The following is a 72,089-nucleotide window of genomic DNA, read 5'->3' on the forward strand; positions in this document are numbered from 1 at the left end:
TTCAAATTCCAAGCAAGATGGCCTAGTGGTAAGAGCACCCATCCTAATGAACAGAAGGTCGTGGGTTCAATCATCTGCCGAGTTTTACCCCCAAAAATGGTTATGGGATCTTTGGTGCTGGACGTATTAAAATGGAGAAGTGTAATAACAGCATATTTATGTTCATAGAATAGAACGAAATAGACTTATTGAAAATTACAATACGCAAGTGTAGTGGCATTGTATAAATATTGTACTGTAATTGGGTTTTTTAACAAGATAATTTTTACAGATTTTTTAATAATCCCGGCCATTTTGTGTTTTAATTAATAGTAGATGTTTATGTTTTCTTATGGATGTAAGAGGAGTCATCTATATAAAGCCTCAGACACTCATGACACCTTCACAATGAGAAAGATTTGTATACATGTATAATTTTTTATGAGTTCTTTTGTGGACATGGAAAATATGAATAATTAAACAAATTTTAAAGAATCATTTCATTTTGCTCTCACATTTTTTTGGGGGGGAGGTGTCAGTACCCTCCCCAAGACTTGGCCCCTCAAATTACGCGCCTCGTAACTCTGTTGTAGCTGATAACCCAGCGGCATGTTTACGTCTTTCTCTAATAACTAATGAATGATATTTTTCTTTCAACGTACGTGATACAAATATCAAAAATAGAAAACGCCAACAGCCTTTATGGTTCATCAATTTTCACTGAACAGCCTATTCATTTTCCGATCGTTGCAATCATTCTGGAATGTCTTTTTATTTCTATAAATGCCCCTTTTAACCCCATAAACAGATCAAAATATAAAAGCAAATACTAGTAATCGTTTCTTCGTAAGAGGGGTGAGGTGGGTGACACTCTTAATGCAATGACGTCATAGGTTAATGAAATCTAACACATAACATCATAACATAACATCTCTTCCATTTTTTATCAGAGATTAGTTTCTTTCTAGTTGATATTTAAAGAATGGATGTTAAATCTGAACCGAGTACGAGTGGAAATCGTTACCAAGGGGCCTTAATATAGAATCGAACATAGGGCGATATATGCCATCGAAGATTTGGGGTTGGTAACACGAAGTATATCCTATATTTTATTTCGCTTATTTTTTGTGTTTTTTTTTTTTTTAAACAAAAAATCGCGGCATTCCTTCATTAGGACAACGTACATTTGAAGCTGCGGGCAAGTTGTTTTGGAAATCGATAAATCCCCGTATGTGACTTAAATAAAGAATATCCTTCTCCCAAGCAAATTTTAATTAAGGAAAATTATTCACCGATGTGTGTCGGCTTTCGGGGTGCGTCTGTACAGTATGTGCTGCAAAGTTCTATTTACTCTTTCATTCATTGAAATATTTGGTAGAAAAATAGAGGGGAGAAAAACACAAGATAACATCACAGTCTGAAAGCTATAATGATGATAGAGTTGGGGAGAGGGGGCAAATGGGATAGAAAGAGAGAGAAATATGATATTGGGACTGAGAAAGGGAGGGTTAAGAATGGGAGGGGAGAGATGGGTAAAGATGTAGAAAGATAGGAGGAGTAGAGAGAGGAAGTGAAGTGAATTGATGAGTCGGAGTTAAAATTGTAATTTAAAAGAAAAATCTAAAAGAATTAAAATTTATAACAAAGAAGAGTGCATTATCATTTCTTTTAGATGTTGAATGTTTGTCTCGTAAAAATATTGTTTAAAATAAAGTTTGCACAAAAATAAAGTTCGCATGCTAGTTAAAATTTCATACACTCGAAATGTCAAAAAACAAGAAAAAGAAAAGAAAAGTGCTGCCTTTTTTATTTGCACTTCAAAACTTTCATGATATGCACTAATAACTAAAGTGCCCTGAAATCAAAATCATGTGGGAAGAAATAAAACTCATGTTGTCAGCATGTCAGATCTGTTCGAAAGTTTAACATGAAGCACTTGGGGGAAAATAAATTGCTATGTTTCTTTGCTGATTACACGTTTTTACTTCTTCAATCAGACTGTCACAAAGAGTTCCCATCTCTCCCTTTGCGCATGTACCCACTCTGTATTTCCATTTCCCATATCTCTTTTTTCCCCCGCGTAATGAGGCAATAAGTAGAGATAATTTCACTGGCGTCGAATTGAGTGAGAGCATACCCCAAGAGCGGGACTGAGCTGCATTTAGACCTCAAAACTAAAAAGAGAAAAATATGATTCATGTACAACATATACATGGATACTTCTAACTTCTAAGGCAATCATGACGAGTGTTACGGCTGAATAAAAATTTCAACACCAAGTTCCAGGCCAGAGCCTTTGATATTCGCGCGAAAAAAAAAGGATTTGGGCAGCGCGAATGATGTTATTAAATCATGTGGTGGTGGGGTGGTTTGAATATCGATTTTCTCAAATATGATATCTGGGCGCAATATTGTAATTAATCCATTCATGCAATCTCACATTACCATTTTGGTAAGCAAGAAGGAGCTCTCTGATTGGTCACAATTACGCATGCGGGTAGAGCAGTGCAGGGCGACAGCTCCTCCCCCCCCCAAAAAAAAAAAAAAAAGTTTTAAAGAATGAAAGATTGGAAAACAAAAGAGGGAAAAAAATGAATTGAAATAGGGCGTCCCGCCACCCCCCGAAAAAAATAGGATGGTATCGTCTCTAAGTACGAGCAGCACAAGAGCGCATTGAACATAAATTGTACATTTCCGGTGACGGGGTCGCTGGTTTTCCATGACTGATCATAATTTATTTGATCCCACGTTCTCTAAAATGTGCACTCAGATATTGTTTTATACATATTTTTCGCGTACAATTTTTCTCCCTTAAAATGAATATCTTTTTCTTCACACTAAATATCTTATTTGAATTTTAGGTCCACCAACGAATAAAACTTGTCACGTGTTCACCCTGAAGAAAAGTTTGTTGTAAAAATAGAAGAAAAGCGAAAAAAAAAATTGGTGAAGGTTTGAGGAAAGATCCATTAGAGATTAAATTATTAGAAGTTTAAGTTTGGGATTTGGGACGTCATAAACGAGCAGTTGCCCGTTTGTTATGTAATATAAAACTCATAAATTTCAATTTTTAATCGTTATGACTTATTTTTGTTTTGTTTTATAGGAACGGTTGTGAAAAGAATTGTCTATTGATATACTGAATGGAACAGCAAAAAACATTTTCTATTTTCTGTGAAAATGACATTTCACTGAATTTTTACCGAATGATATGAAAGAAAGTTGCTCGCATATGACGTCACAAATCCTTTAATTAAAATGCTAATAACTTGTTTATTCTTTGATCGATTTTCTCAAACCTTCAGCAATGTTTTTTATTATTTTTTTTTCTATTTTTACAATAAACTTTTTGTCAGGGTGAACTTCCCTTGAAGTGAGTACCCTTGGTAATGGTATAAGAACAATATTTTTGCCTTCCACCCTAATGGATGAACAGAAATGAACACATTTATCGATTACAGCCATTTAGTAAATTTATAAATAAAAAAGTTTACAAGAATCTAGTTAAATATTTTAACTGGCGCCCCTGCCCGTTTCACCATACGAATCCGAATTTGATAAACATGAAGAAAAATATGAATGCAGAATAATACATGTGTGGTGCAGTGCCTATGTAATTACATTCATAACTAACAAGTACGTTATGAGGCGCCGAATGTACCAATATTATATAGAACAATTATTTGTTATATAATCATTATTTATTAAATAATAACTATTATTTATATATAATTTACATTTTATTTGTAAATAACTACTATTATATAAAATATCATTTCTAATTATTTATATATAATTCCAAGTAATACTTCATTATTTGTAAATAATAATAGTTCGACATTCCATTATTTATAAATAATGATTATTTGTTTTTCATTATTTATAAATAATGATTATTTGTTTTTCATTATTTATAAATAATGATTATTTGTTTTTCATTATTTACAAATAATGATTATTTGTTTTTCATTATTTATAAATAATGATTATTTGTTTTTCATTATTTATAAATAATGATTATTTGTTTTTCATTATTTACAAATAATGATTATTTGTTTTTCATTATTTATAAATAATGATTATTTGTTTTTCATTATTTATAAATAATGATTATTTGTTTTTCATTATTTATAAATAATGATTATTTGTTTTTCATTATTTACAAATAATGATTATTTGTTTTTCATTATTTATAAATAATGATTATTTGTTTTTCATTATTTATAAATAATTTGTTGAGTTTTCCATTATTTATAAATAATGATTATTTGTTAAATAATGAAAACGTCTACTTCATTATTTATAAATAATTTTTTCGAGTGCACCATTATTCTCATTATTTATAAATAATCATTATTTAATGTTCGAGTTTTCCATTATTTATAAATAAAGATTATTTGTTAAATAATGAAATATCTACTTCATTATTTATAAATAATAATTTTGTTTCAATATCCCATTATTTATAAATAATCATTATTTATAAACAATTTTTACAGTTTGCCATTATATACAAATAATCATTATTTATATACAAATAACCATTATTTATTAAATAATGCCATTATTTATTATATAATGCCATTATTTATTAAATAATGCCATTATTTATTAAATAATGGAAAACTCGCTATAACATGCAAATGTGGGACCGCCCATGATATGAATATTCATAATGCGATTTCCTTTCTCGTGATTTTTCTTCACAAATTTTTGTCCATTTCCTCTTCATAATGACATTTCCTGAAGCAATTTTCTAGGGATATGGTCTGATTGTAATATTCTTCATTTTCTATATAACTTCGTCTTCGTAGAAATATCAAAAAGTGTAATTTTATACGATTTTTCCTACAGTTCACAATCCCCATAGGCGCGCGTGTATCGTAGGGACAACCGGTGAATCGACGGAGTGCTCTTCATCGAAATACTACGTTGGTTGGTCCCCGGAAGTGGCGGGCGGAATTTAGCCCGAATCCTCGATGGAAGTCGATCAAGTGCATATGAGCTGAGAGAGTGAAATATCAGTGTATACTTGTACAGGCCCTTCTACTTTTTATAAATATAAGTTTCAGTTCTAATAATGCACTTTAAATACATTTTGGAGTGTCTGTTTGAGGCGTTTGGGGCGATTTCACCCTGGCCCCAAAATGCTCGCAACGACAATACGGGGGCATGATGACCCCTAATTTTTTAAAAACTTATTTTTCTATTGAAAATTATCACAAAATTCACCAAAAGTGTGCACGAAAGCCTTCGTATTTCACTTTTAAAACTCCAAAAAGTGCCCAAATGACAAAGCTTGGTCGCTTCGCTGTGTCGCTTTCAACTTGAGAACGTTTACGCGTCTGCTTCCCCCCCCCCCCCCCCCTCCTCCGAAAGAAATTCTGTATACGCGGCCATGCTCTAAAGAGCCTGGCACATTGATTTATGTATACTTCATTTTCATTATTTTTATCTCATTATCATCATGGCCTTACGCAGAATTTTTTCCGGGGGGGGGGGGGTGGGGGGAGCAGGACGCGCGTAAACTTTCTCATAAAAATCTTGAAAAAGCGAAGCGACCAAGCTTGTCATTTGAGCTTGGTCGCGTCGCTGTCTCGCTTTCAAGATTTTTTTGAGAAACTTTACGCGCGTCCTAGCTGCTCCCCCCCCCCCCCGGTAAAAATTCTGTGTAAGGCCATGATGATGATGTGATAAAAATAATGAAAATGAAAAGTACATATAAATCAATGTGCCATATGCTCTTTTGAGCATGGCCGTTCACAGAATTTCTTTCGGGGGGTGGGGGCAGACGCGTGTAAACGTTCTCAAGTTGAAAGCGAGACAGCGAAGCGACCAAGCTTGTCATTTGGGCTTGGTCCCGTGGCTGTCTCGCTTTCAAGATTTTTTTGAGAAAGTTTACGCGCGTCATGCTCCGGCCCCGGCCCCCCTGGAAAAAATTCTGCGTAAGGCCATGTTGATAATGAGATAAAAATAATGAAAATGAAAGTATACATAAATCAATGTGCCAGGCTCTTTAGAGCATGGCCGTATACAGAATTTCTTTCGGAGGAGGGGGGGGGGGAAGCAGACGCGTAAACGTTCTCAAGTTGAAAGCGACACAGCGAAGCGACCAAGCTTGTCATTTGGGCACTTTTTGGAGTTTTAAAAGTGAAATACGAAGGCTTTCGTGCACACTTTTGGTGAATTTTGTGATAATTTTCAATAGAAAAATAAGTTTTTAAAAATTTAGGGGTCATCATGCCCCCGTATTGTCATTGCGAGCATTTTGGGGCCAGGGTGAAATCGCCCCAAACGCCTCAAACAGACACTCCAAAATGTATTTGAAGTGCATTATTAGAACTGAAACTTATCTCTACACCAGGAAAAATTAACTTAACAAAAAAAGCAACAAGAAATATTTATAAAAAGTAGAAGGGCCTGTACAAGTACACTGATATTTCACTCTCTCAGCTAATATGCACTTGATCGACTTCCGTCGAGGATTCGGGCTAAATTCCGCCCGCCACTTCCGGGGACCAACCAACGTAGTATTTCGATGAAGAGCACTCCGTCGATTCACCGGTTGTCCCTACCGTACACGCGCGCCTATGGGGATTGTGAACTGTAGGAAAAATCGAATAAAATTACACTTTTTGATATTTCTACGAAGACGAAGTTATATAGAAAATGAAGAATATTACAATCAGACTATATCCCTAGAAAATTGCTTCAAGAAATGTCATTATGAAGAGGAAATGGACAAAAATTTGTGAAGAAAAATCACGAAAAAGGAAATCGCATTATGAATATTCATATCATGGGCGGTCCCACATTTGCATGTTATAGCGAGTTTTCCATTATTTAATAAATAATGGCATTATTTAATAAATAATGGCATTATATAATAAATAATGGCATTATTTAATAAATAATGGTTATTTGTATATAAATAATGATTATTTGTATATAATGGCAAACTGTAAAAATTGTTTATAAATAATGATTATTTATAAATAATGGGATATTGAAACAAAATTATTATTTATAAATAATGAAGTAGATATTTCATTATTTAACAAATAATCTTTATTTATAAATAATGGAAAACTCGAACATTAAATAATGATTATTTATAAATAATGAGAATAATGGTGCACTCGAAAAAATTATTTATAAATAATGAAGTAGACGTTTTCATTATTTAACAAATAATCATTATTTATAAATAATGGAAAACTCAACAAATTATTTATAAATAATGAAAAACAAATAATCATTATTTATAAATAATGAAAAACAAATAATCATTATTTGTAAATAATGAAAAACAAATAATCATTATTTATAAATAATGAAAAACAAATAATCATTATTTATAAATAATGAAAAACAAATAATCATTATTTATAAATAATGAAAAACAAATAATCATTATTTGTAAATAATGAAAAACAAATAATCATTATTTATAAATAATGAAAAACAAATAATCATTATTTATAAATAATGAAAAACAAATAATCATTATTTGTAAATAATGAAAAACAAATAATCATTATTTATAAATAATGAAAAACAAATAATCATTATTTATAAATAATGAAAAACAAATAATCATTATTTATAAATAATGGAATGTCGAACTATTATTATTTACAAATAATGAAGTATTACTTGGAATTATATATAAATAATTAGAAATGATATTTTATATAATAGTAGTTATTTACAAATAAAATGTAAATTATATATAAATAATAGTTATTATTTAATAAATAATGATTATATAACAAATAATTGTTCTATATAATATTGGTACATTCGGCGCCTCATAGTACGTGAGCTATAAATAAGTAGCCTATGAGACACATTGCGATGATAGCATGAGATTGTAATTGTATGATTCTAGCTCATACACGAAAAAGAGATACATATTAACCTACCATTACGAATAAACTAGTTCATCGTCACCACCCCTCAGGGCCTGTGCAGATTGAATGGTGGAAAGAATATACGAATGATGTGAGGCCCCAAATGGAATTGATATTGCAGCTTTCCACGTTGTATCGCCCTGTTGCATATGCACTCGGGATTAGCCCAAGTGCTGTGGGAGGATTTTGGGAGACCTGGGTCTGTATAGGCCTCCTGTTAGGCAATTTGCTAATTCTCCGGGCCTACTATGACCATGGACCTACTAGCAAATGACCATAGCACCGATTTTATAAAAACTTGTGATAACAAAGTTGCAATAACAGTCTCAAGCTACTGACATCATTAAATTTGAAATAATGGCTGAGCATTGTAAGTCTTTTCGAAACGGGACCCAGGGCACCGTTTCATGAAAGCTGTCGGCACTGACAAGTTGTCATTATCGCCAGTTACCAAGGTAACCGTGGATTATCCTCATATCCGCAGACCAATCAGATGTTTGGGAAACCATGGTGAAACACGACCATTCACGCCCGCCTAACGCAAAACTGAGCAAATTGATCCCAGGGCGCATTGTCTCATTGTGATTGATTACAAAGACCAATCTGTACAGGTGTCGTTCAATCAAACAGTGCGATGAACTGCTAAATAGTTTTGTGTTACGGGGCCCAGGGTCCTGGGGCCCGTTTCTCAACACCGTCATAAGTCTAACTTCTTGACTAACTCGGAAAAAGTGAGCTACTTGTCCGCTAACCGTTTCACGAAGCCCTCTTTACCAAGATCGGGTACAACAACCTCACTAAATATTTATGACACCTCCGAACCTGTCATAACTTCTTTCTTAATGACGTAGTGGCATCACATGTGTAGACTATGACAAGCAAAAGTGCCTAGATATTTGAAAATAACAATCTTACGTAATCAATCATAGAGGTTGAAATTACATCACAAAACAAGTGGGATAATGCATTCAATGATAATTCCAATAAAAAGAAACTATAAAAACTGTTGGTAAAACGCCACAAAACCATTCAGTTTGATATAGTAAAATGACTTAATCGATAAAGATTCTACCACGTCAGGCCATCCATAACTGGACTCGTATTTGTCGTTTTCAAACCCCTATTAACATTTGGATAAATTCTATCTCTAATTTATGCATAGAATTTGTCAAATCGTATGTTTCAGTTTCAAAGATTTATTTTTGTTTTTGTTAAACTATATTTTGATGATGTTTGGAATCGTAGAAGGGCGTATAATTGTCATCATTTTACAAAGAAAACCGTTATTGTTTGCTTTCGCAAACTATTAAAATTCGATGTCGCGGGGGTACCCATCTCAACGTCCACATGTGATTTTCTAGTCATGAAATGATTTATTCATAATTTAATTTTCTCAGCAATTGAATGCTCCAATCTTCATGGTCTAAGTATGTATGATGCATAATTTACATGTGCTATTATTTTGAAAAGATGTATTTCCCTATTCATCACAATATTTGCAATTTTGTCATAATTTTTCTTTTTGAAAATAATGCTAGTTTGTGACTAAGGCTACGTCTCGTCTGCTCTTTTTACCGATAGTATCGATATCAAGGTATTCTAGTTAGGAAGCCTTTCGAGAAACAGGTTTAGTAAGATTGGAACTATCACCGTGGTTGGAGAATAAAGATATGACTAACTTGTCCAGGTGTTGAGAAACGGGCCCCTGTCTGACAAAGATTTGTGCTCGATTAAATCAATCGTAACCATGGAAAGCCAGCGAAATCACCACCTACATGTAGTCTGCTGTGCAAACCCTTCACTCGAGTTAAGGGTCTGAATGTGCAGCCTACTCATGCCTTGTGTACTGAAGGCCCTCTCGCTCAGGAACAGCAAGTTTTTTATGCGCTAGTCTTTGTGTGGAGACACACTTGCTGATCAAAGTTTCAATCAGGGTCTGTGCCTGCAGACTAACCTACATGTAGCATCAACGTACTCATGCAAAGTGGATCCTAACTGCAGTATGACAAACACTGTTGCATGCACTATCGTTATGAAAGATCGAGCTCCTCCGTTTCTTTTCCTTTATTTGAGAAGGGACAGTCCACGCATGCGATTATGACATCAATGGCTAACCATAGTTGGGTTTGATGGGATCAATGATCAATCTTTGAAAGACGGAACCCATGAAATGAATCTTGAGTAGACAACGAATCAGACGCTAGCAGCGTTAGACAGTTCGAATGGATTGCGAATATTTTTTCCCCTATTTAAGTCTAAAAGCCCCCCTTAAGCTTTGGTTTTGGGTCTATAATGTAAATTATGCCATCAAAATAATCATACAATACTCAATGTTTTATTCTATTTGTAATGCTTATTGATTTATGTTGCAATGTGAGACTCGTATGGAAGAGCGTAGTGCAACACATATCCCCTAAACATTTTTTTCCTTCGGGGATTTTTTAAATCATAACCAGCAGAAGCTGTTAAAAAAAGCACCCTCCCCTAAAAAAAAATCCCCTTATCTGGAGGTTATTCACATGTGACCAACACACAGTCCCCACCACTCTTTATCCATTCGCTCAGGCGGCAATTACTGAGAGAAAATAGAAATTAAGATGCTTGATCAAAGCGCCAATTCTTGATGCAATGCATGCTTTGATCACAACATGCTATCATCCTCCGTTGAAACTATACTTTTTCGTGATATCCTGGGGGGGGGGGGGTTATTGGCACACCGTTTCTGTTACGAAAATAATTAATTTCATTTTCGGAAAAACGAACCTTATTTCATTTTCGGACTAACGAACCTTCGGATTAACGAACCTTATCTCGTTTTCGGAATAACGAACCTTATTTCGTTACCGGATTAACGAGCCTTCGGAATAACGAACCTTTGGAATAACGAATGTAACCCTTTAAATCACATATTATTTGCAGGTGACATGTTTTGCATGGAATGTTAATACCGGTATTGTAAAATATCTGCTGAGTGCTCCAAAAAAGACACAATGTCAACGTCTTCGAAATAGCTAGGCCTCAAAGACTATTTGTATATTAAATCAGTAAAAAGATCATTGGACCAAGACATTTCCATGTGGGACGCCTGCATCTCAGCTTTTCTACATTCAGAAACATAACCAAAACTTATCATTCCTGTTTTTACGTGTGAATTGTTATTAATATTTTTGACAATGGAATTGTCGGCTCCACACTCTCTCGAAGACCCCGAAGAAATCAATAATTTCGTTAAATTTCTGATCAACTAGCACAGGAATAGCAACAGATTACCATTTGTTACTTAAAGTTAAACCATGACAGATTTAACTCACATAATCAAAGAAATCGTGAGTGAACATTAAGACCTCATTGTTTAAAATGAAAAAAAGTCTGATCTGTTTGTTCTGTTCGGACTTGAGTGACAACAACATCCTACACATTCTAGTTACGAGATCATGAAGACAGACACGTGCCAATCTGGCTTGCTTTTCTCATTATATGGTATTCATTCGATGTTCCAGATCCAGTTCTTCCTTATTTCTATTCCCGATACATTGTAGACATTCGCTTTTCCTGGCCCACTTCCATCCACCCCCATCTATTTACCAGACCGCTTTAAATCGAGCAACGGAATTGTGCCTGAATGTTATTTACCGATGATTGTTAATGCAGAAAGCAGCACTTGGCGATTAAGGTTTTATGATGAACGTGCACTTAGCACCCCGGTGACAGTTTCTCGAGGAGAGGGCATGTACTGCAGACAGTAGAGGCAGCTATATGGTGTTAATTGTGAATAGGTATTGGATAGCGTCGTCCAGTGAATTCAAAATCAGAAACAGCAGAGTGATTGGTTTGTAGGACGATCTTCTAAAGATATGAAAACATTTGCGAAAATGAAACATGGAACCTATCTCAAATGAAAACAAAAAATTGGGCTTGTAAGGAAAATCACCCCCCCCCCCAAGTCATCAACTCATCCAACTTTAAACTACCCATGATGATGATTGAATATACGTCGGAAGACATACGCAATGTATGTTGTTAGGCCTAAAGTTAAATTGTTTTACATGTAATATGATCATACACGTACGTAATGCTGGAAACATCTGTCAATCATCCTAAAACTTCCCCCGCCGACACCGAAAATGTACGTTCTTTACAATGATCACTATATATCTCTACGTTACAGGGCGGGAACGTTCTCGACAATGCTAGATACTGCAATAAAATTCTATGTAACAAAATCTGACCAATCGAATCGATTCCCCTTTCACGCATGCGCCGACGGTATTTGTATCCATCTTCTGTATTTTTCACGGCGTTATTTAGGAGATAAAAAAGAAAAGTGTTGGTTAAGAGAAAGTGACAAGTGACACAAGATTCGTCTACCTTGAGTAAGAGAAAATTTGAGTACACTACAGAACTCTGGTGATATATTGAGTGGGAAGCAAACTGACATTTAATGTTTAGTGTCAAGAATATGAATAGAACTATAATTTATATCAGATCAAAACATTATGTTAAATTATTCTATCGGGCTTCAAACTGTCCAAAAGCTGTCCAAAGTGACCAACTGATTAGGCTTTTTGTTATGCATCAGACGACCATCATCACCCATGTAAAAAAGGAGTGTATAGAATGTATATAGCATGTCAAATGGTGAACTTATGCTCGCACTTAATATCTAAATATCGGTAGTTCCGGATGGAAATTGTGCCAATCAAGAAAATAGACTGCAATAATAACGATAATTATAATAATGATTATAATTGCATTCACTCCTGTTATATGATCGAAATTACAGAAGTCAATATGGTATCACCTGATCGAGAAATAAGAACAATCGTGAGTACATGTCATTAGAATCTTCATATTTAGCTTTCATTACGATCAGATCAAACCTCCCAGTGGTCCATTTTGCAACAATCTTCCTCCGGGCATAAATACAATTTTAGAAACCACTTTTTTATCAATTGAAAGGTCACAATTAACAAAACAAAAAAAACCGAAGAAATAAGTTTAGACGAAATAATTAAAATGACGTTACGAACCCTTCCCCTAAATAGGGGGGGGGGCAGGGAATAGAAAAAATAACTAAAAAAAACATATATTTATCTAAATATTAATCAACACACAAAAGTATAACCTTACCCAACATGTTCAGTGAAATAAATCAATTAAAATAATATCTCGTCATCACATAGCACTAACTATCATGAACTATTAGTTTGATCAGTAAAGAATCTGGATCGTTTCGCCTGAAAAAGAATACATTGGAGACCAACACAGGACAATAGAGGAATGTTGAGAATAGTGCGTTAGATTCTGGATGAATATTCTTTTAAGAAAAAAAAATGAATAGACCCAATAAGGGTATTATTAGGATGCTCTGTTTACTAACATGCTTTTTTTTTGTCGTATTTTGATATCAAATCAGCATTCCATGTAGTATTTGTTTGGTTTCATGTCGGCCTGATTCTATTATCACTCTCCTCATGTGATCATGATTTTACCGAATAATTAGGATACGAAAAGTGAAGATTGCAGTTATGGTAACTCCGTTCAACCATAAATTCCTAAAGCTCATAACGTAATTTCTCGACAGATTGGTCACCGTTATTTATTTATAAGTCCTAAAGATTATAAAAGTGCTTTGTTTCATGGACTAGTATTATCTACCTCAAAATATTAAGAATATTGATAACTAAAGAATGTCAAGTCATCTGTAAAAAAAAAAACGCTTTAACCAATACCGATCCCTATATCAGAAGGTTTGAACTTTTATCTCTCTGCTCTCAACTGTTACTTCCTTGCTGTTTTATTTTTCATTTTCTTACATCCCTAAATCAACTTTCGTCGTATTTATTCATATAAAAGCTATAGTATTGGATCTTTGTTGTAAACTTGTAATGTTTATACGAATTTCAATATATGTTGGCTCTCCATGTATTAACCTCATTCATTGTATTTAATTGCAAAGTTGCATTGTTTGTTATCCAGGGACCTCGTGGATGATCAATTGTTGTCGAATAAAATACCCCGGTGAAATAATAATATGAATTAAAAGACTTTTTAATGAAATGGGCGAACAACCTGATTATTCAACACACACAAAAAGAATATCGAAATGGTTCTTATTGATGATTCCTTGCTCTGTTCGGAACCCTTTTAAGTTCCGACTATCATGAGTAATGTCGCATTCTATTAATACTACTATATGAAGTCGCAACATTATCTTTCCTTTCGCACCAGCTGACGAGCCCATTTACCAGGGACAGCCCATGGTCTCCGACAGTCTGCCCACTAAGTAACCCAAGGTATGTCAGTGTTTGCTGAATTAACACAGATTAGAGCAGTTCAGCTAATTGATTTTGCGACAAGCATTCAAGGGTTCCATGGCAAAAGAGGCGTGTTTGAAAATCGAACGAAAGGTAAATACAAAATGCATGCATCTCATTGGATCACATCAAGTTTTGTTTGGTTTTTGGACTTGTGTCCGATTGCACTTGTTTGTGCAACGGATCCCAAGACTAGACTTGGGCGCCACAGGATATTTCGGTTATGAATTATGCAGGTAGGCAGGTACACAAGAACTTGTTGTCCCGTGGCGCCGTTTAATCAATCTGAAAGGAGGATCTGAAGAAACGAGAAAGGAGCGACCGAGTCTGGGAAAGTGCACTCATATTGGGAGATTGAAAAAAATAATAGACAGTTACTCAGTTAGTGAATAACATGAAAGCGAAAATGAGAATGCACCAAAAGTAACATGCAATCTGTTGGCTTTGCATGTTACAAACCATGGAGTAACCATGATCAAATCTAGGGTCCTATAAGACAGATCAAAGAGAAAAATCCAAGCCTAAGGACTGCCCTGATATCAGCTAACTTTTCATGTATACAGTCATCAATGGACGTGCAATTCCCTGGCACACCCATATTCAACCATGGAAGTAGTACGACATGGATGCACCACCTAAAAATAGATATCTCCATGATAAAGATTAATGAGCAAACCAACATCTGCTTTCAAATCCAGGATATTTCAAGGGGCACTGCATGCATGGTGACCTTCGTGTAACCTTTGATGATGTGAATGCCCTAATTACAACGATCCCGAAATTACATCTGAATTACAAGGCGATGCTTACTTTACTTCAACATCTTCTCTTCGGTTTTTTTTTTCATTGCAATTAGTGCTTACTACCATTGATGCTCCTTTCTGTGCGCGACAACGCATAAGAGGATAACCTGTAACGCTTCAAGTGTCGGGAAGAGGTAAAGAGGAAGCAAAGATCTTTGCAGCTCGTGCATCTTTAAAAGTGATATTCCCATTGTTAATTTAACAAACTAAACCCTACAACTGCCTATTTATACCATGGGACTGTGTATGTTCGCTTTGAAATGAAAGAATTAGTAACCGACTGGGTATTGTCGTGCTGCCCTATGGGGGAAAGTGGTGAATAATGGCACGCGTTGTATACCAGAAGCCGCGCAAGAAGATAAGCTCTTATCTTTATTTACATAATTGACAAGGGGGTTAAAGGAAGCAAAGTTTTGTTAGTCAAGGACGGTTTAACACGTTGATACAACAGCTTACCGTTTGTGTAAATGCCGCCTGCAGCAAGAGAAATGGAAGTATGATTGCTGAGCATGAGATCCCATCGTGCGAGGCAGTCAAGAAGATATCACTCAAGGTAACTTTCAGTTTTCCCGCCATCTCAATTATGGTTTATCATGAAAATCAAAGAATGGAGGTTCCAAAATACACATTAAAAATCATCTAGTTGAATGAAATAAAGTTTGCCGATGAGCTCCTTGATGTTCTGTTGATATGAAATTCAGACATTTCTAACAAGAAGAGAAAACTCCAAGTGGTCACAATTCAAACTCGTATATCCAAGATGTCAATTTCTCATGTTCAATTTAGTCACAAACTTCATTTCGTTTTAAAAAAAATGAAAATCTTCTACGTATTCCTTTACAAAACCAGTTGCACATGAACTTGATGAAGTAAAATGAATGCTTCGACACGACGAGATGGCTAAACTGGGGTTGACGATTGTCCGATTCCGATCTTGTGGCACCGAGTCGAGCATTAACTGAGCTGTGAATATTCGATTTTATTCATCTTCCACGTTCGCTCATCAGTTTCTGTTTCCTGATTTTCTAGCGATAAAAAGGATCAACTTTTATAAGATTCAGCATAGATGGGTGATGACCGTCTCACCTAGATAATCCGAAGTCGTCACTGTTGCTTCGAAGCTTTGTACTGACTATTGATCATGTGGAACCAATGTCTCACATTCGAAACAATGAGTACATAGGACAATGGCACCACTGTGTAGCTTCAACTTGAATAATAGGGGCCTTATTACCCCTTATCATTGCATCAATCCAAGTATCACCTTTTCAAGACCAGTCAGGGCGGGATGTGTTCGGTTAATGGTCAGTCGAAGATATTCATGAATTTAAAAAAACATGAAATCTCATGCATGATGTTTCAACGTACAAATGTTAAAATTTTCCCCCGATAGAGGGTTCCACGAATCTAACAATAGAAAAATCACCTTAAAGTCATCTCCATCTGGGTTAATCATTCCATGGAAATAAATCACAAATTTCCAAATATGAACCCGACGTTGTCTTCTCAAGAAAGAACTTGATTTAAAAAAATGTTTCATCCAAGCGATTTGAAAATAATGATAAAGTTACAAAGTTCTCAAGAATTACTCGATTCCTCTTTGATTGCAGGTCAAACTGCGAAGAGTTACAACCTTACCTTTTTACAGGTGTAAGGAGTCGTCCCGGTGTGACTTGGGTGGTAATCTCCAAGGAAAGCGTTGATGGGTGGTTACAAACTGCGATGTGTGATGATGTTTTTTTTTTCAGTTGAAAAGTTTGATAACAAAAAACATTTGTTTCTTTTCTAAAGAGATTCACCAAACAAACTTCCGAGTTTGTCGAAATGCTTCCTCCTCTAGTTTAATCCTTTTCGCGTTTGAAAACGGGATATAAAAGTGGGGCGCATTATGTTCTTGAGACGAGACAGAGGAGTGCAATATTCGCCGGTAACGCGATCCCTGACGACCAGGGATTTGGGTCGGCGATCTCGGATGGACGCGGAGGTGGCGTGATTTGCATGAATTCGTAACTAAACTCGATAACCCCCCGGTTCATCAGGTCCTCGGGTTGATGCAGTAAGTGAGAAGGTACACGAGCGAGAATTCAAGTGAAAGCGAAGAATAGGGGAGAGAGTGACGGAAACAGGGATGTGAGGTGAAGCGTGAAATAGTCCAGGGGTTGATGCGGCGGCGATCCGATGAAGAAAGAAGCTATTCTCCCCGACCGCACGGTGGAGTCGGTCTCACGTGTTGCTGGCAAGCCGAGTTACGTTACAATGTTTACGTTGCCAGTCCAGCTGCTATAAATACACCGATGCACCGAGGATGGGGATGGGAGGAGTGATTGGCAAATTGAGACGGAGGGGATGAAGAGATGATGAAGCTGGTAGAAAATAAACGGGCGCATAGAGATAAAGTACCTCCAGCAGTTTCGTGGGGGCCCTCCACTTCATGTGTTTCTGTGGTAGATGGCTAGTCTCTCGGTTCAGACTGGGACTATACCATGATTGCACCAAGGTCACTGCCCTGATCACAGTAGATGTATGTGTATGTGTGTGTGTGGGTGTGTGTGAGGGTGTGGGTGTGTGTGTGTCTGTGTTTTGTTATAAGTTCTGTGTGGGAGAAAGAGATAGACGATATCATATTGGGTGGCTATATATAGTGCGTATAAAAAACGGGACAGTTTTGAAAACGTCTATCAAAATTTTGTTTCAAAGTATGATGTCTATATTTTGTTGTTAATAGATGATCTGAAGTCTTATCTTTCAAATGCCATTAAAAAATATATAAGTTTCGTTCATGCTTGAGCGAACACGGAACACATTTGTGAGGGGATCACAATAAGGCTTGCACCAAATGGCAGAAAATGAGACAATACTGATCATCAGACTTCTTGCTAATCAGCAAATTTCCTTTTAATCTTTTCATGCTGTCAAAATCCATTTACAAATCTACTCATTTACTTCAATTGTTTTTGTTGGTGTTTATTAATATGGTATCTTTTAGCATTGAATGTTTTTTCATAAGTAAAAACAAAAAAATGTCAACCCAAGTATTGGGGATTCGTATGATTAATGGGATTGCTTGTAATTTGATCAAATCCTTTTATTGTGGGCTGCAGAGGTTTTGGTGCCTTTGAAAGACATGAATCCTTCTGTTAGAAGTAATATTGTCCTGTCAAGCACACAATTTGACTTGTTCAGGGAATCAATGTCCCCTTGACAATAGGATTCATGTCTTTCAAATGCACCATAACCTTTTTTGCACATAATAAAAGGATATGATTACAAGCTCTTCCATTAATAATGGATATCTCCTTGCTTAGGTTGACAATTTTTGTTCTTACTTATGAAAGAATATTCAATGCTAAAATATAACAAATTTAAATGAAACAAGGTGGTTTGCAAACCATAAGTCTCTCCTGATTTCACGATAATTAAAATAAGCTATATAATCTTTTTACCCCTAGACGACCTTTGACCCCATCATCCTCATGGATACATATGTAGTATTACCCAAGGATCATATGTGCTAAGTATGAACATGATTGATGCAGAAAAAAGAAATCAGCGGAAGTTGAACAAAAACTTAAAAATAGGATGGACATGACCACATATCATTTGACCTTTTGACCCGTAGAGGACCTTCGATCTCATCATCCTCATGGACAGATATGTAAAATTATCCAATGATAATATTTACCAAGTATGAACATAATTGATGTAGAAATAAAGAAATGACAGCAAATTGAATAAAAACTAGCAAGAAGTCTGATGATCAGTATTTTCTAATTTTCTGGCATTTGGCGCAAGCTTTTTTTTAACCCCTCACAAAAACGTCTTGTGTTCGCTCAAGCATGAACGAAACTCATTTTTTTCAAAAGCATTTGAAAGATAAGACATCAGAGCATCTATTAGCATAAAATTATAGACATCGTAATTTGAAACAAAATTTTGATAGACTTTTCTAAACTGTCCCGGTTTTTTTATACGCACTGTATAGTGTAAGTGTTTGTGGAAGGGTGGATGTGTGTGAGGATGTGTGTGTGTGCGTGTGTGAGAGGGAGAGAGTATGAGATAGGGTGTGTGAGCGAGACCAGGGGTAGTAAAAGCAAGGGGGTATCAGTTTTACCTCCTTGGTCATTATGACGAAGGGGCTCATCTCCTGGGCCCCGTTTCATAAACACTTGCACAATTTCTGTAACGAATTTACTTTCAGCCAATGAGATTGAAGGATTTCAGTATCCTCTAGTGTTAGTGCAAATTTGTTATTATAACACGTTTTACCAAACTGGGCGCTTGAGGTTAGGGAGCAAGTGCCCTGTGTGTCACTCTGTGGCGCGCAAAAAAAAATGATGGGGAAGAAATTATGTTTAAATGAATTCTATTATTAACATAGAGCGCCTCATCAATATGTTAGATGTATGACAAAGAAATAAATGAGGGTTTAAACAGTATTTCTTCTTCTTCTTTTTTTTTTTGCTCAGTCGCAATGCTCCCTTGCATAATCTCGGAAGGCCATGATAAAGAGCACTGTCCCTTGGTAATTCAAATAAATATTTTTTTTGATCGATTTTCTCAAAGTGCAATGGTCCTATTGCTACATGTATCATCATCACACGTCTACATCATGCTACGTACTGTTTCCCATGGGTGACTGGTGTGGTGGGCAGAAACTATAACTTCCGCAAAGTGAAACTACCGGTACTTTTTAAATCCATTTCTGAAGGACATTTCTTTATTGATTCTTACCTTCCCCCCAAAAAAATAATAATAATGATAATAATAATAATAAATAAATAAATACATAGATAAATACATAGATAAATGAATGAATAAATAAGGAATAATAATAACGATAATAATAACAATAATAAAAATGATAATAATAATAAAACCAAATAAAAGAAAAAAAAAGAAAAAAACATCGGCGCTCATATGATGATCTGATTTCGCTGTAAAATTCGGAAATACTTGAGGTTGATTTTTAATTGATGATAAACGTAACCATGGTTTACTGTTGAAATATGGTTGATCACGTTAACTTTTATTAAAACTTAACAACCTTGCAGTCAAACAACATAAGTTGAATAAAAATCAGGCAAATCCGGGCAAATTCAGGGAACATTTTTTCATGTATATATTTGTAAAGTAGATGATTAAAAATGAATCAAAAGTGAAAATTACCCTCTGGATATTGACATGAGATGCATAATACAGTGTAGATTTAAGCGTCAATGTATTTCGTGACTCAGAAGAAGCCCCATAAAATATTTGAATGATATGAATGCATATTTCAACATTGATAGGCAGAATTAATCATAGATTCACTGATTGCTGAACGCTGGTTGATGCTATATAGGTGCAGCCCAAATTTTTGATGAAATTGATGGGACATCGCGAGAGGTGGTGTGCTGAAATTATTCTCCGAAAAATCATCACTACCATTGGTTGGCAAATAAAAATTAGAAGAGTGAATACTTTGAAGGAAAAAAAATGAAAGTAATAGAAAGGGGATGGGGAAAGGAAAGGAAAGAAGCGCCGTGGTGTAGCGGTTCTGACTCTCGCCTTGTAATCAAAGGGTCGTGTGTTCCAATCCCACCATGGCCTAGCGTCCTTTGGCAAGGCGTCAATCCACAATTTGCCACTCTCTACCCAGGTGTTAAATGGGTACCCGGTGGGATGCAAAAGCCTATGTAGTATGCCTAGCAACTGAGTCTTAGAACTCTTGTTAGAATGCTCCACAGGGAGTGGAGAATGTGCATACATTGTATGCGGGCATGCAAGGATCCGATGACCGGAGTAATAATATATCTATAAAGTGCTTAGAGACGTCGTTCCGATGTGTTAAGCGCTATATAAATGCGCAATATTATAATTATTATTAATAGTATCATTATCATTATTATTATTATTATTATTAAAGAGAAAATGACTAGAAGGGTTGGGGTGGAAAGTGATCATGGTGACAGAGGATATGAAGAATAGGGGTTAAAAAACCCACCACATAACGTTCACTCGCTTCATTCTCTTGCTTCGTTCTCTCATATGTCAAATATTCATCGTTCCACTCTACAGAAATTGTCAGGAATTTATATACATGGCAGAGAACACACAATAGTTTAAGGCCTGGTCCCACTGACCGACGGACACAAAACGTATTCATAACGGATACAGCAGACAAGCAAATTTTGGGCTGGCCTCTCTGTATCCTCTCTGCAAGATTCTTCTTCGTTTTACATCCTCTCTGTATCCGTAAATGCAGTGGGGCCAAGCCTTTAGGACTGTAAACAAAGCGCTCAAATAGTCTTTCTGGTAGATCTATGGGTGATCGAACATCGTCATTGAGGTTAATTGCTAAATAAACAACACTCAGGCCTCTTCTATTCTTTTAACGCATTATATGTTTGTTCCATTCGCTGCATTACCTTCTCTGGCTAGAGGATGAGAATGTGTCGTGAACAGGTATGGCGAACAAAGTGACGAAATTGTCATATGATTGAGATATCTCAGCTACAGCATGTGTGTTTGAACGCCAAAATGACACCTCTTTATCACTGGAAAATGGGGGGATTTCCTCGTTTGCTTTGCTCTCTCGTATGTCATGTAGCTTATATTATGATTCGCTATCGTCCTACATAATGGTTTTGACGGCAGGTGGGGGTAGGGGTGGGATCGGATACCGATTGCTTAAAGGTCCAGTCCACCCCAGCAAAATGTTGATTTGAATAAATAGAGAAAAATCAAACTAGCATAACACTGAAAATTTCATCAAAATCGGATGTAAAATAAGAAAGTTATGACATTTTAAAGTTTCGCTTATTTTTCACAAAACAGTGATATGCACAACTCAGTGACATGCAAATTAATGAGTCAGTCGATGATGTCCATCACTCACTATTTTTGTTTTTTATTGTTTGAATTATACAATATTTCATCATTTACAGATTTGACCATATGGACCAACTTTACTGAATCATATAGTATTAAACAATGCTAATTCCACCGTATGTTCAGGGAGAAATTAATCACTGTTTCACTTGACAATGAGGAGATAATTAGAATATTTCATATTTCATATAATAAATTACAAAAGAAAAAGTGAGTGGATGACGTCATCACTCTCCTCATTTGCATACCAACCAGGATGTGCTTATAACTGTTTTGTGAAATTAAGCAAACTTTAAAATGTCATAACTTTCTTATTTTACATCCAATTTTGATGAAATTTTCAGTGTTATGCTTGTTTTATTTTTCTCTTTCTATTCAAATCAGCTTTTTGTTGGGGTGGACTTGTTCTTTAATACCAAGGGATCCATTACCAGCTGACCAAGGGAGGCGGTTAACCGACATTACTCGGATCCGACTGCACCATGCGCATTCTCTTGTCTGTTTGCTCTCAGGCATCTATATAGTCTGCATGCACAGACCCTTGGTTTACACAATTCGGGGACGAGTGCGTATAATTCAGAGTCTGAATTAGTGATACTAGATTCACGATGTACGGTGGCTGGCTCTACATAGATCCGTATTCTGAAGTCGGGTTTAACATAAACCATTAGTCTAAGTCTGGTCCAAAAATATGGGGAGCCAAAACCCCGAAGGTTCTGCCTATTATTGTATATTTCTTATATTTACTAATTTGATTCACATTGCTTTCATAACGAAGACGATATTTCAGGTATCATTCAGACAGTTATAAAGGATTGAGTGTCATAAATTGAATGCGTACTAATAGACATTTTGTGCCCTAAGTGGCTCTCCATAGTTAAACTACAACTTAAAACCAGGGTTCAATTTAAACCCGAGTTCAGAATACGGGCCTTTGAATTTTGCGTCTAGTCTTCACTCTAGACATGTCATAATTGGTTTAAGTGTCAAATGTGAGTCTGTGTTTGCAGACTAGCACCATTACCTGAAAATTAACCCGTTATTTGCAAGCAGGCCTAATATAATATTTTCATGGCCAATAAAAGGGGGCGCCATCCGATATTTTCACATGGGAATGGGACCTCAGGGGGACGCCATTCTTATTTCTAATCAATAACGAATAGTGAAGGTATCTACTTGACCCAAATCTCCCTTATGATGTCATCATCAGTATACCATTAATACACTACAAATTTTTATAGTCTTACTGCAGAGTCTACCCATGTTGTAGGTTCAAAATGCCGTGTTTCACTCGGTCGACGCGTTCCATCGTATTCAAACGCCTAAATCACTTGAAATGGGTGGATTCGAATTGCAATTGTTCATTGGTTTACAGGCAGTCTTTTCAGTTAAGGGCCCTATTGATATCATCGACCATAATGATAAATTTGACTGAGAAAATAATATATTCTTGCTCTGTCGGTATGTTCTCTCGCACAAGCTGAATACTGAAAAAAAATCCCCTCCAATTCAAGACCCTATGCTATTCTGTGATTTCGTCGGCTCAAAACATTTATGACGACCTTTCTTGCTCAGTTTCTGTGCACTTACAATCATTTTCTCTCGGTAATGTATTCTTGTGCATCGTGTTGTGGGGTAAAATCACTAAATGTTTTGCTATAGTTGAAATAGTCAATTTTTCGCTCAGTCGCGACGCACCTTCGCATAAATTCTAGGATGAGATGTCACGTACTCCCATCAATATTGCTGTCCTTGTATTCCTAACCCTAATTTTGCACTTTATTGTCCCCATCCATTTTAATGCATAAATATTAAAAGTGATCTTACTGTGAGAGGGGGCTACTTTCTCTGATCGTTTGCTTCGTTCTCTCTTACCGACCGACCTCTATTCATCAACATTCCTGACGCAGGGGCCTGGGATCGATTTTTTAAGATGATCTGATGAACTCACCCCCCCCCCCAGGAATTTAAACAAATCCCTCCCTTCCCCTATAAAATGGTTTCAAGACCAAGAATAAAAAAGATAAAGGAAAGAACAATTAAAGGAAAATGATATAATATGATGTTAGTTTCTAAAATCATATTACATTTTATTAAAAAATTATAGATTCTAATTTTAAAACGTCATTTTTCTTTTGCTCGCTCGCTCGCTTCCCGCGCACGGGACTTAAGACTCACGCGCCATCCAATAACCCGCTCATTTGATTTTTTTTTTCATTACGCTACTAACAGGGGACACAAAAAATGATGCCCCTCCCCCCTCGCTCCGTTAATAACATGATTGACTAACGCCAAATTGCATTTTTAAGGCAGAATGCTGGAAATTTTCGTACATTAGTGCGTAAAGATCGCCTTCCCCGGTAACCGCAGTAGGCAGGGGCCTCGGACGCGGGGGGAGGGGCTTCAGCCCCCTCCCCCCCCCCACTTCTTCCAAAACCGTGTACAAAAAAGTAAAAAATGACCATATGACTGTGATTTTTTGCATGGTCAGCCTAGCGGCCCGGATTGGTCTCCGCTCATTTTCTTTTTTCTTTTTTAATCTGGCAAGCAAAAACGAAACAAACGTCAACGGTCACCACTTTTTCGAGTTTCTCTTTAAAAAATAAAATGTGACGAGCAACAAAAAAGAGGTCAAAGGTCACCACTCATTCAATGAACAAGGTCACCATATTTTCACATTTTTCTCAGAGAAAGCAGACATCATTAAACATTTTTTTTATAATGCCCCCCACAACTTCAACACAAACTTCAAAAATGTCAAATTAAAATATTAATACAGTGAGTGGCGCATGAAGACAAATCAGTTCGTAAAGTTTGTTTGCTTACCAACTTGCGTTGCTCTCTTGATTTTTCTTTTGCGTTCCATGACCAGAGTTCCAATGATATCTGATGTACAACAGCGGTTACCGTCTCAAGTCAATGTTCTGTATAGATTAGTGCCTCACCAAGGTGCTTGTCCTGGTAGACGTTTTTCAGTTCGGTTGACCGGACCGGAACCCTCGGCGCGACCTTAACCGGGCCTGTCCCAGGACCTAACAATCTCGGAGTCGAAGATACGGAGCTCGAGTACTGTACTTCATTTCTTGTTAAGAATAAGACAGTCTTGGCAAAAAGCGGTGTATATAGGTGATTACTAGTTGACCTTGATCATAGTCGAAATCTCTTTTTTTGCAATATTGTTTGACGCACTGAAGTTCTGGCTCGAGCCTCGAAGAGAATTCGACCTCTTCAAAATTTCTTCCAAATGAAAGGCTGACGAACAAAAGGAAGATATGTTGAGTGTCCATTGTAATGTTCAAGTCCATTCCGGCTTCGCGCGAATACACAAAGAAACAGCCAGGTACACTGTCTTGAGTGAAAGAATCCCATTGTATACAAAGTAAAGCTATCATGGTCCAGTGCTTGCAGGAAAGGCTTATACCTAGTTCCTGATTGCTGCCACGATTCAAGCGGCGTACTTAATCGTGAAGTAATCGTAGTGATCTTATCAGATCAGTTGTGGCAATCGTATTGATCGTAGGAAAATTTTTAATGGTTCAAAAATGTTCGCGATCAGTGACGATAGGCCAATCGTGGCTTTCGTAAATGATCGCAAGCCAGTGGGAAAGAGGAATTAGCAAAAGATTCTTACTAACAGGTTTCATCTTCAAGTACAATAAATTGATAATATTTTATGTAAACTCTTTTGCCAACATACAAATGATTAAAAAGATGATTAAATGACCTTGCATACAATATGAACCTTTGAAACAACTTTCATTCAGGAACGTAAAATTGTAATAATGGATAAAGGAATGTTCTGGCAATGGAAGTAGTCTTTATTCGTGGGGAACGCTTATCATAGTCCAAAATCATTATCATTCCTAAAACTACAGAAGAGTCTGACTTGATGATCAGTGTGAGGGTAGCTAGTCATCATCGACGAGGGTCGCTTATCATTACTGGAGTAGGCAGTCTCTAGTCATGTGAGGCAGTGTTTTGCCACCCTTATGAGTACTGAACCCGTGAACCGTTTGAATTATGTCCATTATGGACCGTGAGCCCGTGTCTTAAAACTTATGGATGTGATTGTGTGAATTGGGGTATGGATCCTTAAAACATTTCTAAAACTCAGCACAGTTTTAATTTATTTCATGATGATGATCATGTTTATGATGGTGATGATGATGATGATGATGATGATGATGATGATGATGATGATGATGATGGTGCTGCTGGTGGTGGTAGTGATGAAAATGATGGTGGTAATGATGATGATGGAGACAATGATGATAATATTAGTGAAGATGATGGTGATGACGATGATAATGATGATGGATGATGATGGTGATGATGATGATGATGATGACGATAATGATGATGATGGTGGTGATGATGATGATGATGATGAGGATGGGGATGGTGGTGGTGGTGATGATGATGGTGGTGGTGGTGGTGGTGATGATGGTGATGGTGGTGGTGATGATGATGATGATGATCATGATGATGTTGATAAAGATGATGATGATGATCATGATAATGGTGGTGGTGTTGGTGCTGGTGGTGATGATAATGATGGTGGTTGTTATGGTTGTGGTGGTGATGATAATTATGATGGTGATTATGGTGATGATGATGATGGTAGTGGTGATAGTGATGATGAGTATGGTGATGACAATGATGGTGGTGTTGGTGCTTGTGGGTGATTGTGAAGATAATGATGGTAGTGATTATGATGATGATGATGATGAAGATGATGAGGATGGTGATGATGATAATGATGATGATGAAGATGAAGGTCATGATGATGGTGGTGGTGATGATGATGATGATGATGGTGATGATGGTGGTGGTGATGGTGATGGTGATAATGGTGGTGGTGATGGTGATGATTATGGTGATGATGATGATTATGATGATGATGATGATGATGACGTTGATAATGATGATGGTGATGATGATGTTGTTGATGATGATGATGATGATGATTATGATGAAGGTGGTGATTTTTTCTGCATCAATCTGCACAGTAAACTCAAATTATTGATTGTAATATATTTTTTCTAAACCCTATATCTTGCATAATTTCGAAGAGTGTCAATATCACCCATCACGAGCCCCTAAACGACTCAAGCCATAGAACTGTTGATATGTAGGCGTTATCAAGAGAACGACGCAATGAAGACCCTCTTAGCACTTCGGGCGGTAATAAAGAAAACACTTGGTTGTCTCTTGAAACAACATTGCATCCGCTTCTGAAGTTCACGTTTAATCGGGCTCGGAGGGGGAGTATTAACTGAAGATGTGAAATATAGAAATATATAAACATGGAATTTGAGAATATTGAAAGTCTGCCAATATTTCCATTCTAAACAACATAGTTTGGGATGAATTTCTCCATGGACATTTACAAAATTGAACTTTCGAATTGAGGACGATTAGAACATGAGGTCATTAATAGACTGCGCACTGTGCATCCCACCTTCTAACGACAAGGATATCCCTGGCGTATAGAGGAGGGGGGGGGGGGGTTATGAGCATTTTTACACCCCCCCCCCCCAAAAAAAAAAAAAAGCAACAAAACCCCCCAAAATATTTTTTTCTGGATATTATGTAAAAATTCAACACCAAACTTAAATGTTCACTTTAAAAAAAAGATTTAAATATTTATTTTGAAGAATATTTGCCCCGATGTTTTTGTCATTATCACTTTACTTTATTCATCCGAATCACATTGTGCATTTATTCCTATGACCCCGGAGTCCCATTTTAAGGTACAATGTCAACAACATTCAAACAAAAGACCAATAGCGAACAAGACGTTTGAAAAAGAGCTGCACACGCACATGGGGCTGAGTGCTTCAATCCGCGCGAAGCGCGTAATCTTTAAGTTTAACGTTCCACCATGTTCTAAGAGAAAGAAAACGTTTCACAATACCCTGTTCATCTCTTCCTCTGATTTGATGCCGGGTTCTGAAGACGGCAAGCCTAAATGTGTATAGGCCAAGCATGGAAATGGGGAGCGGGGGTGCTGCGTGTATTATTCTCCATTGCCATCACCCCCTTGGATTCTGGAGGGTGTGACAAAATGGAGAAATGTAACCAAAATGACATTTCCTTTTGTAGTGAAACCTTCTTTTCTTTTCTTTTTTTTTTTTGCTTTTCAAATTTCTCGGGAACAAAATCCAAAATATCCTTTCCTTTTTTTTTTTTGCTTTTCGAATTTCTCGGGACCAAAATGACATCCATTTTGTCGTGGAAACCCTTTTTTTCAAATTTGCAACAGCACCCCCAGTAGTAAAATCGTTCCCAGTGCCCTGAGATGAGTGCTGGGAATTGGAAATTCGCTTACCTGTCTTTGAGCAGGGATGAAGGTTTGACGTTTAATCAAATTTTGAGAGAATGAAGTCTTTCATATCATGGACCCAGCCGGCTCATGCTCACTGCTTATCGTCGCCGGCTTTTGAAAAGAGGCGTAAAGTGGAAAAATTGAGGGACGGGGTTTTAATACCTTTTGGGGAGTCAAAAGAGTAGAAATCGATCAAATATTTCATGACCAAGAAAAAAAAGGAAAGAGAGAAGGGTCAGAAAATGAAACTATTTTCTGGACATAATGTCAAATTTTATCACAAAATATTGATATTTTTTTGTTTGCAATTAAAATGTCAAGTTATTTGCTCGCTCGCTTCGCACTCACGCATTTGTTTTATAGTTTTTGTCCGGTAAGCCATATTTTGCTCCCTCAAAATGTTTGGCTCATATTGGCTCATTTTGGCTCTCGTCCCCTCAAAAATTTGTGCTTTATTATCTTTTTTTTTTGGGGGGGGGGGGGTCTTTGGCTCATTACGCCACTGAATCGATCAAACAGCAGAGAATCGAACAAAATATGAAGTTGAAGAATATACGAGAAATACACTTTTCTAATTGATTTTATGGATGCAGCCCCGCCTGTTAGCCATCAGTGCCTGTGTTTTTTAGAAGCGATTACGCAGAACATGCAGACATTGATCATGTCGGTGCTCGCTATAATACATTGCTAATGATGCTACATAAAAGTCAAGGGAAAAAATGAAGAAATTTCTCAAGGGCTAAAATAGTGCAAAACCAAGAAAATCCATAAATTTCAGTTCTCTTCTTTAATAAGATAAACGAACTTCACTGCGACTGCTAGCAATACCTTCAGCCATAATTATAGTGGGGAAAAACATATCAAGGTAATTGTGGTGCAGAGAGGATGGATTGTCATCTTCGCGCGCGAAGCGCGGTCGTAAAATTTGACATATTTGGCGTTCTGTCATATTTTTAGAGGCTTCTTGCCTTTATCGTTAACGCAAACAAGCAGAGTGTGTTTTACAACAAAGTTTAACGTTATTTCCTTAAAAAATTGGATGCGTAATAAGAAAGAAAGAATTATTTACAAAAAGGGGCATGTATGGTCGCCATGTAAATTAAGGACTATGACGTCAGGTACTTCCTCTTTTTCAATTTCAAATATTTCATTTTTCTAATTTGATAATTTTAACAATAATGATAATAACCTCTATTTATCCAGGCAAGAGACTTCAGCTGTAACCTGTTCTCCCAACGGGCCCTGTATAACACAACATACATTATTACCCTTCTCCAATCTAAATGCTGATCGCTTAGCAAGAAGGCAGATGGTCCCGTTTTTTTAAGTCTTTGGTATGACTCGGCCAGAGATTATTGTTCATTATCGAAATTGAATATTTAGATAATAATAATAATAATAATTCGCTTTTATACAGCACTTGATAAGTCGGAACGACGTGTAGTAAGCGCTTTACAGATATATCATTTTAAAGATATACAATTTTAAATAAATTAAATAAATTAGATAAAAACCCCACAAGTATTCCCAGTTACAAACTACCGGGGTATCCTCATTTTCTGGAAAAAGTTTGAACTTTAAAAACTTCTTTTCTTTCATCCAAATTTGATATTTACAGTTTGATATCTTTACTCTTTGATTTATTCATATCAGGTAACTGCAGGGATAAAATTGACATTCAACAATTTCCAACAGGAATGCACGTCTTTAAGTGTCATTGCTGTATAACATTACATCAATGTTTCTACAAGAGAGACAGACAGTACTGACGAGCTTTATAGCTCGTTAAACTGTAATGAAAGCGAATGTCTCCGAATAATTCATGGGGGTCCAATGCGATCTCACAACGAGTTAATGGTTCCCCAGGGAGCTGATGGGTGAGACATGGGAAGGTTTGGGAAACAGAATTTTACCAAGAGGTGATGGGAGACATGGGGAGAAATGGAGATGGGAAAGAGGGGGGGGGGGGCGAGAAGGAAAGAATATTGGTGTATGGATAAATGGATAGGAAGAAGGGGGTCCAAGGGGGCCAGTGGGTCAAGCTCCCCCCACCTTTATTTTTTTCCCCCGCTAGGCGAATTATCAATGTACACCACTCTCCCGCTATAAGATCAACCCCCACCCCCCCCCCCCCCTTATACACAGTCACTTGTAGTGTGAACACAATGTCAAAACCCAAAACGCAGCTCTCATTATGAACAAAGTGACAAACTACAATATTCTTAACGTCTTTGGTTAATAGACAGTTCACATTGTGAGTGAAGAGAAAAGGAAGAAGAGCATGAGAAAACACAGTTCACTGTAAATTATGCGTGTCAAAATAAAGTTCACACGGCGGATTTTCACGGGCGATGCTGTCGGGAATCAATAAATCATCTCATACTCTCACCGTAGATGGCGTTGTTCTAGTTTCATATAAAATACAACATATACTGTACATTATAAAGTATGTATAATTCTTTTGTTTGTTTTGTTTTTCATTACCGTATCTCATTATCTCAATAACGGAGGAAAATAAAATGCAATTTTTTTTCTTCATAATCTCAGTAAAGGAAATAAAAAATGCAATAAGGGGGGGGGGGGGGGGTGGACAAAGCCTACTAGGTCAGATCCCTGGATCTGCACCTGGAAAGCTTTTAACCCATGGGAGACTGAATTTCGTTCTAACCCATGTTTTCCTTAGACTCCTGGTAGGTGTTTCATAAAGCCGTTCGTAAGTTAAGAGCGACTTTAAGAACGACTGGTGAACCTTTCTTACGCGCATAACCATCACCAATGAATATACCACTTACCACAAGAAAGGATCACCAGTCGTTCTTAAAGTCGCTCTTAACTTACGAACAGCTTTCTGGAAACACCCACCAGTGCACATATAAGGCCTATGCAGGTAAAGATTTGTGACTGTAAATTGGGAAGAAAAATGTATATAAATCTGAAATGCCAAACTATTCCCGTTATACATCTGGGCCCCGTCTTACAAAGAGTTGCGATTGATCTGATCAATCTCAACTATGGAAAGCCAGCAACACCCACATCTATAATGCATGCTAGTTCAAATTGTTTTTTTTAGATATGAAGTATATTCATAAATTCATTGTTTTCTTGACAATTCGGTGTGTTCGCCTTTGTGTACAAAGGACATGTTGCAACGTTCTGTAGAAAAAAAATTATGACACTGATGGATTTCCATAGTTACAATTGATTGGATCAATCGTAACTCTTTGTAAGATGGGGGCCCTTAAAAAAGTCAATCAGATGGCCTCTTATGACTTCTTGCCTATTCTATTCTATTCACATCAACTTATAACTATGCTGGACTTTTCCTTTAAACAGAAGAGGAAACACAAATTAACACTTGTACATAGCAAAAATTCTCTTTCTATTAAGTACAGTTGTAGTTTCTTTATTGAACTTAGCCAACACACAACTTCTGCAAATGCATAATCATTTCTTTCAAAAGGTTTCTAATTAGGATAACATTAATACAGACGGACAACGAACAAACAGCACCTCTGAAGGCGTAGTATCAAATCATACTCGTACACAATACATTATACAACAGTTATACTGCATATCAACAATAAAACATAATCTATGAAATTCTTTTTTTTTTAATGAGGAAATAATATAGTTCATACCTTCTTTGCCATGAATAAAATAAAATAAAAAAATTTGCTGTTTGAATTGAAGTACGAAGAGTATTTTCAATAAGGGGACTGTTGCAGTTCCTTCACGTACACGGTTATTTGCTAGACCAATGGTATTGTTGTAAAACAGGGTCGAGTATCCCATCAAAAACAAGGATTCAGTGGGAATAATATAAATAAAGTTCCGAAGTGATGACGTCACATTTTTTTGCATTTCAGCATGATTGATACCATATTTCGGTACTCCACCCAGATTTGGTGAGAATCGGTCCATGGGGGCCCAAGATATGACCTCATGAATACATAATTAGCCCCACTGATCACTGTATCATTGGCTTGGTTCATAACATTTCGAAGCAGGCCAATGATGCATCGATTTCAGCGGGGCTGATTGTGTATAGTAAGTCTTTCAGGACCCTTATGAAGATACATGTCTCTTAAATCTTATTTATTATTTCTTATGTCTTATATGGAATATCAGTGGCTCTTTATAACATACTTACCCCATATTAAACCACACCAACAAAGTGAGAGAGATTATCAGCATTAAATTGATCTTCAATACGGCCGGTTCCATGACATTGGGTGATTTCAAGTTCAGTGTTGACCTTTTGGTGTTGGTGTAAGGTCATTTTTAACATGATTATAACACCATACATAAAATGAAGATGGTCCCAAAAAGTCACTCACTAGTGGCTGAGATGTCAATACTGTGATCTGGATCAGTTTTACAAACTCTGAATAAGTTTTGGAGCTAGGGGAAGCAATCCAAATATCAACACTAACACCAACACCGGACTTGAAATCCCCCATTTGCTCCAGCAACAATTACTCCACGATAAATTCCACACACTTGAATGAATACCGGTGACTTCATCCCTGGATTTACATGTACCTTACCTAAACCTAACCCTGAACCTAGCATAAAACCCGATTGCAAACCTCAAAACCAACCCCTCCATCTTAGATGAAATAAAGCCTGAAGCAGTTGTCACAGGGGAAATGTCAACAAAATAATCACACAAATTCATACATTTTCAAGCAAGGATTTTTGATTGGCTGATAGAGGGTTTGGTGAACACTATGCACGTGCATCAATGATCTTCATTGGCCACTGTCAAATTGTGTTTGACCTAAACCCTTGTGGTACCGGGACCTATTCATACAATGCATATTATTTCCTCTATTAAAAATGTAATCAATTTCATCTTCGCAACTGGATGCGGTCCGAAGACAACTGACGGAGGTATATATCATTACACTTTTTTACTTAAAACAAAACTTTCTACAGCAATAGACTTAACAGCATATTACAATAAATACAGTTTAAGTAGAAGACATACATATATTATATCATTAGAAATATTATCAAACACATTTTTTCATCGCAACAATAAATTGCTTAACAATACAGGTACAAAATTCTATTTCAATGGAGAAAAAGATGTATTAAAAAAATTGCCACGGAAATTTTTTAATGCAGCGACTTACAAATCTAATATAAAGAAGAACGGAAGAAAAGTTCAAATTGTCATAACCCTCCCCCCTCCTTTGTAAAACTTTTACACTAATTGACTTGGGCAATTCTAGTTATATAGAAATGTGGAATAGTACAACCATGGGCCTATCACCTCTCATACAACTTAATTTGGCCTTGATTACACACATGTATATTTTTTCTATCTATTTGTCATTTCATTTTAAAAAAACTTTCAAAACTAGATACTCCAAAGTCAGTACCATGACTGACGGTATTTTTTATGGTACAAACCTTCATTTTCATCTTTTTGCTTTTCACATGTATTTGTTAGATTCAAAGGGAAAACTGAAGGACTGTTATGAAATCCTGGATCTTGGAAGCATTTCATAAAATGATTTGCCAGTGATTTTCACTGACCAATTTGCTCTCAGCCAATCAGATGCAAGGATTTTAAGTAGCTTATAACAATAGTGAGTGAAAATCACTGACAAAGCATATCATGAAATGATCCTCTATTCATGTCTCATGAATAAGTTCTATCTACATATTTTCATATAAGAAATATTGGAAGAGGATATACAAAAAAAAAACATGCATTAAAGTTTAGAATACATAGTGAAATTAAACTTCATGAAAATCTTTCCTTTTTGCTTATTCTTTCCCCTCCTTGAAATTATGTACAAACAATTTACTCCTACTAACTATTGCACTTACATACTTTGGTATGTAAAATATACATTATACCACATGTTGACTGTATATTTCACACATGACTTTCTAATGTTACATATAGAGGCAATAACCCCTGATAAAACTGGCTTCAGACAAATTTGAGAAAAAACACAACTTTTGTGATAATACAAAATAAGGGAGCTATTATCATCTTCATCAGAATCTTATGAACGATAAAATGGGGTGAACAAGCACATGGGGCCCGTTTAAGATACAGCTGCAATCAAACGCAAGTCCAAATATCAAACGTAACTTGTTTTACAACCAATTAAATGTGCATAACTTTTAGAGTTGTGTTTAACTCTTTCTGCAGCAGACCAGAGCTGCGGTGCGTTTCACGGTGAACGCTATTCATAAAGTTACAAACGACTTTGAGAATGACTGCGATTAAGGACAAGCTAAATAAGTTCCTTAATCCATTCAGCAAGAGTTGCATTATGTTCTTTAACTTTTGTGAGAACGCATACAATTTGCTCAAACTTGAATGATTTATTTGTAATATATCCACATTCTGTTAAACCAGGGGGGTGTTTCACAAAGATTTAAGTGTGACTTAGAGTCCCACTTAAATTCCCAGTTACGTACGGTAAAGAAGACATCACCACATTGGTCAAATCATGCGCACAGAACACGCACTACCGCGTACCCATCAATCAGATTGCGCGTTGCATATTATGTGCGCGTTGGCATTTAAGTGCGACTTAATAAAGTCATACTTATTTCTTTGTGAAACACACCCCCAATATCTGTAAAAAAAATCTAACTCCTAAATTGCCCGTCACTCCTAATCATGCATAGCAGACAGCACTACAAACATTCAACTTCAGAATAATAATCCAGACAAGTGCCACTTTGTAAATGGCTCACTGTCTAAAGATGGTGCTTTTGTTTCAACTTTGAATGAACCAATTTCAGAAACTTGTTACTTGTAGGCAGTAATATTGAAAACATTTTTAAAAAATCAGTAAAATTAGTAGAAGTAGGGTAATTGGTTGTCTAACGATGGATCAAACATTGCTTGATCCATCGTGAGACAAGCGATTACTATTTTTCTACTCAATCCATCGCCAGGATGAACCTCTTTCGCATCATCAATCAGTAAAATATTTGCAGTTAAGTGTAAATTGATCATAAAATCATAAATATCATAAACTGGTGTGGAATTAAACAGTTACAACAGTTCCTTGCAAACCAACATTGCACAATGATGTGTACTAGAAAATGAAGGATATTATTTTCTGACATTTAGTTATCAGAAATTACGACTGCCTTTATAAACTTTTCTTTTTAGTTACACATTTCTGTACCCACTGTTAAAAAGCTTTTCCTAAGGTCATTCTAAAAGTGTTTCTTAAAAGGTCACGTTTTCTCATTCAGAAAACAGCACTTGTCACTGCACAGCTGCAAAGCAATGTTTGAACCTGAAGTCACGAGTCTATGTTTTGACTTGTGGCTGTATACTTCGCGGGGTGTGCACATTTTCTCTGAAACCTAAAAGGATGGTAGTGGTCAAAGCACAGACATGTTTCAAAACAGCCTTTCATTTCTCTATCATACAGAAATGTGTTACTTTAATACTCAAATAGGTTTCAGATGGCACAAATTTGCAAGATTCCCAAATGCTTTTCAAACATCATAATTAAAACACCTTTGGGTATATCTTCTACCAAAAGTACTTGAAACACATCTCGAAACCTTAATTCTACCTCAGACTTGAGATGACAATATAAAGCTACCACAAATTACATAGCTCCACCTTTAACAATAGACTTTTTTTTTTTAAAGGGGAACATTTAAATTACACCTTACATATACATGTATGCATCAAAGAAGAACTGTTTTAAGAACAAAATTATAAAATCTTAATAATACATTGTAAGCATATATTAAAATGTACACATTTATACTGTTTATTTTTTTTCCTAAAACCTACCGAATAAAAGTTCCATAACTATTTCCTTCAACATGCTACATGTACATGAATTTAGGCACTAAAAACGTATAATCTACCTAGTTTCAGATTATAAGAGAATTACTTTAATTTTTATAAATAACATGATCTACGATTCAAAAAGAGAGTTGTATAAATACAAATATATAAAAGAAAACATAATCATATATACAGTACATGTACTAGGAATTAATTTATAAATGCATAGGGTTTACAGAGGAAATTCCTCCAAAAAAATGGAGAATACGTACTGTACAAGAATATGTTCTAAGCTTTAAAAAGCCACCTAAAATGTCTAGTGTCTTTTGACATACATGTAGGCCGACACCAATACCTATATGGTACAATGAGAATCTAAAGCTACACTTTTAATAATAATAATATAATAATAACAATGGCAGATTGACCCAGGGTAGCCACTTCAGTTCCGATAGCTGTTCTCCCAGCTAGCCCTGCTACATATATTATCATTACCCTGGCTTTCGCTGGGCTGCCTAGGTGCACTTCTGATAAATCCATCAATATTTCAAGTCAATTAAAGATTTGTTTCCATTTTGTGTATTAGCCCAGTACCGAGTACAATTCCCAAAATTAAATTTTGTTTGTGCCTGGGTGAATACGGATTGTTTTCATCTAAAAGTGCGAAGAAAGACTTGAACCAAAAACAAAAGAAGGATATTTTAACAAGTATTCGCTCCTCCATTAGTCCATGACAATTTTTTTTGTCTTTAATTCTTACAATTTGACTGCTATATGCATCAGTAAATATCATTAGGTGTTAATTTACTTCAGGGTCTGGGCCTTAGTAACATTTAAAAAAAAATTGATTGTACAATAATAAGATTGTTAAGTATATGAGTATTTTGCAAACTACCAAACCTTTGTTAATTTTTGAACTACCATACTTTCGGATTAACAAACCTCATTCTCTTTTAATACGGATCTGAATAATGCCACGAATATTTGGATTTTTTTTCAGATTAACAAGTATTTTGGTATATAAAATATGCATATTCCAGAGAAACCAACCTTCAGAATAACAATACTGAAGCCCATGACATAAAGGACTTGCAACTGTTGGAACTTTGCCATTGTGGCAGCTACCACAGTTCAACAGCCAATCAAAATCAAGGTTTCCATGGCAGTTGCCATTATGGCAAAGTTACCATAGTTAAATAGTCTTTTAATATGAAACAGGCCCCTGATGGTTAGACCTACAGGTGAAACCAAAGGTCCCTAATTCTGTACTCTTCTTCATTCACCTGTAAATGTAAGCCCTGCCTACCCAAACACTTCAAAACTTTCAAAAATTTACTATTTATGTTTCAAATGGTGAAAGGACTGACCTTGTTCTTGTTCATAGAATTCTTGATTGTATGAGTGTCAAATGAGTTGGTATATTGAACCTTTACTGTTAAGATATTGGTGCCACATTTGGCTATCCAAAGCTAAATCAAAGCCACAGTTTAAGTTACATGTAAACCAGGATTCAGGTTTTGAACCTAGAGAGTTGTAACTTAACATGACACAACCTCCGATCCTTGAGTTGGAGATTTACTGATCAGCAATGTAGACACAACATATCCGAGACCATTCAATTCCTCAAAAATTGTGTCTTTCCTTGCGTGTGTTTCATCACTCAATAATGACATTGAAAAATTTGTCATATGGTATCAGATTTAAGACAAAAAGAAACTTTCTCCTTCACAAGTCCATTGGCTGCCTGCTTGACAACCATGTCACAATAGAATACAAGTGGAGCCATTTTTGCGTTTCTTCTTTGATTCCACAGGCTGTCTCCTACAAAGATTAAGAAGAAGAAAAATGAAGTTTATTGGGTACATTATCATTATCATCATCGTCAATCACCACGACCATCACCACAATGATTACTATGAACTTCAACATGTTCTGCACATCATCATCACCATAATCATCATTACCACCACCACCACCACCATCATCGTCATCATCGTCATGATCGTGATCATCGTCATCGTCACCATCAACATCATCAATATCGTCATTATCATGACCATAATGATCACCAATATCACCATCATTTTCTTCATCATCATCATCGTCACCATCAACATCATCATTATCGTCACCAATATCACCATCATTTTCTTCTTCATCATCATCATCATCATCACCTCCTGGAAACAAGTTTTTCAAATGGACATGCTTGAGAACTTACCTGATAACTCTTACTACTTCATGGAAGGCTGCGTCAATGTTCTTAGGAGGATCTTTTGCACTTGTTTCAATATATGGAATATGCTGCAGGGCAACCAAAACAAATAATTAACATTATAACAATCTGTTCAATAGAAACAAGACCAACCTGTCTCACATGAAGGGTTGCCGTTATGATTGAATTACAAGTTGAATTATCTTGGATAAGACTTCCTTTTTTAGGATGAAACAATGTAAAACAGAGAAATGATAAATAAGACCCTGTTCTCATTATAAACCTAAATTCTAGTTTACTGGAAACCGGTTCAGGAAACCAGTTTGGAAGATCACTTTGCTCTCAGTTTCGCGCGAAATTCGAAACTGCAGCATAGACATTCTCCACACGCCGGTGCGAAGATCACTTCCTGAAGAACGGTTGTGTCCTCACTTACGCTAAAACCAGTTTAACCAGGCAAAGCGATCTTGAAAACTAAATCGCGAGGTGGTTTTCTGAACCGGTTTGGAAGATCGCTTCCAAGACCACTTCGACCGTTCTAATTACACGTTAAACTAGTTTCCACTAGACGAGTTTCCAGTAAACTAGTTTTAGGATGATAGTGAGAACGGTGTCTAAGAATCAATACTGAGTGAAACTCAGATCTCTTCCCCAAATACTTTGAATGAAGTACACATTTAGCAAGATTTGATATTAGGGTTATAAACTTTATACAACCTTTGTGTTCAAAATATTTGTACAGAAAGGAAGAAGTGCAGATATTTGATATTAAAGTAAGCAATATTTATATAAAAGGAAGTGCAGAAATTTGCCATGCCATGTCCATGATTTGTTAGAAGTATTTAAACAATATATTTGAATTAATAAGCAAAGCCACTTGGCACCACAAGTGTTGATAAACATTGTATTTTCATCATGTGACACTCAAAAACTAAAAGCAGGAATAAATTGGATTGCTTGGTCTCAAAGGTTATTTCTTTTGTGCACTTCCTCATTTTCTACTGATAAAATATTTACTTTATACATGCATGTTTCCTCAATCCCAAAATTCACATTTCTCATGCACTTCTGATACTGTACATGTACCTTTTCATTCTTCAGTCCAAAATAGTGCTACACCACACTCAGCAACATTTTATTTTTCAATGTTCAGATTTTGAGATGAAAAAGCCCCCCCCCCCTCCCCCGTGTTAGGTGTGCATTATACAGTGGTGCTAACAAAATAGTGACCCCCACCAGAAAATGCACTCCTTCATGCCGAGTGGTGAATATAGACAACGCTACAATGTCCGGCAAGCCCAGAGAAACAAACTATATTAAATGCAATATTTTATGACCCGACTTCACAATTAGATTTCAAAAAGATGGCAGAATTTGAACACTTTTCACTATGTCCATTTTCTGGTGGGGTTCACTAATGTATCCTTCAAACCCACACATTAGCCAAATTTTTGTGGACAAACTCCTTTGATGGTAATGGTTTCATACACATCATATTTTTTTTTCTGTGCAGTTTATACCCTCACTGTTCAATGAATTTTAATTGGCTGAAGCGTTTTATTAATCTTGCGACACAGCAAATATCTCTTGTCTCTGAAAAAAAAAAAAGTTTTAAAACCTAGTATCTCATTTCATCTTGTACACAAAATGTTGCAGAGTTTTGATGTGCTACACTGAATGTCTGAATAAGCCTGCTTTTTTTTATAACTACACGACTTGTTTTCATTTCTCTTTTCCAACATATTTCCACCAACGAGGTGATTCTTGGAATTTCATATTTACCCCTAGTTCTGCAGCTACGTTCTTTCCTTCTTCCTCTGTGACTTTCCTCTGATGGACAAGGTCAACTTTGTTGGCGACCAGGATCATTGGATATGAATCTCTGTAAACAGAATAAGTTGATTACAGACAAGTTGTAAACAGCTTGAATCTTATAATTTTATTAGTATTAAAGGTAGTGCACACAATTAGTAAGTAAATGATAATGTAGACATACTTTACATGTATATTGATACAACACTAATACATGTATTTCCATTTCAAAGTGTTATAAAGGGACCCCCCAAAAAATAGTTTATGGGAAAATAGAATCATAGAATTTGCAACAGGCTTTACTTGTACAAGTACTTCAACTAAATGAAATTTTGAGAAAAAAATCAAGCTCTTGCAAATGGACAACAACCACGATCTTGTCTTTGACTCTTGAGGATTTGAGTAAGGAAAGCTTTCATTCGTGCAGGCTGAGCGAAGACTAGTCAATTACTATGATCTGTGACGTAAGCATGAACACCAACAATAATAACTTACTTGTCTTTGACTCTGAGTATTTGAGTATGGAAAGCTTTCATGTTCTCGTAGCTTGCTCTATCGGTGACTGAATAAACCAGCAGGAAGCCGTCACCCGTCCTCATGTATTGCTCTCTCATTGCTGAAAATTCCTCCTGGCCAGCTGTATCCAACACTGTAGAGAAAAGAAAGACGGGAAAATTAGCAAATCATTCTGAATTTGCTGTTTAGTTGTTTTGCTTGGGAGAGAATAGTTTTTTAGGAAATTAAGCTGCTCTTAAGTACATTGTAAAATTGATTTGTGATTCAGCTGCCTGACTGAGCAGCCAAATATTCAAATTGAAATGAATCATTTATTTTCCTTTAATATCAAATAGCCGTTATCATCAATATCATTATTATAAATAACATAAAATACTGTTATTCCTATTACTCATTATCAAACTAATCTCAATTATGATTATAGTCATAATCATCATCACCATCATCATCACCATCAAGATCAAGATTACCGTATCATCATCACCATCATCATCATCATCATCATCAACATCATCATCACCATCACCGTATCATCATCATCACCATCACCATCACCATCATCATCATCATCAACATCATCATCACCATCATCAAGATCAAGATTACCGTATCATCATCATCACCATCACCATCATCAAGATCAAGATTACCGTATCATCATCATCACCATCATCATCACCATAATCATCATCATCATCATCATAATCATCGCAGACCTCCTCCTCCTCATCATCACCATCAACATTATCATCACTATCATCATCATCATCATACATGCATTTCATCACCATCCTCCTCATCATCACAATTCATTATCAATATGTGTATCATTATTATCAGCAATATTATAATCAAACTATTAATTTCTTTATTTATAAATATGATCAATTTTGATATGTACAATTACCATTATCATAATAAAGTGGAATTCCTATGCTAATGCAGATATATATGTACATGTACACTATTAAACCGGTTTTTCACAATCCCCACCGGCACAGACTACCATTCAGAGCTGTTCAACTCTTATCTACATGCATAGTATACAAGTGAAGTAAATAATGCTGAATCCATATACATGTACATGTATTACTGAACGATATACGAACCATCTAATATACACCAATTCCCATCGATCTCGGTATGCTGAATGTAAGAATCCTCAATGGTTGGATCATAGTCTGCTACAAAGAGTTTTTGGAAGAACTGAATTGTGATGGCGCTCTTGCCCACGCCGCCATCCCCGACGACCACCAGCTTGTACGTGGTCAGGTTCTCGCGCGAAATGTCTGATAACGTCGTCATTATGGACTCCTCTTCCTCTCCCGACTGGACAAAGATTTACGTGTACTTTATCCCACCTCTAAGCACGATCGGCGTTCCTTAGGACTAGCCAAAGGACAGCATCACTCCCGGTCTTGTGTGTGAGATGGTAGCTGCTTTTAATATGACTGTTGCTTGCTACCATCACTGCTCTCCACTATGGAGTTTGAAGTCTGTCGGGACTTGATAAACCACTCACTTCACCATGTTAGCTGGTCCGTTTTATCATCATCATGTACATGGTCTCAGCAATCAGAACACTGGGATGATATCTTCAAGGATGATGTAGTTCTTCACTGACTTTTATATGTATGTGGGGTTTACATCCTCTCCATGTTCCGTTTCTTCTGAATATCAGCCCCTGCATCAAGCAAAATCCACATAAACAGGCGGGGTTATAATGACTCGAGGAAATGAAGGCATAACGATAAAAGGATGTTCCAGGAAAAAGCCAGGGCTGAAGAGAGAGGGAGAGAGAGAGAGTTGAAAGCAAAAGAAAGAGAGTAAAGGAAAGAAAACACTTTTACATGTACATTAATATAGAGAGTGTGATTAAGTAGGTTATTACAGAGACATTTTCAGAAAGTGGTATGCCACTTTTTTTCTTTAATTATGTATACATTGTACATGTACGTACATCCTGTAATTATTTTCCCTATAAAGTACAGTATACAGTATGTTGTGTGAATGTTCAAATTTCACCCCCCTCCCCCCCGATAAAAAAGGGGAAAAAGGGAACTTGACTACACTGTAGCCTAGATGGATATTACAGTATTTAAAACATACTGGCACAACATATTTTATGAGCTTTTGCACTATTCACCTGACTTTACTGTACATGTACTCCTTTTTAATAATTAGTTTATGATTCAATTCATCCACATCCAGGAACAGTACCATATTTTAGCAATTGACTGTGGGATTGATTCCTATATTTAAAGTGATTGCAATCATTGTATTGATTATTATGATCAATTAATTTTAAAAATCAGCACCTTGATCAATTACCATTGCTTCATGTTATGTATGTACAGTAGCACACAGCCGCATACATACATGTACATCACTTTAGCATGTCAATATTCAGTATAGGTCTATACAGTGCGTCCCAAAAAAAACGAAACCGAGATTAAGCGATGATTTATCATAACTTAATCACAAACAAAATAGACAAATGACCTACCAATGTAAAGCTTAGAATCTCCTCTTTCATCTGAAATTACTTTCTCATTCACGCATGAGTGAGCAAAAACAATTTGAAGAGGGGATACCAAAAAGTCATTTGGCGGGCTGTATCTGGGATTGCCATAACCCTTTGCTCACTCATGCGTGAATGAGAAATAATCTAAGTAATTCCAGATGAAAGAGGAGATTCTAAGCTTTACATTGGTAGGTCATTTGTCTATTTTATTTGTGATTAAGTTATGATAAATCATCGATAAATCTCGGTTTCGTTTTTTGTGGGACGCACTGTATAGTATACTGTAGATGTAGCCTTGTACATGTATAGGCAACCTGTGAAGCTGTATATAATCAAATGGGGAACTGGGAATAAGTAGGCTTTTAAGCATGAGTCAACTCATGGATGGAAGGAGAGAGAGAAAAATCAATAAAGCTTTAAACTTTCAAACAATATACCGGAAAGCTGGGTCTTTACAAATGGACACTGAAGTCAGTTATCCATGAATGAGAAAGAATCTATAGGAAGTCTTTGTATATATACAAACCACCCACTCTAAAAATCAATTATGGATTAGCAGTCTGAGCTCTCTCTACCAGTCACATAGGACTGAACATTACATTGTATGTAGGCAGGCATACGATGTATAAATATGAGTTAAAATGTTCTCAATGTACATGTAATGTTAACAGGGAAGTTCACCCTGACAAAAAGTTTAAGTAAGTAGTACTGTAAAAATAATGTAGCAGAAAAAATAATAAGAATTATCGCCAAAGGTTTGAGAATAAACCATCGAAGAAAAAAGTTATTAGAATTGTAATTTATTTGATTTGCGACGTCATATATGCGAGCAGCTTTCCTACATATCGCATGGTAAAAAAATCAATGAAATGTCATTTTTTCAGAAAATTGAAAATGGTTTTTACTGTACCTTCAGTATATCAATAGACAAATCATTTCACACCCGTTCATAATAAGAAAACAAAAATATGTCATTACAAACCATTAAAAAATTGAAATTTATGCATTTTATATATGGGGCAGCTGCTCGTTTATGATGTCACAAATCCAAAACTCAAATTCTAATAACTTTATAATATTTTTTAATGGATTTTCCTCAAACCTTCAATATTTTTATTTTTTTTCTGCTATTATTACAACAAACTTTTCTCCAGGGTGAACTTCCTCTTTAATACCTGGTGGTGTCAATGGCCTGTTATACATGTACATGTACAGTACGGTACAAAACCATGGACTTCAAGTGTATGCAGATAAAACATGTAGCACACTTCCATTTTTACAGCACCCTTTGACGAAAGCATGCATGTACTTGGATCTTTTTCTCAGATAAGTGATGAATTAAAAGGTATAATTACATGTACATGTATGTCCATAAAATCTGCATAGTCCATGGTTTTGAACCATACACAATTTGGAACCTAATGTCTTTATCACTGTCAGATCAGGGAAATGCAGTCTTGATTTCTCCCATCCACACTTGTTTGTATCCACTTGGTCTATAAACATACGTGTAGAAGATCATGATCAGATGGGTCTATTGAATTTTCATACTGTTATAAACACCATCATACATGAAGCGCAACCCACGTGGCCTGCTACCAAATTGGTCTATTTTTGGTCTACATGTACATGTAACTTCCACAGGTTTCCTTTACTAATTTACATCTGTACATGTATATATTTTGCACTTTGTCAAATGAAAATTTGGTTCACAATACATGTAGTTCATTGTTTATTAGAGACTATTTTTAGAGACCAAGTGCATATTAAATGAAGTAATAATTAGAAGAAAAATCTTTAATGGACCAAATAACAGATAACAAATGGTTAATAGATGAACTACATATAGGATTAGACCATGTGGGATGAGACCAAATGGAAAATTTGGTATAAGAACGGGGGTACAACAATGAAGTGGCAAAATACCACACCTACTGTACAATATGATACAAGATTAAAGTTTACATGTAATACCCATGTATCCTGCAAGAAGATTCTCCCATGCCTACAGTACATGGACACCAACTGATGGGCATCATTCTTGCAAGCTTTTCATTTGAAAATTCTCTCAATCTACAGTGTATCAAACAATTATTTGTACACCTTCAAAAATGATACTTTGAAGCAAATTAAATAAAAACTACTGAAAAGTAGTCCCCCATAAGTGCCTGCATTCTAATGTGTCCTTGAACCTAAAGGAATTTCCCCTCAAAATTCCATCATTTTATTTTGTGTCAGTACTTTGTTCAATTTTCACCCTCAAACAATTATTTGTACACTTTCCGTTTCAAGTCCATCTTCCCTGTTTACAGGTATTAGATACTCATGTAGGAATTATACAAAGAGGACTGATCTGCATATTGTGCAAATATAATAAAAGATAAAAAAGACCTGTTATTTCACTATTCAACCCTGACTACAAAGCCTTATTGATACAAAAACATGCCTTACCCACCAAGTACTAGCAAGAGAAAAAGAAGAAAAAACAATAAAGTGTACTAATAACTGTTTTCACCTATAAAATCACATTTTCGGGGGAAAATATGAATTTAATGTTTTTACTATACTTTAAACAAAGAGGATAGTACATGTAGGATACACATACAGTGTACATGTACATCACTTTTCATATGATATATTTATTAAAATAAACTTATCCCTTGAGAAAAAACTATTTTCTTCTCGTTTGAATCATTGTTTTATGGGTGTACAAATGATTGTTTGATACACCATACTTTCCCTTTTACATAATTAATTAATAGTCAATTCTTGTATAGCGCATAACACATTATGAATAACGTCTATACTCTCCCAATACATTTTTATGAGTACACTGTGCAAATTTCAGAGCACATGGAAATTTGCAGAACATGATTGATATGAGAAATGCTGATGATTCGTTACAGTATCATCAAAATTTAATATACAAAGTCCATAAAGAGCTGTTTTATGAAAGTGTGCAATATTTTACATTTCAAATTCATACAATAGGAATACATGTAAAAAGAATCAATTGCTTCAATACACTCAACACTCTACATGTACATGTAGGCTATGTACATACAGAGTGAAAATATTTATTTGTTAATTCAAGCAAAACTTGCATTTAATATATACAATGTAGTATGTACTGTATTTCTCATCAATATTCAATTATTTTTTCAATGCCACATTGTATGCCTTTTAGATTAATTCTCTTATTTATTCAAGTCAACTTGTAAAATTTACTGGACAGGATGTGGCCTAATTTTTACTGAAAAACAAATAACAAGGACATGATTAAAACAATTTGAACTCTCTATCTCTACCTCTCTCTCTTTCTCACACACACACACATACATCATTTTGCAATTTTGAACTGATAATTATTTCTTTATTTGGGCAATGATGTCATCAAGGTATGCATGAAAAGGGATTTCTATAAAGTTTAACAATTATTTAAGCATTGAGCAAAGCCTGAGCAAAAGCAATGCAGTATTACATGTACATGCACATTCAAAATATTAATTTGTCTGGCACATTCTCAAAGTAAAAATAGTTCAGTTGGTTTATAAAATACAATCACTGAACATTTACGAGGTGACAATCACAAGATAAATATTTTATTATTTTCCCAAAGGCGCCCATTTATGGGTCAATTTATTAATCCTATCCAATATTATGGGGAAAAAATCATTGTGGGTTGTGTTTTCGACTGTCACAGTTATATTATTGTGTTTCTATGAGTTGAAATGGACACTTTGAGTGTACATACATGTACTGTAAGCAAAGTGTGGAGATATCTAAAATCTGCATTTTATAACCCTTTCATACTGAGCGTGATCGGTTCATCACGGACGGACATTTGATAGATTTTGAAAACTTTGAAGGCTTGTAACAAGTTAGGAATAAGATGAACATGGTTCCTTTGTGTTTTATAGTGAAGGGTAGGGCAAAGTATGCTGAATGATGAAAACAATTTGTTGCCATGGTTACCTACAAACATAGGTAGCTACTAAATGTGCCAGCCGCCCATATCACGGACGGACATGATAGAAATGTGGTTTTCAGAATTTTTGAACATTTTTATTGTTTCTATCTAAATAGCTTAACTTTGACCAATAATTGTTAATGCAACTTACACTCAGGTATGTTAGCTTCTATGTTTAGCATATTGAATTCTTAACCAATATCAAACTTCCGAGAGAATTGCAAATATTTTCCATCACGGACAGACATCTCGGACGGACATCACGGACGGACACAATTAAAATACATTGGAAGTACCTTGTAAGAAGTTCTTATTACTTGTTTGGGGGAACAAATGCTATTGTATAGATGATTTGTACATTTTCTATATGATTAAACAATATTAGTTGCACAATCAAGTTGCAACAACTTCAATCAAGTTGCTACAACTTGATTTAAGTTGTAGCAACATGATTTCTATGCTAGACACACAAAATAATCTAGCCATATGGTTGCTTTTAAACACAGTTCTTTTCAAAATCAAATATCCTAATGCACGTTGTCTTCTTTTCAATTTAGAGAATACTGTAGTTGGTACCAAATCAACATCCAGTGGATCAATGATCATGTTGATACTTATCATGATATATCATGATGATACATGTTCATACATTTTTAGGCATTAATTTTCGAAGAGCACAGATTTTTTTTATGTCCATTAACTAAATCCAAAAGATTCACAGGTTGCTTATCATTATGCTTGTTTGGTGGATCAAGTATGACCACAACACTTGTCTAGGCCAGCACTTCTCAACCTTTTTTTACTCGAGGACCACTTTGACTCTCAGATTTTTTTCGAGGCCCACCTACCAAAATTTTAAGAAAACGTCAATTTTGATGATAAAATGTATCGTGAAAGTTGAACACAAAGCTCTGAATCACATTTGAAACAAACATATTGAGAACTAATCTGCATTCGCAAATTCCGGTAAATGGGCGACAATTGCATTACAACCATCATAGTGTGCATGTGCATGCTTTGCAAAATGCATGATACCAAAGCGTGCTTAAGTTTTGCTTGACCTGCATAGACTGATCGGACATACCATATTCGGACAGGTCTGTGAAATTACTACAGTTTTTCAATTATTTTTTGTTCTCACCCTGGAGCTTTTCGCGGCCCACTTGAGAGGGCTTCGCGGCCCACCGTTTGAGAAGCGCTGGTCTAGGCTCTCTTCAAATTCATCTAAAGTGGAGACACCCCTTCACATCAACAGCCCTCATGTATTTAGGCCCTGACTGAATCGAAAATTGAAATCAGATACCAATTAAACTTCTGAACACTGCAGTGCAAGCTTTATATGAATTGTATGCATTTTCACAGATTTCTAGATCAGCAGTTTGCTCAAAATTAGCTCCAAAATGGACTTTAAAAAAAGGAATTCTTGTACTTTTCACAAGCCTCAAGGACGTGATGTCATGTTCTGTTTAATAGAAGCATTGTGAATCCATAGGTTGTACATGGAAAAAAATGATGATTTTTTTTTCTGCTTATCAGAATATGCATTCTCCTTTCTTCTTTTCCATCACTTTCTGCAAGCTTCAATTGATGAAATATATAGCTTTTGACTTATTCTTGCTCTATTTCATTTCCTGCTTTTTGGCATACATGTAGCTTCCAACTCTATCTGCATTCCAATTATGTTTAAAAAAAAATCCTGACAACAATTAAACCCCAATAACAGCCAAAGAAAGATTTCACAAAAAATTGTGAAGAGTTGTAGGTTTCCATCCATTTGAGTTCTGAATAATTCTCAGTGCCATTTTCACTGCAAATTGGAACTAAAATTAAATTCACAATCTGCTCAGTATTTGCTCATTGTCTGTCCGTGATGAAATTAATGTCCGTCTGCGATTATTTTGATTGATTCATGATATGGATAAAATGTATGGATTTTAGCTATATTCAAATGAAATGATGTACAGTGTCTAGTGAGATGCTTCTACACACTTTTATTTTTGTTTCTATTCTGATAAAGAATAAAAAGCTGAATCCATACATATTATCCATATCATAAACTCAATAAAAATTATCACGGACAGACATTAATTTCATCATGGACGGAAATTTCAAAATGGAATGTTAACATCTAGCAGAAAAATTTACTTCCCATATTTTTTCTACTAATTTATGTTTGATGATAGATTAATGTTCAGAGTACAAGAAAATCCAAACCAAATTGGAGTAACTTTGAAAACAATAAAACTAGAGTGAATTGAATTTGAGTGAATTTACATTGTCCGTCCGTGATGAAATTAATGTCCGTCCGTGATCATTTTTAATTGAGTTTATGATATGGATAAAATATATGGATTTCAGCTATGTTCAAATAAAATGATGTACAGTGTTAAGTGAGATACCTCTACACCTTTTTATTTTTTATTTCTATTCTGATAAAAAATAAAAAAACTTTTTATATTTTTTTTCATCACGGACGGAAATTTCAAAATGGAAATGTTCATACCTACCAAAAAAAATTACTTCCCGATATTTTTTTTCTACTAATTTATGTTTGATAATAGATTAATGTTCAGAGTGCAAGAACATCTAAACCAAATTAGAATAACTTTAAAAACAATAAAACTAGAGAGAATTTAATTTGAGTAAAAATGTCCGTCCGTGATGAGGTAACAGCACCCCCACAAATAAAATGGACTATTCCAGTACCTTCGGATTTATCAATCTTCATGAAACTGAGTTCTTTGAAACCTGAGATATCAAAGATTATCTTAAAAGTAATTTTGATAGAAATATCTAAAAAAAAAAAATTCACCTCAATGCTAACCCTTAACCGATCATGCTCTACTACACTTTTCCCTGGTGAACTTCGCTAGCAAAGGGGAAAGTGCCTAGTATGAAAAGTACATGTACAAAGGAGAACTCTGGCGAAATGGTTTTTGATATTTATCGACCGATGCAAGAATTTGACGATTTATAATATTTTTGGTCAATGCAAGTATTTTTTAAATCTAAGTTGGCGGCTATACACGCGTGTGGTATCTAGGTATCGATAACAAAGACTTCAAGATGGCGACCATAACAGACTGGGTAAGTGAACTCTCGTGCTCTTAAATTTCTTTAAATTACATACTATTTATTGAGAAAAAAATTAATCAAAAATATCAAATTCGGGGGGAAATATTGTTTTGGCCCATTTACGTTAGTTAGGGCTCAAAACGTTTTATGCAATCTGTGATTTAGATCTACTGTAACCGTGGGAAATCCTAGCCTCTACAGAGAGGAATGATCCCCAGGCCCAGGCTTCATGCGGGAGTAAACCTACGTATAGTAGATGACTTTTAGTTACTCCCCAGAAGCCTCCAGGCTACTCAGAACCTAGACAGGAATAACCGTCGTTTCTGGGGATTTATTCAACAATTTCTGACATTTTACTATAATCCCCATTTACCGACGGTAGTGTGTTAGTGCGAGCCTGCATGTGTAATCTGGCTCGACAATTCGGAGGGTGGGTTTTGTCCAGATTTTTCATTTCTTTTAGATTCTAAATGACATTATATTATCTTGAACGAAGGCCCACTATTTTCTTTAGACTCTAATCTTTCTATTGATACGTTGTAAAATCTATAAAATATCGAAAATATACGTTACCGATGAGTTATTCCCCGGGTTATTCCTTATTTTTTAATTTTCTGCCGGAGAAGAAAATATGGCAGCCGTCAACGAGTTGTGCTTTTATCAAGGCTTTCCGATTAAATTTTCGATATCTTGGCCAATCAATGCGAGCGACAAGTTCCGAACGCACGCACATCTACATGTACAAGCGCAAAGCAGCGGCACAAATCGCGATATATAGCGACTGGTAAATACGTCTGTAAGGATAATGACGTCATCCAAGATGGCAACTTACGTTGACCAACGAAAGGATCGAAGATGACAATGTTTCGATCATCGTTTGAAAGGAATTAGCGGTAACTGCGGTCTAAGGTACGATATTTCTGAATTTTAAACATTTCTTCGTCTATATGGATGTGATTTCTTTTTCATAATGTGACATTTTATGTACATAAAAACGATAGGAAAATCGGGTTTCCGTTGTTAGATCTCACTCTAGGCACCATGGCTATTAATTCCTGTGTTAAAAAAGTGAGTGCACGCGAATTAAATGTTGGACTTAAATTACTAGATCTTACCATGGAGCTCCATGACGAAATCTATTTTTAAATTAGACTCTAGATATTACTAATGGAAAAAATGTATAAATAGTACTCGCCTGGTCTTTTCTTGGGGTATTGAAGCCTTTTTGTCCAGAACTTGCTCAACTTTTGCGGCTAATCTTGTCGCCAAAGGGTTGTGCACATTCTCGTTTAATACTGGTTGTCACGTGACACAGCAATGTCGTTAGGCTGTTTGGCCTGTATTCAAGGCGTTCTATCCGTTATGATTTTATATTGAATGAAGCAAATTACATCAGGTATAGGCCCCTATCAAGTCAAAATCGATACAGGGATCGAAAGGGGGGGGGGGGTGGAGCCAAAAATTTCCCAGTCACATGGTATGAAAAAGATATTTTTTATGATTGTCCACGATCATTTGGGCAAACCCGTGTGTGGCAGTAGCGTGATGAGTAAAAAAAAATTAAATAAAAGAAAGAAAGCGGGCCAATGTAGGCATACATGGCGCCTGGGAAAAAAGTTGCTTTATATGTTCCAAGCGAGTGAAGCAAGCGAGAAAAAAACTTTTCGTGCAAATCTAAATTTGAGATAGATATCTTAACTTACACTTTTCCTTTTCTTTTCATTAATTCCCTTCATTTCTTTTTTATCTTGGTTGTAGAACTTTCGGGGGCCCCTGGGCCTAACCCTTCCATCGTGTACCCCCAGTGCAATATCAGCAGGTGGGTCTCGATAACTCTGGATATTTAGCAATTAGACCTATTTATAGAAAAACATAACGTTAATGTTTTGACCCCTTCCCCCCCCAAAAAGGAAAAACAATTATAAACTATTAAGTTATATACACCCCCCTTTTCTCATTTCGCCTTTTATTTTCTCTTTTCCCTCCTTATTTTTTTTTTGGGGGAGGGACCTTTTCGGGGGGCACCGCCCCTAGCTACGCGCCTACCAGATGAAGAGGCGAGCGAGCAAAACCTTTGTCACTTTTATTACAAATATCAATTTTGCAATAGATTTTGACATAACATTCGGAATTATTCTCGCATGCATTTTTCTTTCCTTTTGCTTTTTTATGGCCTTTTATTTCTCTTCCCTTTCTCTTTCTTTCTTTCTTTCTTTCTTTCTTTCTTTCTTTCTTTCTTTCTTTCTTTCTTTCTTTCTTTCTTTCTTTCTTTCTTTCTTTCTTTCTTTCTTTCTTTCTTTCTTTCTTTCTTTCTTTCTTTCTTTCTTTCTTTCTTTCTTTCTTTCTTTCTTTCTTTCTTTCTTTCTTTCTTTCTTTCTTTCTTTCTTTCTTTCTTTCTTTTCCTTCCTTCATTCCTTTTCTCTTATCCCGTTTTTTTTTTGGTGAAATCCACTGGACCGGGGATCAAGGGCCAGCCTGCATGCCCCCGGCGGTTTACGCCTCTGCCGTGGATGTAAGCTATATATACGCATGATCTTAATCTTCGTTATGATTCAAACTATATAGAGGCGCATCCAAGATTTTCCAAATTAAGTAGGGGGGGGCGGGGTGAATTTTCTCAAGTAAAATTTGACAACTCCCAAAAAAGGTTCTTACTAAAAAAAAAAAAAAACCGGTCATTATATTGTCTCGTGTAAAGTTTGACAAGTTAAAAAAAAATGGTCACTCAAAATGAAAGTCATTTTGTCCGCGTAATATTCGGCAAGCCCCCCCCCCCACAAAAATAAGAAAAGGGAAAGTCATTTTGTCCACGTGATATTTGGCAACCCCCCCCCCCCAAAAAAAAAAAAAAAAAAAAAGGTTTTAACTATAGCAATGATCGAAGGTAATTTTGTCTCGCGTAAAATTTGACAAATGAAAAAAAAGATTGTCACTAAAAAAATGAAGGTAATTTTGTCCCACGTAAAATATGGCAAGCCCTCCCCCCCCACAAAAAGAAAAAAACGGAAAATGGTGTTTAACTAATAGTGATCGAAGGTCATTTTGTCTCGCGTAAAATTTGACAATTTTTTTATAAAGTTGTCACTAAAAAGAAGGTCATTTTTTTCACCATTGATTATATTTGGCAAGCCCCCAACCCCCACAAAAATGTTTGTCCCTAAAAGTGATGTATAGAAAGTCATATTGTTAATTTGTTCCCAGTAAAATTTTGAATTTGACAAGCAAAAAAAAAGGCCAAAAAGATAAAAGAATATGAACGAAATATCCCCATTACAAATAGTGCTGTACGTGATTCTCATGAGGGGGAGGGGGGCACATAACTAGTATTAACAACATATTTAATTCCAAAATGTTTACTATAAATCTCAAAAGGGGGAACGGGCAGAAATGCTCACCCCACCCACCACCACTACTTGTAGCATTTTGCTGGTTATATCCCCTTTAGTGTCCCGCAATTAAATGAATCCCCTGCAGAATAATGGACTACTATACTATATAGTATTCCGAACCCAAAACGAAACAGCCCTGACATTTCATTGACATTGGTTTACTCGGTGACCGGTAATATCATGACTCATGTATATTCATTAGGAAGACGTTCCTCATGAATATATAATTCAGTTCAGATGTCAAGAGGCCCTGGCTCGCGCCAGGCCCAATTCGCTTCGCTCGGGAAGCAGCCGCCAGGGCCTCGACAAGAGGCTAGTACGCGTATCACTTCGGAGTTGATCACTCGTCGCAGGTGTGTGGAACGCTCACCGAAAATCAACAAAAAGGGCCTGAAATGTAAGTTTAACAATAATCCATTTTAATTTCAACTATTTTTAGAACTTACTAAATTAAATGCGACCAAATAAAAGTTATATCTTAACACTGCAACTTGTATTAATGCGTACATTTACCAAAGTCTTGGGTTGGAAATCAGAACAGCATTGTCCAACCCATAATTTGGGTAATGTCGCCTATGACTATGAGGTCCATACAATAATGTTTGGACCTCATTGGTACTAGGAGTGTTAGATCTAACGTAACTGCTAAAATACGTTGTCTGTATGTACGGGCCTCCAAGCTCTTCAGTATTGGTGAGTGAGCCAACGCAGTTCAGCGGAACAACCAAAATACAGAGACTGAAGCTTTTGGTCTACTCAGAACCAAGCGGAGGGATGAGAACAGAGAGAGAGAGAGATGTACTGTACATGTACTAGAAGACTAGTTAATGCACCCTTTCAAGAGAAGCCCCACCTGATCCCCAATCCCATGCACTAGACAACGGCTTTACTTTAAAGTCTTTAGATCACTGAAACGTTATACCGTACCGGTACTTCTAGTTCTAGAAATTTTAGGCTACAAAAAAGTACAAAAAACTACTACAATACAAAATTACAAGTTTTACAACTTCAACTTCAAGTCAACAAAAGACAACAGTGCCAGTGGCAAATTCATGAAAAAAAAGAGGAAGGGCGGTTCTCGAAGGGTTGTGCGAGCACAACACAACGCTTCAGGATAAACCAAGGAATGTTAAATTAAAACAAGCAAACGTTTGTCGTTTCTGAAACTGGAATGGAAGTCCAGGGCCAGGGGCAGGCCGCGCCCCGGCGGCCCCGTTCGGTCAGCCGACGCTCCTCGTTTCGATTCCATCCCGTCAATCCTCATCTCCGAAATCCATGGACGTTACCAATTCCTGAAGAAAAAGCATGAGAAAACAACACAATCATTTGCATACTTACCGATACTTCACTGGACAGAAAATGTAGAACTGACGTTAGAGTTGTAGGCCTAGAAATTCTGGGCCTGCCAGATTTCAGCCTGAACTCCCTTAATTCTCTGAGCTGAGCTTCGACGCGGACAATTTCGGCAATTCAATTTGCAATGAATGCCGGGTGTGATGAGTCGTGTAGTTCCAACTCGGCCTTTGAATTTGGCCGAGCAAAGGTCGACTAACTATAAAAGTAAAGAGTGTGCATTTACCGGTTTTATGGGCCCATTTTTGTAAAATTATGCAAATCCGGCACGTAAATCGTGACGATTTCAACAAACATTTCCGCAAAATATATTTCATTCAGACAAAATGGGCTGGACAACTGAGAGTGTGTATCTTGATCCGAAAGTTCTTGTGAACTAACGAATAACAAAAAAAAAAAAATCAAAAAATAAATTAAGGGTGAAGGTTTGAGAATAAGCCATCAAAGAATTAAAAAGCTATCATTTTTTTTGTGACGTCAGATGCAACCAGCTTCCAATTTATTATGAAGTGTCATTTTCTTCCAGAAAAAAATGATTTTGAAAATGTTTTATTCAATATCAATATACAAATTATTTTCACATCTTTTTTTGTCATCTTGAACCATTGTAAATTAAAATTTGTGCATTTTATATCACATAACATATGGGGCAGCTGCTTGTATAAGACGTCACTCATCAAAAACTTTAAATTCCTAACTTTAGATGGATTTTCCCCAAACCTTCACCAATACTTTTTTATAATTTTTTTTTCTAGTAGTTTTGCTTTTCATCGGAGTGGACATCTCCTTTAAGACCTCCCATGGATTGGCTCCTATTAATGAAAGTCATGCACTGTAGGACTACATAGAGCCAGGTGTATACATTTTAAATAAATCTATTTATACTGACTTAAGGGTTCACGATTATCATGATCATCACCATCATCATGCTCATCACTGTCGTCTCATCATCATCACGATCAGAATCATACTCATCACCATCACCATCATCATCATCAGTTCATCAATATCATCTTACTCATCTCTGTCATCATTATCATCATCATAACCATATCATACTCATCTGACATCATCACCATCATCATATTCATCACCAATATCAGAGGGCCTACTCATTATCACCATCACCATATCATCAATGAATCAGTGGTAACATCTTTGTTTTAATGATCATTGTCATATTTCAAAATATTTCAAAATTTCAAGGATATATATATATTTCTCCATCTGTGATTTTTTTTGGTCTTCTTTCGTTGTTCGCACTTCGCAATGCACCTTATCGCCCTCTACCTTCTTCTTTATGTCTATATGTGTATTATGACGGAATAAACCCATTCATAGACTTCGCCCTTTCGTAGGATGTAGGCATATATACATATATATATAGTAATATACATACACATGTGTGAAGTTATACATGTACTACAGCTTTGGCAACTCTTTTATTTAAATATTGTGTGAAAGAAATGGATGAAGAGAACAATGGTAGGCGTAGCTTAAATCAAGGTTCCCCAGAGCTATCTACCCTTTTTGGAAAAATTGGTGATGCCGAAAAAATGTCTCTGCCGGAAATCGAACCCGGGCCCCAGCTTTGAACGCCGGTGCCTTAACCACTAGACCACAGACACGGGTTAGTGGCTAGGGCGACCCCGATCCGATTGACCGTCAGATAGACAGATTTTCGACACCATACCCATTGTAATTTCCTTTGTCGGGTGAAGGTGGGTTTTGAACAATGACAAGCCGCCATGCCTCAGCTGGATCAAAGCTATTGCTTTGATACAGTACACGTATGGGAGAAAGTATACAAATGTGTGAAGTTATACATGTACTACAGCTTTGGCAACTCTTTTATTTAAATATTGTGTGAAAGAAATGGATGAAGAGAACAATGGTAATATACATACATATATAATTTGTTAAAGAAATGGATACATATATAATATTCTTTTTGCTTCTGAAAAATAATACAGAAGTTATGGGTTTCATTCTCCTTGAGTTATGCCAGAATTTTTCGCTCAAAAAAGTTGTAAGGGGAGAAAGAGACTTGGCAGGCAGCCCTGTGTATATATATTTTTTTGCTTCTGAAAAAAAATACTGAAGTTCTGGCATTCGTTCCCCATCAGTGATGCCAGAATGTTTTGCTAAAAAAAGAGTTGGGAAGGATGGGGGTTGGGGGGTAAACCCCCCCCCCCCAAAAAAAAAAAAAAATGATCAGAACGCTCATCCCACTGTTCTCATTTTTTTTTAAGTTGATTCATTTTTTAAACAAAATAACACACATGAAGTCATGTATAAAGAAATATTCACTTTAATATTATGCTAATGAACTATCATTTTTTGTACAAATGCAATACAAAACTTACTGGAACAAATATCCTTCAATAACAATGATTAAAATATATGCAGACAACTAATAATAAACTGTCAATACTATCAATCTTCTCGCTCATTTGCCATCTTGATTAGTCATATAAAAATTTAGAAATGTAATTAGAATTAGAAATATACACATATATTTCCAAAATGCACATTTAAATTAAATAAAGAAAAGAATAAAGTACATAAACATTACGATACAGCTTCAAATTTTCAATCTGTCAGAAATAAGTGAAAATATCATTAATTTTTATCCAACCCTGTCTACATAATGCCTTCAACTGGCATTTCAATAATCTACTTCTCTGGAACTGGCAATTGTACAATGGCAGCAGTGGAGTTATTAGAAGGGTTGTGTGGGAGTCTCAAAATATTAATGGCTGTAAGAGATAATCAATCAAACACATGTTTGCTTGTCATTTTACAAGTAGCTCTTAAAAAATCCCATTTTCACTTCATCGGTTTGCATTTAAACCTTTTCGTATAAGATTTCACTTAGAATAATTATTCACTAATATCTTCATTGGTAGTTTGAAAAAAAAATAGAATAAAAATTCCAAAATTTATCAGATAACATGATGTCTGTTGTTCAAATTTAGGAAAAGGAGGAAATTCACACATGACAGTGCAATTCGGTGCTAACGGTAAAAGAGAATATCAATCTGTCATTGCTCAATATTACAGGGCCAAATATCTGCCTTGAATATAAGGATGTGCATGAGATCATGGGTAACTTCACTCAAGATTTTTGGCAAAAAGTTGATGGAAGTCCATGGAAATGTTACATATTACATGTCAAAGTCATGAGTTGACAGTGAAATAAATACTATTCTGTAACTGATCAAATACAGAGGGTTAATCAACTGCCTTGAATATAATGATATGTGCACAAGATCATGTGGAATTTTACTTTAAGATATTTTGTTAAGATTTAATTAATTGTTCACTCCAGTTTTCATTAAATGTTATACTCATCCATCTCAGTGAGCACAAACATTGACAGTATCTCAGTTTTGATCATAATCTAAAACAGGAATCAAACAACAAAATGATTTGCAGTCTTAACCAAAACAATGATTTAGCTTATTAAGATATCATTCACTTTGTATATTCAATGATTGTTTTATAATTTATTTATGTAATTTTTTTTGTAAACAGATAAAAGAAAGTTTACCTAACATCCATCAATTACTTCAAACATAATTTGTAAAAATTATTGTCAACATCCCCATTGAATGATAATGCGTGCAACAGAACAAAATGTGACAATAAGATGTGAGAATTATTTCTTAATACATGGTCATTACCAAACGTGAAACATCTATTAGTCAGAATCATGATAGAAAAATTGTGATTTTATTTTGTCAAAATTTCATTTCTACTGACAGATAAATTGCATTGCAATTAGTCTCCTATTGTCAGGTTTCTATGAAAAGATCCATGTGAGAAATATCCTGGTATTCCACTCTTTTTCTCGAGAATTCTTATCAAACTAATCAAAATTACCACATGTCAACCATCATTTCTAGATTATGCTACCTGCATTCATGCCATCGGTACCCTGTGTGTCGCACAGTGCTTATAATAAATGTTGCTTAACAGAAATGACAAGTTTGGTTCTACACATGAGTGGCCGTCTTATTTTACCCGAATTGATGTGCTTAATATTTTAGATATGTTTGAACAAATTTTGTGAAAATAAAAGTCACATGCGATTTAAATTCATAGTTTTAAATCAGCAAATGGAGTATTTCTATTCCAGCTGACATAGTATATGTAGCTTAATATCCAAAGTGTCGACCCTTCTCATTCATGAACCTAATATTCAAATAGCAACCTTTCTTTGCAGCATTATTTGTAGTTCTATATTTTATATGCAATATAAATAATTCCCTTAAAATACATTTCTGGATTGTGTCATATTAAAAGCCCTTTCCCTCTGCATACTGACTTGTTTGTTTTGGGGGAAAATCAATAAGTCTGTTCACTCCAGATAACTTTGTTTTGGTGAAAATACTGATCTCCATTTCCCTATTACAATGCTTTCATAAATTACAATCAACAAAATCATTCTGATATAAAATCAAGAAACTGTTAAAGATTTAAGTTATAAGAGCTAACCCATAAAAAATCTGTAGAATTGTTTTTACATCAACAAATGGCAAGTTCGTCAAAAAAAATGTTGACAAAAATTATTTTAAAACATTATCTGTTCCTTTTTTTTAAATATAATGATCAAGAATATATATTTTACTGCCAGGTTTCTTAAAAGTGACACATACGGATCAGGCAACTGACAGTTTCTTACCAATGATGGTAAAGAATAACATTGATTCATATCCAGAACCCATGCCTTGGAATGTGTCAAATCTGGGCCCCGTCTTACAAAGAGTTACGACTGATCCAATCAAGCATAACTCTATTAAAATCCATCAGTGTCATAATTTTTTCTACAGGAAATTTGCAAAATGTCCTTTGTAAACAAAGGAAAACACACCAAATTGTCAAAAAATCGATGACTTAATGGATATACATTCATATCTAGAATTTTTTTTGAACAAACAAGCATTTCATATGTTGACTTTGCTGGCTTTCCATAGTTGCGATTGATCGGATCAATCGCAACTCTTTGTAAGATGGGCCCCAGGTATTTTATGTCACCTAGATCATCAATGTACTTTCTCTCCACATCACTGCACTGTTTCTATCTTCATAAAGTCAAATAAAAGATTGAATCCTGTGAGACTAATTTCCTCATTATCATCACCCTTTTTTAACAAAAGGCAACAAAAAATAACAAATATGAAATTTTCTGTAAAAGATCAAGATGTGTAATTTACATAAATGCCAATGCATTAGCATGAGGGTAGACAAGCCACATTTCATATCCAGGATCAGTGTTTTTTCTTTGATATCTGGCCTTAAATAAGAAATCAGTTGTCAGGTGTAAACACAACAAAGAATAAATTTTGGTTTATATATCACTTGCTTCCTTTTGTCAAAGTAGGGCGGAACAGTCCACACAGATTCCATCATGACTGAAAAGATTATAGAATTTAACAAAAGTCATGATTTTGCAGTTTTACCAAGCACATAATATATGCTTGGCAAATTCATGATTTTTGTTAAGAAATTCTCCATATTGGGTGAAAAAAGGACAATTTTACAATTAAATGATAAGTCGATGGTAAACCCTGTAGAAAAATTACAATTAATTGTACATATCAATTGTATCCTCTTAATGTTACACCCTTACGGCCTAGTAACGTGGAAAATATAATGGTACAAATATGTGTAACTTCCTCTATGACAAATTATGTATGAAAGTTACAATCAATTGTAAAATATTGATCATATCTCCTTGTGTAACACTCCTTGATGTGATGAGCTGCATCCATTGAACATAACAGTCCTTACAATCATCAAATTGAAGCTAAAGTTTCAAGTATTTGCAACTTTCCTTGTCTACTCCAGCTTCTTAAAAAAAACCTAGTCATTAAAACCGTACAGAAGTCTACACAGATAAAATCCTGATATCCTGTACACTAACAGACAAATGAATTTACTGTTTATCGTGTAAAATTATGAAGCTTTAGTCAATAACTTAGACCCGTATAGCACTCCATGCTACTTCGTAGCAATTTACATAAAAACATTCTGGACAAAAATGGACAAAACACGGTAACATATAAATAGCTATGACTGGTAAATCGCTTGGGGTTAACAAGCAAGAATAACTTACCAAGGGAATATATTTTCATATATATCTATAAAACTTTTCTCTCACATTCTCTCCCTCAGCTAATAAACATATATGTATAAATTATGTCATGGTTACTGTAAAAAAATTTCAGTAGCTGAATTTACAAAGACCCTTCGATCAGTCTATAAGTATGATTCAATTTCAAAGTATCTTGGCATCCTCGAGAGTTTGTGAGGTTCGTTGTTGAAATCGGTTGTGCCTAGAACAGGCGTGCTTTTCCTGCGGAGTTCCTTTTCTTTCCTCTGTTTGTCTGTTTCTGGAGCATGCAACCTTGCGATGGATGCTTGAACCGTGCTTACGAGATTAGGGCTGCTGTTGGTGCTGCGATGTCGCTCTGACTCTAACCATGATTTGATGTCTTGAGGTTTGGAGGTGGATTTCAAGTTCTCTTTACCGAATGGTTTTAGTCTATCCACCGCGCTGATCTTCTTAGATTCCTCATTCGCAAGGTGCTCGCTGACAGCTTTCTGCATGTCTTTGCCACCACCAACAGTGTGTCTCCTGTGCCTCTTCTCCCTGTTCTTCTCTTTGATGGACGCAGTGTCTTTGGCAGATCCTCTACGAGTCTTTGAGAACTCCTGGGCATTGTTGGTGATGTTGTCGCGGAGGGACGTTGGAGTCGCTTCTCTCTTCTCCATGGTGAGGATGACTTCAATTCGACTGCACTTCTTGGGAGAATGAGGAGACTTGGTTACATTGGATTTGGCAGATTTGCTACCGTCCTTTGACCTTACAGGAGAATTAGTGTTTGAGCTTGATCTTGAGGACGCAGGAGATTCTAACCTACGTCGCAGGACTTCGGACCTATCTACAGAGTTACTCCTATAATGAATTCCTCTGGGTTCATCAGGGTAATGGTGAGTGTCTTTCTCACTGACGAGACTTGTAGGTCGGGAGGAATCGTCCTCACTCTCATGGTGTAAAACTCTCTGCAATCTTTCTTCAAAGGTGGCTTTCATAGACTGAACAAAGTCACTTTCATCAATGTGCAAGGATGAAGTAAACGATTCATTTGGCTGCTTCTTGGTTGATTCCTCTTTAGGTGCAGTGTTGGCTACAAATGCATTGTTATTATTGGAGGATTTAGACTGACCCCTACCTGAAGACTTCTCAAGCGAGTGCTTCCGACTTGAAGATGGACTTTCAACACCTTTACTTGTATAGTCCATGATCTTATTTGAAACAGCTGCTAGCTCACTAAGATAGTCCCTCGACTTAAATAACTCTTCAATATTTGTATTATCTTCTTTTTCTAAGTCCTTTAACGCCTCAGCGTGCTGACGCTCTATCCGCTCACGCTCTTTGGAATAGTCTGACTGCACCCAGCTGTCTCGCTTTGTCTCCGTCTTTGTTGCATTAGTCAGGGATTTTAACTCCTGCTCTAGGTTCAACGACTGACTAGTTTCCGACGAGTCCGACAGTTTTCTACCTCGCGTAGAACCAAACTGGAAATTCTGATAGTAGGACCTTTGATAAGATCTATTGCTGGAACCAAAGAGAGAACCTTGAAACATAGCTTCCATCTCCTTTGGGTTTTCCTCGTTTCCGCTGCTCGACTTGGAATCGGTGGATCCATGAGAGTTCTGCCGTAGAATCACCTTGCTGCTGTTATCGTCCTTCCTAATTCCAGCTGCAAGTAAAGACCTCTCATCCCCGACATCTATTGTTATTGGTTGTTGACCAACAGCAAGACGCAACGACTCCTGATCATGAAGTTTGATGGTATGTAGCTGAGGGGGCTCCGGGCTAGGTCTTCTGTACTTGACCTCACTTGTGTCCATCTTGTCTGGAGAGTAAGGCTTGTTGGGCGACTTCAGTTTTCGCTGAGCAGCAGTATTCACAGAGAGAATGAGGTCTTTTGAACTAAACAGGCTCCTAACACCAAGATGGACATCTTCTGTAAAGAGGTAATGAGAATGGCATAAGTGAGCTACATCTCCCATCTGAAGAATGCATATAACAGAAAATCATTTCCCACAAGAAGTTACTGGGCAATATAACAAACAAACCCAAAACACATATTTTGGTTACAAAAGTCAAAATTTAGAATACTAACTTAAGGAATACCCTTCCTCTAGGCAGGAGCAGATAAGCCAGATTAAACAAGATGGCCCACCATTCTGCACATAAAGGATGGCCTGCAAAATGTTATTGTATCTAACCTGGCCTGATCCATCACTACCTCTAGCTACTGTGAAATTATGAATAAGTGAATTTCTTGTAAAATTTTTTAGAACATTTATTTCTCTTCTGACTATTGTTTTATGAGTTTGTTTTTAAGCTTTAGGATATGCTTGTCCAAACTATAGAAGTGGGCAAGATGACAACTATCTTTAGAGTTCAGTGGTGTCTTACCCATTGAAGATGTTTTCAGTGGACCGGTCTTATCCATCTCATTCTCTTCCTCCCTGTGACCCCCTCCATCCTCCTCATCCTCTCCTCTCCTCCTCGATCCCTTCTTCTTCTCCCAGCTGTTCAGCCTCATGGCGTCGCTGGGGACATCCTGCTGGCTCTCCACGTCATCGCTGAAGAACCAATCACAGTGGAGGATCAAGCTCTCCACTATCTTGCACTGGTCGGACATGTCGGTCACCATGGTAACCATGCTATCGTCTCCGGAGCGGACCAGGGTGGGACCGAAGACGATGGCGAGGTTGCGGACTTCCATGCGATTCACGTCCGCATTGTTAGCAACACCTGGTAGAGACAGAGGAAAGAATTGCGCATTATTACATTTGATTAAGCCAAATTAGAAGTATATTTTCAATTAATAGAAAATATTACTCCAACAGGGATCTCATTCAACATTGCAGTCATACTAACTCATTATGATTTCATCTGGACACTTGTGAAAAGTTGAGGAAAATGCCATACAAAGAAAAGGTAGTCTTTTCTATTGATTTAGAAAACCCTGTGAGATTTTAGTGCCACACACTAATTTTTAAGCTAACTTTGTCTATTAAGAAGTGTTGAATCAATAAATACCCTGATATCATTTTTATGTGCAATTTTTAATTTCATTTTTTTTTTTCAAAACAGCTACTATAAGATATTTCATTTTAACTCATATCTCAGTCTCAGATTTGAGTGGTTTAGAAGGTTTGAATTTTGAGAAAAGGACTTGGTTACAATGTCTGGCATTCGAAAACAACTTCAGTTGTAATTGTGGATCATTTTGATCTGCCTCCAACTTACCTTTGAGGTGGTTAGCGAGGTATTTGAAGCTTTCGTAATGATGATCTGGAAGGTTATGGATCTGTCTGCGCAGAGCCCACATCCTCTCTGAAGGCTCCTCCAGACGATTGGCTGCGATGAATTCCTTGTATTGGTTGTTGGGCACTAGGGGGTTGGGGAGCTTACGGAAGAACAGCTTCAGCAAGCTGCTAATAACGTTCACGTCTTGCCAGCGCTGTGATTGAGCAGAAAAATATTGAAAACAGATGTTATCAGAAGCTTAAACTTTGATAAATAAGTGGAGATAGTTATGCCTCAAACAGAAGAGAATTGCCATGCAAATGTATCATTATTATTCATTATCCATCATTTATATAGAGAAAATTATTCAAATATAATGAATGAGGATTTTACAATGTCCATAGAATAGGAATGATTGGGCAATGTCCATCATATGAATGCAGGCATATGGGCCTAGTGATAGTCAATATTCAAAATTTTTGGTGTAAAATACATTTCATAAATTATGCATCTTCTATGTCCAAGAGGGCAAAGGTTAAAAACAGTTGAAATGATGAATTGCATGATTCAATATATGTACACTTCAATAAAAGCAACAGGGATTATGTTTTGGCAATTTAATCGCCTGTCTATGCAAATACCCTTCATTTTAAAGAAACTGGGCCCACATTATTTATTCACCAAAGCAACCCAAACTATAAATTGATACAGCTGAATTATTTGTACCTCGTCAGTAAGATCGATTTCATCCACTCCTTTCTTGAGCTCTTCTTTGAGATAAGAGATACCGCCGCTGTTGCCTGGAACTCTGTAGATACCGACGATGTCCATACCCTTAGCCTCAACAATGGAACAACAGATCTCAATAACCATCGGTACCAGCTGAGGAAAAACACAATACCAATTATCATGACAATAATCATGGTTCTTTTACTACATGTTGCATATAGCATGCCAACATATGTGGATTTGCAGAAAGGTCCTCCTACCCCCCCCCCCATCCTTCTCACCAGATTTGTTGATAAATAGTGGAGAACTTTGATAGAAGTTTGATAAGTTAGCCTATTTAAGACCTCACTATTTTGAGTTTTTATGTTTTTTTAAAATAGAATCTGAATATTGAGTCACAGTATGATACAACAATGATGAACAGAAAAGTTCAATGAGGAGTAACATAATATTTTGATTCACTGGAAGAAAATGTGCATGCTTTGATAATGCATATGAAGATAGGTAGGTCCTATGGTGTACATTAAGCAAAACACTGCAATCTGGAACTAAGGAAAAATTCAATTGAAACTTCCATTTGCTTTATGACCTCAATTGGGAATTTAACCTATTAACTCATTTAACCCATTTGCTACTGAATTCTTTAATTCCAATAACTTGGGGGGGGGGGGCACCTGTGCCCCTTAACACCAAGCTATTGACAATGAATTGCATTGATCACAATGAATTATCGATCACAAAGATCTATTGTGCAATAAATTGCTGATCTTTGAGTTACAGGACCCCGATTCCAGTTTCGAACATGTTAATCAATTAAAGGTCATGGTTACCTCATTTGACTGTGAGGAAGCGCATTCCTCCAGAGGGACTCCGAAGGTAGCATTGCCGATCATGGGATCATCCAAGGGGTACGGATAGCCACCTGTCCGACCACGTCCACGGATGTGCCTTTTCATCCGGTCTGCAAAGCTCTGGCTGGCTTTGGCCTTGGCGAGCATTTCCTCTGCGCAAAATGAAACAATATCAAAATATTCAATATACAAACATACAAAAAGCTGAAATATGATCTGTTTTCAATAGCTCTCTATATATCCAAAACTTTGAACTAGATTACAAAATGATAAAGGATTTTAAGTTAATTTAATTATGTAAAGCTGAAGCAACAAAACCTCCAATTTGAAATTTGAATGAAGCTTTAATATCTGAATAATTCCACCAATACATGTACCTTTACCACTTGCATATCCCCTACAGAGTGAAACAAATAGAGCAATTTAGGGGTAATCTGCCTACTCCTTTCCTGAAAATAACCAAAAAACTTCTGATCTTTTCTATTTTGCTAAACCTTAGCGCAATATTGAAAGAGTGATAGTGTGCTCCAATAGACTTTGTGAAATTAAATCCATCTTTTTCTCAAAGTGAACAATTAATGGAATCTAATATTCGTCTTTTTTGTTAAGTGGGTTAGAATCATCCATTTGGTACTGAGCTGTACGTCATTAGCTTTAAAAGGATCTGCTCTTTTAGAAAGGATAAACAAAATTTCATAACTGGAGATTTGTGGGTTTGTAGTGGTTAGACATCCACTGGTAATGAGTTATTTACTGTAATTTAAAAGCTTTAGATCTCATTTTTTTCATAGTGGACACTCAACCAACTTCAATATTTGGAGACTCTTTGTGGTTTTTATGTTGGTTGGTGTTCCATTGGCAATGGGTTATATACTGTCATTTAAAAAGCTTTATAGAATCTCATCTTTTAGAAGGGACAATTTACTAAACTTCCATATTTCAAGACTTTTTGTGGGTTCTTTGGTGGTTGGTCACATGTACTAACCTTTAGCTGTTGGTCTTGGCTTGGGCTGTGTTCCTGGTGAGGTTACGGACTTGAAGAATTTTTTCCTGTAAGAACTTGGTGACGGCACCTTGCCTTGGGGAGTAGGTTGCGTCTCACCCTTGTTAGGTTTGTCTAAAAGCTGCAGTAAGTTGTTCTCTTTCTCCTGTTCATGAACAAACGAAAGAAAAAAGAGCTCAAGAGATTAGACTTGATCATGGAATTTTGAGAGAGAATCTCAGGAACTTTCAACTTTAATATTGTTTCCTATGGACACCACAGGACACCGTTTCATAAAACTTGTTATAACAAATTTGCAAAAACAGTTTAAAGCTACTTAAATTATTAAATGACTGGCTGATAGTAAACTTGTTATAGAAATTATGCATTTGTTATGAAACATGGCTCAGATTGAAAACAAATTCAAATCATCAAAGTAATTCAACAGGACTATGGCATCTGTAAGGAAAATGTCAAGATTTTATATGTCCTATTGTTTATATGCAGGAAAATGGGGACAATGTGTGGTAAATTTCACGTTTCTAACACATACTGATTAACCACACAATTTTAATAACATTCTATGAGTCAATAATACAAATTGCTTCAATGCTAGCATTTTTTTTTTCATTTCATTTTTTCATTTGAAACATCTCCCAAGGTGCAATTACGGAAGATGTAGAGCTGGAAGGAAGCATCAACAGATTCACTTCAGACTCCAGAGACAACCATAATATATTTTAAAAAATACAAAAAAGACAGACATACTTTGTCCATCCTTGGACTTTTCCTGTCACAGCAACAACAGTAGCAAAGACTCAAGAAACAAGGACCCTATACACAAAGTTTAAACTTCTTCGTTCTTCTCATTTTGTCCCAATTGGAGAATCCCCATGACAATGTTTAAAGAAGATCTTTGCTTGCAAAGAGTCAAAGTAACCAACAAGAGGTTCAACTTGAAGTAACCAACTTCCTCCGTAATAGAATCTCAAGCAACAAGGATTGAATAAACAGTGTGAACTTCCGCTTCCTTGTTCTGTTTTTCAACGTAATCTAGAGAAGTATACAAACTATGATGATGTTCCTTACTTCCTTTGTAATGAATATTAACAATTAAATCAAGCTACGTGGAATTAAATCAACCACTATCTCCAGTTCTAAGCAAAGAGCGGAAGACGGACTAATCAATGAAGCAACAGAGTGCTCTCCTTCATTGTTATAGATCTCCAAATAAAACATTAATAAAGAGAAGTCTCGAGCAACAGCCTGCGCTCCAGGATCCTCCTCTAAATCACTAACGGATGCTGCTCAGTAGTGTACCCTGAAGGAGATGTTATGATGTAATGAGCACAAGTGAACAACAAGGCAAGGGGATGTAATGTAATGTACTTAGTATGGCCTATGGCCATGTCATGGATTGAATTGTTGACATAGTAAAGGGATCAGGTCACACCGACTGGCCCCATCAGAATCATTAGCAGCATGGTATGTGACATTCAGTGTGACATTCAACTCATAATGGGCTTACACCTACATGTACATGACACAAGGGACATATTATGTAAATGTCATGACACTCGAGTTGCCATATCAAGGTTATAGCAAATAATGCTAGAGGCCTACATGTTCTCACCTGTGAAAATCAGTCAAATTCAAATCTTAAAATGTAAGCCCACTAAAGTTTGTTTTTAATGCTGATATGTTATATTGTCTAACAGTTACATTCTACTTAAAATAATAAGACAACCAAAAGCAAACACAAGTATCTGTGACCTACGGAATGTTTCAAGAAAGGACTCGTCAGACGTTTCATCTGACAAGTCCCATTTTATCTGACAGTTACCATAGTAACAGTGCTTCTCAGCCAATCAAAATCAAGGGAAGTTGTCAGATCTAACAACTTGTCGGACAAAAATGTTGATGAAATGCTCCCCAGGATACATGTAAAAAGAGGGGAGAAATACATGTAAACTTCACTGAGCAGCCTGAATGAGAAAAGTAATTAATTTGTCAGCATGAAAAATTTCATGATAATTGGATGTAAAAATGGAGTGTTGACATTTTATATTTGCTCTATTTCACCATGGACCCGACTACCATGATTGCACAAAGCAATTGCTTGATATTCTGTGTGATAAGCAACACCCAAATGATTAACTATTTTTATTTACAAAATATACTTACATGTACCATACAGATTAAAATACACTTTTGTGTTTGTACTCCACTTAACATCCAAAAACTTGAAGGTCAATAGATATCGAACAGTCATTTCAAATCGAGAAGTGTTTACAATCACCGAGCACACTGCAGCAGTACTACACTGGACGATGTGGGTATGACTATTAAAACGAACGTGTATGATGTCCCTTCGAGTCTCAAGTGTAAGTGGTCACCCACGTACGTCACTATATGACGTTCCACAAAGAAATTCATTACTTCCTTCCCACCTACACTGTACTATATCGTACTAACCAACAACCAAGAAACTTTTAAAGAGGGGAAAAAACCTTGAAATGATTCTTGCAACATACAAGTCATTTTGATACACAAATATGGAAAGGGCTGTTAACATACTAACATTTATAAGTCAACAACATTAAACAGAGTTTACAAAGCACATAAGTTGCAAGTGCCAGATATAAAGCTTGAAATTATTGGACCATACTATATGGCTTTTATATTAGGAAATTATATTTTTTGCCAGTCATCTGTGTACCTTTCATATAATTTCAAAGGTTTATTTGGGGGGAGGGCACTTTCTTTGACAAAAGTATACGAATTCATGCATTATTGATGCTGACTCAAAAAGAAAAATCATAAGTAAATGAATATGCACAACATTTGGCAATGTATAACTGATACATATCATGCACATTTAGTAACAAGAGGGAGACCATGTTTTTCATTGAGTCTGAAAAAAAAAAAAATGTTGCTTGCATGTAACTTTGTCAGATCATATCTTAACAAATTTTTAATGATTTTTCATATGTGTGGCAGGAACACAAAATTTTCAAAAATTTTATCTAAGACCTTCAACAATGTACTTTAACATTAAAATCTGTATTTTTTTTGGAAAGACTTCAATATGCCATATTTAAAGAACTCTTAAATGAATAGAAGCCACTGAAATTTACACATCATTGCCAAAGCTAATTGTAATTGAAACTATCAGTTTCAATGTGGGAGGAAGTGCAATTAATTCAACAAGCTTAACTCATATCACACACATCACAAAGAAAAGATTATGACTGTCTCTATATAAGAAAAAATCATGTGAAAAAACACTCGACAATAAAGGAAGTTTCTATAATGAGGTCAAATAGTATCTACAGTTAACTTAGTGCTCAAACTACCTACTGTAAAATGAATCTACATAATTCTCTATAATAATATTCAGATATAAAATTATATTCCTTTGATAAAAGGAATATCACTGATATTGATGCTGAATCTGGGTATGTAGTCGAAACAAGAGAAAACCATCAAACCCAAAATATTACAAACTATTTGCAGATACATGTATTGTCATTACTGTCTACCTACAATTACTCCTAGTGCACCAATACAAAATTCCAACCTTACTCACTAGTATAGTGTATTCAAAACTGTCTGTTGATAGTGTCACAAAAAATTGTCAGATAAAATGCTTTTTTATTCATGAAAGTTTACTGGTAAACAAATACTTGTGAAAGTCTACTGATAATATCATTACATTGATGTCATATTCATGAAAGTTTTATAATAAACAAACATTCACAAAAGTCTACTGATAATGTCATTAGAGTATAATTTTAAGAATATTTGTTAAAGTAGTGCTCACATACAGTACTTCTAAAAATGCATTTTAACTGGCAATTTCTTATGACACTATCAGCACAGTTTTGAATACACTATACTTGTGAGTAATATAAGGTTGGAATTCTGTCTTGGTTCACTAGGAGTATTGCTAAGTTTTTGATTTATTGTAGGTATGCATTTCCATTGGTGCATGTATGCCCACATTCAATCATTAATTTTTACAAAATGCACGCTTCATAACAGGATGTCCTCACTTGATAAATCAATATTTTTGCCTTCCTCTTCCTCTTTGACTGTGAAACAGATTTTATTTCAATAATCAACAAACATTAACCAACGGAGTTGACCACAATTAATAGCCTACATGTACATGTAATACCATTTCGAGCAGAGCATTACAAACCACACAGGTAAAAGTAGAATACATGAAAAATTAGAAGAAAAAAGTGCTATGCTGTTCCCACTTTTTGCTGTAAAACGTGAAGCAAAATAGTCAGTTGATCACTGGAATTTTTAGATTGGCAACAGGTTGGAAAGATAAACGTTGCTATTTTTACCAAGCAAATTGCCAAGTTTGCAGTACTTCTGGAGATGATAAATTCATTTCTGTTTACATTCGATACATTTACTTGAACTTTAAAAAGCAACGTGCCTAAATTTATTGAAAGAAAAGCAAATATATTGTGACATGAAAAAAATAAGAGCAGATCATTCTTCACCAAAAGGCTTCAAAATAACATTGTCACAAATGGGTCAATGAATTATCATACTAACAAATGAAGGTTACCTACAAATAAATGGGCAACAAAATCAGATTGATCATTTAATAAAGACATTGGTTTGACTACATGTATATAGGGTAGACCATACAGAAAGTAAATTTTTATAAAAGGAACATATTACAATCATGTACTTATTCTGAAAAATTGAAGGCATAAAAAAGGAAGTCAACAGTAATATCATAAAAATGGCTATAGGCCAAACAACTGTATGCATCACTCAGTCCATGGAAGAAATGATTAATGTTCATTGTTCACATACTTGTGCCAGAATCTGAAAATTGTTATCCCCCTCTCTTAATACCCCATACTTTCCTAGACCAATCAACATGTCTGCTATGACAATATGCAGTCCAAGGTTGAACTGCTAACTGTTATATGCTTTTCACACTGCATTTCCTTTAATAAACCCCATACTATCCTTAACCCCATACTTTTTCTTTTTTTTTGGTTTCACACTGTCTTTCTTAACCGGGGTTTAATAATGCACAGCTCATAAATATTGATGATTTTGCCACACAGCGTAATTAATGTGCAATTTTGACTTCTGTGATTGGCTAATGCTTAGCCCCACTTTTCCTTAGCCCAATTTTGTTTCACACTGCATCTCTTAGCACCACAAATGTGGTGCTAACACCATGATAAGCCACTAACCCTGCGTTTTTGCAGGGCTGGATAGTACCGTATTACTTACCATGCTAGCCCACTTTCCTAAAACGTAGTGTAAAATAAGTGGGCTAAGCTTAACCACGGAAAA

General features: G+C 35.9%; 2 protein-coding genes across 3 annotated transcripts in view; both read right to left on the minus strand.

Moving 5' to 3' along the window:
• Positions 1-31,581: 31,581 nt before the first annotated feature.
• Positions 31,582-42,323, minus strand: LOC129275106 (ras-related protein M-Ras-like). The gene is made up of 5 exons (XM_054911888.2): positions 41,652-42,323; positions 40,522-40,675; positions 39,997-40,096; positions 38,221-38,303; positions 31,582-37,820 (listed from the first exon to the last, which is right to left on the minus strand). The coding sequence occupies exons 1-5, from the start codon at positions 41,845-41,847 to the stop codon at positions 37,760-37,762; spliced, it is 594 nt and encodes a 197-aa protein (XP_054767863.1). The 5' UTR covers positions 41,848-42,323; the 3' UTR covers positions 31,582-37,759.
• A 14,825-nt stretch (positions 42,324-57,148) lies between these two features.
• Positions 57,149-72,089, minus strand: part of LOC129275107 (rho GTPase-activating protein 21-like) — a 44,581-nt gene continuing 29,640 nt past the window's right edge. For both annotated transcript variants that reach the window (XM_054911891.2, XM_054911890.2), the window contains 6 exons: positions 66,756-66,918; positions 65,750-65,922; positions 64,917-65,072; positions 64,191-64,404; positions 63,351-63,692; positions 57,149-62,892 (listed from right to left, as the gene is read on the minus strand). In XM_054911891.2, the coding sequence (XP_054767866.2) occupies positions 61,118-62,892; positions 63,351-63,692; positions 64,191-64,404; positions 64,917-65,072; positions 65,750-65,922; positions 66,756-66,918 (2,823 nt within the window). In that variant the 3' untranslated portion in view covers positions 57,149-61,117. The remainder of the gene's footprint in view (positions 62,893-63,350; positions 63,693-64,190; positions 64,405-64,916; positions 65,073-65,749; positions 65,923-66,755; positions 66,919-72,089) is intronic.

Source organism: Lytechinus pictus, chromosome 13 (assembly GCF_037042905.1).
Source record: "Lytechinus pictus isolate F3 Inbred chromosome 13, Lp3.0, whole genome shotgun sequence".
Taxonomy (NCBI): Eukaryota; Metazoa; Echinodermata; class Echinoidea; order Temnopleuroida; family Toxopneustidae; genus Lytechinus; species Lytechinus pictus.

Excerpts from the sequence above, each read along its gene's own strand:
- LOC129275106 (XM_054911888.2), bottom strand. The coding sequence starts at position 41,847 with ATGACGACGTTATCAGACATTTCGCGCGAGAACCTGACCACGTACAAG. Across the intron at positions 40,097-40,521 it reads ATACTCAGAGTCAAAGACAA|AGATTCATATCCAATGATCC; the intron begins GTAAGTTATTAT and ends TTCTGTTTACAG. Across the intron at positions 37,821-38,220 it reads GAAGTAGTAAGAGTTATCAG|GAGACAGCCTGTGGAATCAA; the intron begins GTAAGTTCTCAA and ends TAATCTTTGTAG.